The following is a 57,123-nucleotide window of genomic DNA, read 5'->3' on the forward strand; positions in this document are numbered from 1 at the left end:
CTCTAGTGAAGTTGTTAGAGCACAGAGTTTTGATTCAGGAAGCCCTATGTTCAAATACCACTTCAATCATTTACTAGTTGCGTGATCCCAGGCAAATCATTTCACCTTCTTAGGTCTCAGGTTCCTCCTCTGTAAAATGGGTCAAGGGGTAAGGAATGGCCCTTCCAGCTCTAGGATCTTGTGTGTGACATTGGGCCCAGTGCCTGTCAGAGCTGGCTCGGGTCTTGTTCTTCAGGGGGAGAAATAGGAACCACATGGCTTGGAGACCGAGGTGCTTGCTTCTCCTCCCTCCTCCCCACCCTGCTACTAATAACTTGTGGGGCTGACTGTGGGTTCCGAGGTTGGAAAGAAAACTAGTGACCTACAGGGCTGCACCCGGGTTCTGGGAAGCTTGGGACTGGATGGTCTCGGGGCCAGATGTGCCAAGATGCCCAGAGGAAGCAGAGGCTCCATCCAGGAGCCGGTGGCCCGGTTCAGGAGCCAGGGTCTCGGGCCCAGGGTCGGCACCCAGGAAGGCACCTTTCTCCTGCCCAAGTGGCTTCAACCTGACTTGAGACTGCGCTTCCCAATTAATCAGGTGTTAGCTTGCCGCTCCATGATGAATTGGAACGCTCCTTGTAGCGGTTTTGCTATAAAATGAGTTTCCCAAGAGGGCTGAGATGTGGGTGAAAAGGCCGGCGCTAGGGGTGGCTCTTCAGCCAGCCTCGCCTTCACCTCCTGGCCAACTTTTGCTCCCCCTCAAAGCAGATTAGTATTGAAGGTGGGATTAAAAGGCCTCTGCTTGGGCTTCTTTCTTTATTGTGCTCCTGCCCTCCCCCTCCCCTTCTTCCCCTTTTCTCCCACTCACTCAACCTCTTTCATTCAGCATGTGTAACTTGAAGCTAATTTGTACCCCTGGAAAGCTGCCCAGAGCCACAGATACAGAATCTGTGTCATTCTTAGTGAAACACAGCATGGAATTAGCATTAACCTCAAGTCAAAACAAACCGAAATAAGAAGAAAGACAGAAAGACAGACAGAAAGACAGAAAGAGAGAAAGAAAAAGAAAGAGAAAGAGGGAAAAAGAAAAGAAGGAAGGAAGAAAGAAAGAAAAAGAAAGAGAGAGAGAAAGAAAGAAAAGAAGGAAGGAAGGAAGACATCTCTATTCTGAAGTCTGTGTATTTTTTTATGATTCACTCAGTTTGATCTTGAAAATGCTTGGCAGGTTTGGGTTTTCTGCATATTTGAGTGGAGGGAAAGTTAGAAAGTGAGGGGGGCCCATTTCCCATGTTATGTTTCTGGGGTTCCTCTTAGGGCTCTTACCTGAATTTGATGTTGATACGATGGGGAGCCAGACCTAATTGCTAAATCTCAGTGGCTAGGAGTTTGTGGCTAGGAGCCACTGTTATCCCCTATTAGTTCTGTTGTGTGGTGTTGGTCAATCTGTCTGTCTCCACTGGACCCCCAGATGTGTACTTGGCCTCCTTCCCTCTATGACTTGCCCAATTCTGAACGGGAAATGGAAGGTCTTTGGACCATTGGGAGCTTGGGTCCCAATCCCCAACTTGCCATAGCTTTTTGATCTCTCCATGACACAGTGAACCAAAGAGAGCGTTATCACTCATATCAAAGATGCTGTCTTTCGGCCTTTGTTCTCGAAGAGGACTGATGACATCAGGAGGCTGATGTGTTGACTTGCAAGTGAGTTGGATTTAAGTGAGGCAGGATTTAGATGTGCAGAGTCATCAGACTCATTCTCTCCTGCAGAGGCATTGGAGTCCAGTGGCAAGTCATAGACCAGAATGCCTGGAGATGTTGCAGTGGGAGACCTTGGCCTTTTTAAAACTATCCAGGTCTCACTTTGTCTGAGGCAACAACCATTATAAAGCCTTGGTAAGAAATGGCAGCTGGGTAGCCCAGTTGATAAGAGTATTTGCCCCGGATCAAGGGGGGATCTGAGTTCAAATCCAGCATCAAACACTTACTAGTTGTGTGACCTAAGCAAGTCACTTAACCCCGATTGCCACTAATTTAAAAAAATGATGTAAAAAAGGAGAAGCAGTTCCAAAGGATGTAATCGTGGTTGGAATAAAGATGACAGAGACTGACCGTCTTAGAGGTAAAACCTGCAGCCTACAGGCCACAAATGTCTGCCAAACTCCTTATTTGTAGGAGCAAGATTAAAATGTAATTGAGAAACAAAAATGCAACCTAGGTAATATTGATTTGCGGTTTCCTAAGTCAATATGTGGCCTGCAGGAAGCTGTTTTTATTTGAGATTGACACCATTATCTAGAGAGTTCCAGTTTTTTGCTACTTTCCACTCCTTGGAGAAGAAGGCGAGCCCCGTGGTTCCTGGACATGTTTTATTGGAAGAGCAAAGTGAATGAGTTCCTCAGCTCCAATCTGATCAAATATTGGGACAGATTTAGAGGAGAGTTTTCTGCCTTTTTCATTGGTCTGATCTATTTCATCATTGTGCTCTTTTTTTTTGAAAAAGAAAGAGAACTGGAGCTCCATAAGAACAACATGTCATACATGGTGCTATGAGTCTTGGGGAGACTGCATAGGACTGTGGGAAAGAGAACTCAGGAGAATGGTAAAATGTTGCCCTGATAGCAAAACCAAAGTTGGTTATCTTCAAGGGCCGGGGGCGAGATGTGCTGGGGAGCTGATGATGGACCAGTTTATGTTGGGCATGGACCCCTGCGATTCCTTAATGTTTACGTACTTTCTGGCCAATGAAATAAAGGCCATCTGGTATCCAAGAACAATAATGTATGTTGACAGCCATGGCTAGATTTGGAGATCCTCTAAACATGAACTAAGTGAGTGTCTGAGGCTGATTCAAACTCGGGCCTTCCTGATTCTGACCCTAGCACTCTACCTACAGCATTGTCACCTAGAAGCCCAAATTACAGGGGGGAGATTAAAAATTAAGTCTTTCCTGATCCTAAAGCACTGTTCTACCCTTGACTAGACATTATCAATGCTCTAAGATCCAGTAAAGGATTTTACTGCAAAGAAAACAAGACTTCAAGAGACCCTGCTAAAACAAATTCATTGAAGCTGATTCTTTGAGAACAGGAGACATTTGTGGGACCATGAGCAAGTCACTTTACCCTATTTGCCTCAGTTTCCTCATCTATAAAATGAACCGGAGAAGAAAACGACATACCACTCCACTATATTTGCCAAGAAAACCCCAAAAGGGGTCAGGAAAACCTGGATGTGGCTGAAACAACAGCAAAAATATAACCTATGACTTGTTTGTCATGGACTATGGGCAATTTGCTTCTTGGTCTCAGTTTCTTCATCTGTTAAAGGAGAATAACAAAACCTGTAATATCTACCTAGCTCAGGGAATGATTTGGAGCTTATTATATTATATTATTATAATTTGCTTCATAAAAAGGTGATAGGAAAGTATTTCTCTTCTCCTCCTCATCATTCACCAGCATACCTCCCTCCTTAAGGCCTCTGGAATTTTCCGCTCTCAGACTCAAAGGGTGGATGGATGCATCCAGGTCCCCCCCCCCCACCCCGCTATGTGATTCTCCTCCCTGCTCTGACCCACAATTTCTCATTTCTTCTTTGCCCACTCCCGCCAACTCAGAACATTCTAACTCATGCTAATCTTTGTCTCCCTCATCTCCATGCTAGGTCACAGAGACCTCAGAGGCTCAAATTGTGACTTTGCATTCTCCAAATTGAGTACAGGCCTTTTCCGCCCAATGGATCTTTTTTATTTTTTTGATAGATTTTTAATATACATTTGTTGAGCTGGACTGAATGAAACTCATTGTGGGGGGAGGGGACGAGTCAGAGGAGGGAGGAAATTTTGCAAACTCACTTCATTTGTGATGTGGGCATCTATTTCAGGATCTTAATAACTAACAGGCTTGGTTCTTATCACCCTCAAGTACAGTTTCACAAGAAAAACCTTGACCTTGAAGAACATTCTGGAAGGTGGATGGGGGAGGAAGGAGAAGAGCGGCGTTGGCAGCCGTTGATTTCCAACAACAGCAAATGTCCCATGGGGTTTCTACGGCCTTTTCTCGACTTACGGGGGGGATTAAAGGAGTCAGAGCCAAAAGGGAAGCTCAAAAATCAGCTAGTCCGACTCCCTCATTGTACAGAAGGAGAAACTGAGGTGCAGGGAATGAGAATGACTTGAATAAAGAGACATGTAGTTTGGGATTAAAGGGATTAGAGCCAAAAGGGAATCTCAAAAGCCAGCTACTCTGACTCCCTCATTTTACAAAAGGAGAAACTGAGAACTGAGGTACAGGGAGTGGAAGTTACTTGTATAAGAAACACATAGTGTGGGATTAAAGGAGTCAGAGACAAAAGGGAGCCTCAAGAGCCAGCTAGCTAGTTCATCTTCATTTTACAAAAGGAGAAACTGAGGCGCAGGGAATGGATGTGACTTGTATAAAGAAACACATTATTATTTACATAATAGATACATAATACATAAATACATAAAAGAAACATATTAAAGGAGTCAGGGCCAAAAGAGAGCTTCAGAAGCCAGCTAGCTAATTCACCTTCATTTTACAAAAGGAGAAACTGAGGCGCAGGGAATGGAAGTGACTTGTATAAAGAAACACATAGGATCCTAGATCTAGAGATGGAAGGGACCTTAGAGGCCATTTGGTCCAACCCCTTCACTTTTCAGAGGGAAAAACAGAGATGCAGGGAGGAGAAATGAATTAGAATGAGGATTCTAATCTGCATTTCCTGCCTCTATTGTCCTTCCCATAATGATTCAATAGCAAGTTCACATAAAGAAACTGAGGTGCAGGGAATGGAGTGACTAGCCCAAAGTCACTTAAGTAGCAAGGTCAGGTTTGAACTTAGATCCTCTGCTTGGTGGATAGTGCAAAAATTGTTATCATGGTTTTATGAAGAAGGATACTGAGGCTCAAGAAGGTTTAGTGATTCCTCAAGGTCACACACCTAGTAAGTGTTAGAAGTAGGATTACAATCCAGATCTCCTGGGTCCTCCTTTGTCCATAATGGTGGACTACCCCCCTACCCAGAATCCCCAGCAAATCTGCTTTCTGCCCCAAGTGCTCAAAGGCACTGCTCTGTTTATCCATAGTTAGTGAGGTGGGGGAATGTAGGGCCAAGGTGGAAGGAAAACCAAGAACTAGAAAGGGTTAAGTAAGAAGCCCTGGCCTCTGTTCCTTGCATCTCTGGGTCCTGGAGTCGATGATTTGACCCATCACTGAATCTCCTTAGGCCCCAGTTTTCTCATTTTTACAAGGAGGGGATTATATCAACTAGCTCCACATCACTTATGTTCTATGTTCTGGGACTCCTCCAATCAATCAATAACCAACAGACATTTCAGGTCCTCCTTTGTGCCATGGACTGTGTTGGGTGATGGAGACATAAAGATAGAAAATGAAATAATCTCTACTTTCCATTCTCATGGGGAATGGATGCAAAATAAATTTAACAAGAATAAATACAAAGGAGTCAAGCTCAAGGTAGTCAGGGAGGGAGGACTCTGGTAGTTGGAGAAGTCAGAAAAGTTTTCATACAGAAGAGACCTGAGCTGCATCTTAAAGAGGGACTCAACAAGGTAGAGAGGTGAGGAGGGGGAGCTTTCCAGGCGTAGGGCAATAGTCACCGCAAAGGCATGGAGAAGGGAAATGGAATTCCACATGTGACAAACAGAAAGGCCAGTCTGGATGGGCCATAGAGTGAGGGAGTCATTACTTTTCCGCCATGAAGTTGGAAAGATCCACTGGATCTTTAATGATCTCTGCTCCTCTCACTTGACATCAACTGGTTCTCTGCTAGAAAGGCAGACATCTTCTGGGTAAAAAAAAAAAAAAAAAAGAGATCACTATTTCCTATCTTGACTCAAAGCCAGGCCTGGGGGCCCTATGTTGAGCAGGATTTATCCTTTGAAACAAGATGCTTCCGTTTTTTTTCTGCTTCCTTAAATTATCGAAAGCTAAGAAAAGCTTTGTTGACATCAAAAAGAAGAGCTGGGTTAGTTATCGGAGAGGACACCAGATGTCTTACATCCTCCTCTCCTCCCCCATGGCTTCCCCTTCGTTGGGGCTGCCTTACCCAAAGTAGAAAGGGCTTCCTTGAGAGTTAGCAACTTCATCTTTACCAAAGGTCTTCAAGAAGAGGCTGGGAGTATTAGAGATGAGAGGCTTGTTCAGTCATGGCTTGGGCTACTGTGGACATCTGCCAGCTCTCCATCTTGACCTCTCCCAATCCAGTTCTGGAGAGAGAATTTCTCCCTCTTGCCCCATACTTCTCCCTTTAGTCCGTTAGGGTTTTGATAGCTAGTCCTGCCAAGATGGAGGAGAAAGAAGGAGGAATCATCATATTCAGAGGTGATCACAGAGTCCCTTGTCTCCCTTTATCTATGAGATAATAAACAGGAGCATCATGATTCAAACCCAGGTCCTCAAGTCATGAGATCCTAGATCTAGAGCTGGAAGAAAGGGAAGAATTCAGCTAATCCTACCACATCATTGTAGAGGAAGAGAGTGGGAGACCAGGGAAATGAAGGAATCTTGGGCTAGAAGAGTCCTTAGAGACCAACCCCTTCATTTTACACATGGGGAACTTAAGGCTCAGGAAAAAGAAGTGACTTGACCAGGCTCACACAGCTGGTGTCTAAAGCAGGATGCGGACCCAGATCTAGCCATTACACCAGGCTGTGACTGATGGACGTCATCATTTCAACTTTTTAACATAGACTCTTCCTTGTCTCTTTGTAGCCAATCAGTTATCAAATCCTGACCATTCTGCTGCCATAATACCCTTCTCTGCCCTCTCCCACTGACATCAACAAAAATCAGGCCCCCTGTGGCCAACTTCCTAAACTAATGACAACCGACTCAGAACTTTTCTCTCCTCTTTTTTTAATCATTTGTTTTTCTTTTACAAGGCAAATGGAGTTAAATGACTTGTGTGGAGTCACACAGCTAGGAAATACCAAGTGTCTGAGGCTGGATTTGAACTCAGACCGTCCTGAACCCAGGGCCAGTGCTCTATTCTCTGTGCCATCTAACTGCTCCTTTTCTCTCTTTACTCTCTGCCTGCTCCAATAGTCCTGTACCCTCGTTCACTCACTAAATCCCCTGTTTGGTGTGGAAAGCTTTGGACCCAACCTAATCACTGGCCAAAATAGCCTCTTCTCGTGATTTATCACCTGTGGCTCTCCATTTCCCACCTCCAGGGCTTTCCACAGGCTGCATTTCTTCACCTCTGCCTCTTTAGGATCCCTGGCTCCCCTCAACCCTTAGCTCAAATGCCATCTCCTATAGGAGATTTCTACTGAGCACCCTTCCCAGCTGCTAGTGTCTCCCTCCTTGAAAAAAAAAACAAACTCACCTTATAACTATCTTATATCTTCCTATATAATGCTGGCCCTCCCATTAGAAGGTAAACTACTTGAGGGTAGGAGCCATTTTGATTTCTATTTGGATTTTCCCAACATCAACAGTAGATGGGACTGACTCCTTTAACCAAACAACAATCATTTCATCAACTTGCTCTTGTGCACAGAGTTCTGTGCTGGGCTTCCAAGGGAAGGTTTGGATAAGACATTCTCCGTCCTCCTGGGGTTCCTGCCCGGCAATTTTTAACCAGGGCTCCTCTAGGGTCTGTGGATAGATTCCAAGGTTCTCTGATCTTGGACAGGAAAAACAAAACCTTGCACCTTTATTTTCACTAACATCTAGGGGAAATTTAGTTTTTCCTTTAATCACTGGAAAATCCAATTCTAAGAAAGGGATTGTACTAAGCCAGACAAAAGTGAAGAATCCCTAGTTGGGCAAAAGCATAAAATGAAAGCAGTGAACTTAGCACAAAGATGATCCCTGCTGTGGTTCTCTGATGTCTAGCTCTCAAACAGCAAGCATGTATTAAATACTGCCATTAGCTAAGAACCATGCTAGACACTGAGGAAAGTGGAGCAGTGGCTAGAGCTTTGGGTCTGAAGGCAGAAAGCCCTGAGTTCAAATCTGGCCTCAGATATTAACCTAGGTGTGGAACCCCAGAAATATCATCGTATCTCTTTCTGTCTTGATTTCCCCATATGTAAAATAGGGATAATGATAGTGCCGGCCTCCCAAGGTGACCGTGAGGATCTGAGGAGATACAAATTGTAAAGAGTTCAGCACAGTGCTTTGCACATAATAATAAGCCTTTTATTTTCAAACATATGCATGGATAATTTTCAACATTCATCCTTGCAAAACCTTATGCTCCCAAATTTTTCCCTCCCTCCTCCCCTAGATGGCAAATAATCCAATCTATGTTAAACATGGGCAATTCTGCTACACGTATTTCCACAATTATCATGCTGCACAAGAAAAATCTGATCAAAAAGGAAAAAAATGAGAAAGAACAAAATGCAAACAAAAACAAAAAAGGAAAAATACTATGTGACATCAAGATCAATGGCCCTTTTCCTTTCCTCTATCAGTCTCTGCCTTTGGAAAATCTGCCTCTCCTTGATGCTCCTTTAACTTCCAGTTCCAAGGTCACCTCTTCCAGGAAGTCTTTCCTGATTTAGTCCCTGCCCCACTCTAGACCTCACTTAGAATATAGTTGCTGATTTTCTTAAGAACTTGCCATGTTCTGGTTTATTTTAGTAATTCTGTAGGCCTTGCGTCCCAGTAAAAGATACAAGGGCAAGAACCAGATCTTGCTTCCTTCTAGACCCCTCTGGTGGCAACTGGACAGCCCTGGCCATCTCGGCCCAGAGAAAGCACCAAATGATGGTTGTGAACATGAGCTGCAGAAGCTCGGATCACTTCACAGTCAGAGATCGGGGTGGGAGCTCACCCACTTAAAATGAGGAGGTCCCTCATTTTAGGGAGGCCTGGAGATTCTGGGATTTCATGGCCATGAGATCACGGCTGCCACTTCTGGGGCCCAGAGCCTTAGCCTTGCCTGATTTGGCTTTGGTGGGGTGGGGGACCCTGGGATGTATGGCTTATCTTACACCACCTCCCTCCTGTGATGGTGTTTCCAAATAGCCTTCTCACAAACCCCAAGGCCTCAGCCTGGCTTGCAGAGTCATGATCAGAGGGAAGTCCTGTTCACCACAGCCTAGACTCCAGGCCACCTCAGTTGCTTAAGAGTGACAGTTGAGCTTTTCATCAGCACCCCCTCCCTTAACCCCACTTGCCCCTTCTCCAATCTTCCTTCCCCTCTTCTGGGGCCTTCAATAACAGAAGCCTGGGTTCTTTCTCCAGAAGCCCACTTCCCTCAGGGAGGGCGCCAGGGCCTCATGGGGCATTCCTTCAGCTTCCCAACATGGCAGCTAGCTGGGGGGAGGCTCTCAACTTCACCTTCCCCACATGGTTGGGCTTCTCTGAGTACCTCCAGACAGAGTCCCAGAGTCATGTTGTGAGTTGGACTAACTCGCAGGGCCGAGTTAGCCAAAGCCTCTTCTGCCCTGTTGGGCCTGAAAGCACTAGATAGCCAGAATTATGATTGAGGCCTACAGGAAAGACTGAGGATTCCATCAGCTGGCTAAGCCCACAGGGGGGAATTCCCCAGCACTGCTGCATGGGTGGCCCAGCCTGTCTGTGACCTGGAGATAAATCCCAGGGCATTGTTTGAGACCCCCAGGGATTAAGCAACTTGCCTGGAGCCACAGAAACAATGTGTCCGAGGGGAAATTTGAACCCGAGTCTTCTTGACTTAAAACTCAGCAATTTTCTACCTCTCTACAGGGCCTCTACTAATAATGATAATTGTGATAATGCCGATGTTATCGCCAACAAAGGATCATCCAGTCTCTTCCTTGAACCCCTCCAAATTACCCCATTCTACTCTGAATGAAGTCATCAGACTGGAGAGTTGGATGAGAGCTTGGAGACTTTCAAGTTCAGCTCTGAGACAATAAAGAGGCCCCTCTCCAACCTTCCTGTCGGAGGCTATCCAGGTGGTCACTGAAGGGGAGCCCGCCATCTTCCTCAGAAATGACCAGTTCCATTTGGGAGGGCAATGCTAATCATTGGGAAGTTTTTCTGGACCTAGAATTGAATTTGCTTTTTGGCAAATCCCTCCCTCCTTCCTGAAGGCTCTGTTTCCAAGATATGACAACAGACAGACGCCATTCCAGCCTCTTTCATCGCATCCTCATGTGGCAAAAAATGTGATGTCCTTTTCCATCCTGGCTGCCCTCCTCTGGACATTCTCCAGCTTACCAGGATCCTTCCTAGGCCATGGAACCTGGAAATATACATGATAGACCCATAGTAGACCAAGACCCAAGTCAGGCAAGGCTATCTCTCTGGGCCCCAGGTACTGGATCAAGCCTGAGGAGGGCTAAGTGGAGCAGGAAGTCCCCTGAAGGAACTACCTAATTGCTTGTTCCTCAGCACCAGGCCTCAAGAGCACATTCATTTTCTTGGTTACCATTTCACACCATTGACTCAAATGGAGCTTGAGGTTCATGTCAACTCCCAGATCTTTTTCAGATGAATTGTTCCATTGCCATGCTCCCCTACCTGATACTTGTGAACCAACACATAATTTTTTATTTAGTTTTTGTAGCTTTTTATTTTCAAAATATATACAGATAGCTTTCAATACTCACCCCTGCAAAAAAAAATCTTGGGTTCCAAATTTTTCTCCCTCTCTTTCCTTCTTCTCCCCCAGATAGCAAGTAATCCAATATATGTTAAACTTGTGCAGTTCTTCTATACATATTTCCACAATTATCATGCTGTACAAGGAAACCAGATCAAAAAGGGAAAAAAAAAAAAAACAAAATGCAAAAAAAAAAAAAAGAAAAAGAAAAAATGCAAGCAAACAACAAAAAGACAAAATATTATCTTGTGATCCACACTCAGTCCCCACAGCCCTCTCTCTGGGTGCAGATGGCTCTCTCTATCACAAGTCTATTGGAATTAGCCTAAATCACATCAATGTTGAAAACAGCCACGTCCCTCAAAATTGATCATCTTATGATCTTGTTTTTGCTATGTACAATGATCTCCTGGTTCTGCTCACTTCACTTAGCATGAGTTCTCTCCAGGCCTTTCTAAAAGTCATCCTGCTGATCCTTTCTTATAGAACAATAATATTCCATTACATTGATAACTTATTTAGCCATTCCCCAACTGATGGGCATCCACTCAGTTTCCAGTTCTTAGCCATTACAAAAAGCTGCTACATTTTTGCATATCACACATAATTTTTTAAAACTATATAACACTATGTTCTATTGTATTTTTATTTATTTTGTTAAGTATTTCCCAGTTACATTTTTTAGAGGCACTAAGTGTCTAAAGCCAGATTTGAACTCAGATCCTCCTGACTCTGGTGCCTCTGCCCACTGCACTACCTAGCTGCCCATTTTTTTTAGGTTTGATTAATTTAAATTTTATTTATTCTATTTTATTATTTCTTACCTTACTTTTATTTATTGAATATTTTTATTTTTATTCTATTTTTATTGAAGCTTTTTATTTCCAAAACATGTGCAATGATAATTTTTCACCACTGATCCTTGCAAAACCTTGTGTTCCAATTTCCCTTCCTTCCCTCCACCCCTTCTCCTAAATGACAGTAATTCAATATATATTAAACATGGTAAAAATATATGTAAATATATAAATAAAACATATATATCCAAAATAGACATACCTATTTATACAATTATCTAGCTGCACAAGAACAGTCAGATCAAAAAGGAAAAAAATGAGAAAGAAAATAAAATCCAAGCAAACAACAAAAGAAGTGAAAATGCCGCCCATTTTTCAAAATCCTGCTCTGCCCTTCATTTATTTAGACATGAAAGAATATTGAATTCCCTTTACAGCCAATCTACAAGAAAATAAATGGGGCAGATGTAGGAAAATTGATAGGAAAATTGATTCCTATTGAAATCCATGTGATTTGACTCGGCCCATTCAATGCTTGGATGCTGACTTTGTCATTCAGTGCAGTGTTAGTTATCCCTCCCCACTCTGTGGTGTCATTTGCAAATTCAATGAGCGTGTCATCTCTATCTTTATCCAATTTATTAAAATCCTAGGGCCAAGCACAGATCCCTGGGGTACTCTATTGGAGACCTCTTCTACAAACACCACCTACTTCTAAGAGTAGCAACAGCTACTCTGTGTGCAACAGAGATAATATTTGTAAAAGCCGTCAGTACAGTGTCTGGCACATAATGGAACTCTACACATGCTTATTCCCTTCCTTTTCCTTTGTTGAGTATCTCTTGAATAAAGTTGAGACCCCATTTTCCCCATCCCAGGACTGCTGAACATGGTCACAAAATTGGAGAGCTGCCATTTGGAAGGGTCTTCAGCAGACATCTAGTCTAACCGTCCTCTCAAAGTTATCCCCGTCTACAGATATAACTCATCTGGGCCCAATGGCTTGACCGGCTCAAGATCACAACCTTCCCTCAGGCCGGGCCCAGCTAGAGCTTTAGGAATACCAGCACAAGGCCTCAGACCTTCTTCCAACCAGAGCCGGTGGCCTTTACTGAAGAAAGGAACCATTACTCTAAAGTGGCCTACCTACCTTATCCCTACCAATGACAAATGCGGACCGCCACCAGCTCCCAGCAGGTGGGTGCCGGGAGCTTGCAATGGCAGCATCTCACAGACTGCCATTTCTGTTTCCAGTTCAGTCTCCACAACCTTTTGGGGAGAAAGGTCCAGCCATCCCCACCAATTAGCAACCAACCCACGGGGCAGGGAAGGCACCCTGAGGAGGGGCAGGGGCAGAGAAGGCACCCTGTGGAGGGACAGGGGCAGAGAAGGCACCCTGAGGAGGGGCAGGGGCAAGGAAGGCACCTTGTGGAAAGGCAGGGGCAGAGAAGGCACCTGTGGAAAGGCAGGGGCAGAGAAGGCACCCTGTGGAGGGGCAGGGGCAGAGAAGGCACCCTGCGGAGGGGCAGGGGCAAGGAAGGGCACCCTGTGGAGGGGCAGGGGCAGGGAAGGCACCCTGTGGAAAGGCAGGGGCAGGGAAGGCACCCTGCGGAGGGGCAGGGGCAGAGAAGGCACCCTGCGGAGGGGCAGGGGCAGGGAAGGCACCCTGTGGAAAGGCAGGGCAGAGAAGGCACCCTGTGGAGGGGCAGGGGCAGAGAAGGCACCCTGTGGAGGGGCAGGGGCAGGGAAGGTACCCTGCAGAGGGATGGGAGACACCGTGTATGTGTCAGGTCTGTCAGGCCAGAATCACCGCCTTGACCACTATCTCCCCTCAGCTCCAGTTGATGTCCTTGGACTCCCAAAGTAAGTGCCGGGGAATGATAACGCCTCCCACCTAGGGCTGCCCGCCATTATCCTGGGAAGCAGCCCAGGTCAGTGGGGATGTAGCTTGGCAACCGCTCCTTAAGGTGCTATTACCAGAGTTACTGAAGACCTAGAAAAGAAAGTCCTTGGCCCAGTCCAGTCCTGACACAATTTTGTCTATGGGAATGACATCCAAGAGGCGGCCTGGCCATCTGCTTGGCTGATACCCTACGGATGGTGAGAGCTTGCCATCTGATGTGCTGCTGGGGGAACCTTCCCTTGGCATTGTCTCCCCTGTTAGAATGGCAGCTCCTGAATAGTGGGGCAGTCTGACTTTTCTATTTGTACTGCAAGTGCCTAGAATAATGCTTTGCACACAGCAAGTGCTTAATAAATGCTTTAAGCATTCAGTCAGTCATTCAAGGACAACGAGACACACAAAGTTAGAGCAGTACCTGCCATAGAGCCTTACAAGCTCGTATTGGTCTGATCAACCACAGTCGGACACATTTGACTCTGACATCATGATGTCATTCTGGTCCTCTTCGAGAGGGACCGGGACTGATCAGGGGCTCGAATGGGGTGGCAAGATGCTATAGTGGATAGAGTGCTAGACCTGGACTCAGGAAGACAATCTTCAAATTCAAAATACTGTGACTGTGTGACCCTGGCAGGTCACATGATCCTCTTTGCCTCAGTTTCCTCATCTGAAAATTGAGCTGGAGAAAGAAATCAGAAACCACTTCAGTATGTAAGCCAAGAAACGCCCAGTGGGGGGGCAGCTAGTTGGTATAGTGGACAGAGCACCAGCCCTGAAGTCAGGAGGACCTGAGTTCTAATATGGCCTCAGACACTTGGCCCTTCCTAGCTGTGTGATCCTGGACAAGTCACTTAACCCCAATTGCCTCAGCAAACAAAACAAAAAACCCCAACCCTGTGAAGTCAGCAAGAGCCTGAACAGCAATAACAAGCTCTCTTATAATTCCCTTACTTCGATTTCAGCTCCCTCTTGGCCATTTTTGTTTGGACCTTTGCAGTCCAAAGGAAAAGCCATCTCTGACTCACTGAATGATGCTCAAACATGGATATTGCTTTTGACCAGGAGGTGGGAGAGTACCGGTACCGAGGGCAGCAGCCATCGCCAGAGCTGTTGACTCGGTTGGTTGGTTTTAGTGGATTTTCTTCGTTACAAGGGAAGGTTTTCTTAGTTCTCGGGGGTACAATAAGGAAACAGATGTGGTGTTAAAAAAAACAAACCCAAAAGACAGCAAGAAAATTTCATAAACAAATCAAATGGGAAAAACCTTTCATGAGCACTCAGAAACCCAATGTCTCAAGCATCCCGTGATCTGCTTCTTGCTGCCCTTGACCAAACAAAACTTTTCTGAGGAGAACCTGGGAGCCTGCTCGCTGCTCAGCCACTCAGCTGCTTCATTTATGAGGGAATGCCCTGCCAGGAGTGGCCCTTGTATAACAGCAGGTGCTTAGCGCGCCAACAACAAAATTATAACATATAGGAGCAGGTTTGGGACTCGGAATTTCCCAGAATTCCTAGCTGGGGAAACTGAGACACTGGATAGGGAAACGACTTGTCTGAGGTCACATACCACGGGTAGCACAGGGTCATACTGTCAGTAGCTTTTATAGGCAGGGTGTGATTTTCCCCCTCTGTCCACTGTGCCACACTACCTTTCATTAGTAGATGATCTAGAAAGCATATTCTGAGTTCCCTTGACCCTTCCCGCTGCCCTGCTATCGCCACCGCGGAAGGGAGCTACGCGGCTTAGCATCATTCTGGACTTTGTTCTTTGTTTTATAAGTGGCAATGGCCCAATACCAGGTGACTAGCTGACAGGTGATGAAACTTTCTGGGCTTAACAAGGTTGGCCTTCGACAAACAGTGTGCTGCCAGGGTCCCACGGAGAGCCTTGCCAATTTGGTGGACACTCCCCGGGCTTGTGATCCATCGGGGCAGCCTTGGAGAACCCTGGCTCACCTCCAGGGTATGCTCAAACATTTGAATGTGGCCTTGTACAGAATCAGAATTATTACACCCAATTTACAGGTGAGAAAATGGAGGGGCAATGAGTTGGAGAAGTGACTTGTCTGGGTCAAGTGGCTGATAAATATTGGAGTTGAGAGTTTACTTCCTTTCATAGGATTCAGAGCTGAAAAGGGCCTTAGAAGCTGCATGGTTCAGTCTCCTCGTTTTTAAAGAGGAGGAAGTTGAGGCACAGGGAGGGACCAGCAGGGATTTGCTCGAGGTCACATATCAGAGAGCTAGAACTGGAAGGGACCTCAGAGGCCGGTCAACAAGCACTCGCCATGTGCCAGGAACTCTGCTAAATACTGGGAAGTCAAAGACAGACAGAAACCTGGTCTCTGCCCTCATGCGGCTCACAGTCTAATTGAGATGATGTGTTCACAACCAGGAAAGTACAAAATGTATATGGAACAGGGGGAAAGTAAGCTCAAAGGAGAGGCAAAAGCAGGCAGGGGCCCAGAGAGGCTCTTCCTGCAGAAAGGGGAGGAAGAGAAGGGAAAGGAAGGGACGGAGAAAGGGAAGGAGAAAGGAAAAAGGAGAGGAGAGGAGGAGAGGAGAAAGGAAAGGAAAGAAAGAAGAAAGGGAAGGAAGGGAAGAGAAGGAAGGGAAGGGAAGGAAGGGAAAGAGGGGAAGGGAAGGAAGGAAGGGGAGGAAGGAAGGGAAGGAAAGGAAGGAAGGAAGGAGTAAGTAGGGGAGATGAGAGGATGGGAGTACAGGAGAGAGGGAGGAGAAAGAGAGCAGGGAAGGAAAAGAGAGAGGAAACATTTATGAAGTGTCGACTAAGTGCCTGGCCCCGTGCTAAGCACTTTCCAAATATCTCATTTGATCATTACAACCACCCCAGGAGGTAGGTGCTATTATAATCCCCATTTGATAGTTGGGGAAACAGAGGCAGACAGTGACTGTGCAGCTCACTCAGCTTGGCTTGGCCAGTTAGACTTGCCCAGGGTCCCATGACTGGCGTCCCATGACTGAGGCCGGATGTGACCTCAAGTCTTCCAGGCCTCAGGTCCCACTCTCCACTGGACCATTTAGGCTGTCTCTGAGCTAACAGCTCGGAACCACCTGTCCAACCTCCCGTAGGCAGAGAGGGCGTGTGTTTGGCCAGGGTCACACAGAGAATGAATGGCCAAGCTGAGGCTAGTGGTGGAATGTTCGAGTTTGAAATTAGAATTCTGGGTAACAACACCCCTGCTGCTCTTTACCTTGACCCCTGAGGGTGCTGACAGAGAAAAGGAGATGCCCTTCCCAGCTGCCCCTGCTTTCCTAAGTGGGATGAGAACCACCCCCTTTGTCTGAGACAGTCCCGAGAGAGAATGTTGGGCCCCTGAGGGCACTGGCCCAAAAGGGCTCTAAAGTCTCCTTCCCTGGAGGATGGGCTTGGGCAGCCTGCCGCCGGCCTCCTTACCAGTGGGAAATGAGGCATTTGCTGAACCCCACACTGTGTTTTCTGGGCTCTTCCCTTGCCTATTGACATGGGCCCCTAGCTTTAGGCTAGATATTTAGGCGGAAACAAAGACCTGGAGGACAAATGATATCCGATCCTACAGAAAGGAAGTGGCAGAGGCAAGATTTGAACCCCAAACCTCTGACTCTTTCCCTTCTAGCCCCAGTATGTGTTTTATTTTCCCATGGTGCCTTCACCAGCCTGAAAACCCCTGCTGCCTCAGGAGTTTCATAGCCCTCTGGAGCTGGGTAAAGCCCAGCTAATGATCAGTGTGCTCCTGGGAGAGGCCCTGCCCAACTGCCCAAGGAACCCATGCCTCAGAACAGTGGTTCCTTGCTTGGAGGTTGTATGGGAGGGGGTCCCATCCCAGGGCCCCCTGAGGCCTTAGCTTTCCCTCTCCCAAGCACTTTCTGCCCTATTCAAGTTCCCTGAGTACTGTGTGTCATGGGAAAATCCTGCTGCTGATCCCATCAGCCAGAGTGGGAAGCTTTGGACAAGCCCTGTCCTTCTCTCTGAGTTCCCTCCAACTCTGCTATCCTAGGGCCCCCTAATCTTAGCCCATCTCCAGGCTCCAGAGGGTCTTTCTGCTTGGTAGCACCCACATAACCTTCCTTTGTGAGAGGCATGAGAGTCCGTACTCGGATCCTAAAAGCGGCTTCCACCCGGCAGCGCAGGAGTGAGAGCACTGCAAGGGTACAGGCCTTTGGAGGGCTCTCTAGCAACAGGGGGTCCAGGAGGTTCCATGGAGAACCTCCTTCTCCCAACCCAGAGTCCCATGGGAAGATGGGGCAAAGGGACTGAAGGTTTGGGGGGTCCTTGTTTGAAATGGCCCAATGAAAAGTCTTGAAAAAGCTTTGGTGGCTATCTTAATAATGGGGGAATGGAGCCCCCTTGTGGCGGAAATGCTTCCCATGACTTGCTTGACAGTTGGATTCTCTGCTTTAAAAGGCCTAGGCTTGGCAAGCCATGGCCCTCAGACTCAGTGCCCTTAGGCCCCAGGGGGTCCTGGGCTTGGACCCCCTCCCGCACAAGCTCCAAGCAAGGAAGCACCATTATCAGGCATGGGTTCCTTGGGCACTTGGGCAGGGCCTCTCCCAGGAGCTACTCTGATCATTAGTGGGGCTTTTGCCAGCTCCAAAGGGCTACCCCATTTTTTGGGGGGGGGGGAGAAAAAAGTCTCTTCTTGGACCTTATAGAGGAAAGCTACTGACCAGGGAATGTTTCCAGGTTTCCCAAGAGTTTTCTGTGACAAATCGATAGGATTCGAGAGCTTTTGGAGGCTGAGGGAGAAACGGAAACACTGAGGCAGGATATCGGCTTAGGGTCAGGGACTAACGTTGGCGGTATTTGAAGCTAGGCCTTCCTCTAGCCAAGCTGCCATGTTTCATTTCTCTAGATAACTGGGAAGAGGTTTGGGCCAGAGGTCTTCTGCCTCTAGGATACCCCTCAGATGGTTCACAGAGGGCTCTCAGAGCATCTCCCAGAAGGCCAACAGGACATCTGCTGAGTTCACAGGGGAGGAACAGAGAGGAAAGGGGACCAGGTAACATGGTATGACTCTGGCGGGGGAGCAGCTTGGTTACTTATTACCTGTGTGTGACCTTGGAGAAATCACCAAAACTCTCTAAACCATAACTTCCTCATCTATAAAATGGGAGGAAAGTTATTTCTGAGGTTCCTTCTAGCTCCAAACTTATGATCTCTTTGTGCGCCTCAGTCTCCCCACTTGTAAAATGACGAGGTTATACACTTCTGTACTTCCACCAACCCATTACCCTGGAGAGGGCAGAATCAAAGATCTGAAGCTAGAAGAAACCTCAGAAACAACTTCCCCTCTCTTGAGAAAATTGAGACCCAAAAAGAACAAGCGCTTTCTCCAAGATCTCAAGAGGGGATGCAGTTTCAATTCAAACCCTCTGGGTTCAGACCCTATGCTCTCTCCTCTGCTTCAACAGCTTCATTTTATGGAGGGAACCGGAAATCCCCCAAAGTTTGATGATTTGCTTCAGGCAGTAAGTGACAGAGGCAAAATACACACTTGCCAAGTGCACCCTCCCTTAGGAATAGTCCCTCTGATTCCCCCACCACCAGGAAAAGTCTCCAAACCTTCTCCCACAATCCCTCCAGCAGCAGGGACAGCCCCACTGTCAACCCAGTCCTTGCAGGACCTCGGAAGGCAATGAGTTTAGGGGACTCCGATGTGCTCCACACTCAGTACACCAGGCCCTTTACGGCTACTAAGGGCCTCCCAGCAAGTCTGAAAGCCTTCTACACCTCCATTTCCTGCCCCCCAACAAGGGACAGCCTCACTCTCAAACTAAGCATTCCATAACCTAGGAAGACAAAGAGTTTGGGGTCTCAGATGTGCTTCACCCTCAGCTGACCAGTCCCCTTCCTGCTGCCCAGACTCTCTCAGGAAGTCTTCAAGCTTTCTCTGCCTTCCAATTCTCACCCCACAAGAGGGAGAGCCCCACGCAAACCCAATTCTTCCAGAAGCTTGGAAGACAAAGGGTTTAGGGGTCTCCGATGTGCTCCACCCTCAGTTGACCATCTGCTTTCCTGCCACCAAGGCCCTCCCCAGGAAGTCTTCACACATTCTCTCCCCCAACAAATCTTCGCCCCCATAGGAACAGCCCAGCTCCCAATATATTTCTTCCAAAACCTTGGAAGTCAATGAGTTTGGGGTCTGAGATGTGCTTCACCCTCAGTTGACCAACCTCCTAACAGGTACCAAGGCCTACCAGGAAGTTTTCAAGACTTCTCCCCCGCCCAATATCTCCCCCAACAGGGATAGCCCCATTCTAACCCCAGTCCTTCATTACTTAGTAAGACAGTGAGTTTAGGGTCTCAGATTTGCACCACCCTCAGTTAACCAGCCCCTCCCTTTACCACTACTCAGTCCCTCCCAGGAAGTCTTCAAGCCTTTTCTCCCCAAAATCTCTCTCCAACTGGGGCAGCCCAACTCCCAACCCTACATTTCCTGAAGCTTGGAAGACAGTGAGTTTTGGGGTCTCAGATGTCCTCCACTGTCAGTTGACCAGGTTCCTTCCCACTACCCAGGCCCTCCTCCCAGGAAGTCTTCAACTCTTCTTTCCCCACCCCCACAACACGGCAGCCCCACTATCAATCACTCCAGTTCTTCAGAAGCTTGGAAGACAGTGAGTTTGGGAACATTGACCCCACCCCCTTTCTCCTATCCAGTCCCTCCCAGGAAGTCTTCAAGCCTTCCTTCTCCCCCAAAATCTCTCCCCCCAACAGAGACAACCCCACTCCTAACACATTTCTTCCAGAACCTTGGAAGACAATGGGTTTAGGGGTCTCCGATGTGTTCCACCCTCAGTTGACTGGGCCCCTTACCGCTATCCAGGCCCTCCCAGGAAATCTGAAAGCCTTCTCCCCCCCAAAAAAAAATCTCTCCCCCAACAGGAATAGCCCCATTCTTAACCCTATATTTCCCTGAAGCTTGGAAAACAAAGCGTTTTGGGGTCTCCAATGTGCTCCACCCTTAGTTGATCAGGTCCCTTCCAGCTACCCAGACCTTCCCAGGAAGTCCTCAAGCCTTTCCCCCCCCCCAAAGTATCTTCCCCCAACAGGAACAGCCCCACACAAACCCAATTCTTCCAGAAGCTTGGAAGACAATGAGTTTAAGGGACTCTGATGTGCTCCACCCTCAGTTGACCAGCCCCCTTCCTGCTACCCAGGAAATCCTGGGAAGTCTTCAAACCTTCTTCTCCCCCTCCAAATCTCTCCCCCCAACAGGAACAGCCCCACTATCAACCCTAAGTTTCATGAAGTTTGGAAGGCAATGAGTTTAGGGGACTCTGATGTATGTCACCCTCAGTTGACCAGCCCCCTTACAACTACCAAGGGCCTCCCAGGAAGTCTTCAAGCCTTCTACATGCCCAGTTCCTGTCTCCCAACAGGGACAGTCCCATTCTAACCCCAGTCCTTCATTACTGAGGAAGACTGAGTTTAGGGGTCTCAGATGTGCTACACCCTCAGTTGACCAGGTCTCTTCAAGCTATCCAGACCTTCCCAGGAAGTCTTCAAGCCTTTTCTCCCCCCCAAAATCTCTCCCCCAACAGGGGCAGCCCCACTGTCATCCCTAAGTTTCTTGAAGTTTGAAAGACAAAAGTGTTTTGGGGTCTCTGATGTGCTCCATTCTCAGCTGACCAGCCTCCTTCCTGCCATCCAGGCCTTCCCAGGAAGTCTTCAAGCCTTCTCCCCTAAAAATCTCTCCCCCCAACAGAAACAGCCCCACTCTAAACCCAACCCTTCCAGAACCTTTGAAGACAGAGTTTTAGGGATTCTGATATGCTCCACCCTCAGTTGACCAGCCCCCTTCCCTGTACCCAGGCCCTTCTAGGAAGGCTTTAACCCTTCTTACCCCCCAATTCTCTCCTCCCAACAGGAACAGCAACACTCTTAACCCTGTATTTCTTGAATCTTGGAAGACAATGATTTTAGGGGTCTTCGATGTCCTCCGCCGTCAGTTGACCAGCCCCTTTCCTGCTACCAGGTCCTCCCAGGAAGTCTTCAAGCCTTTTCTCCCCCAAAATCTCTCCCCCCCAACAGGAACAGCCCCACTCTAAATCTAAGTCCTTCAAGAACCTGAAAAGACAAAGAGTTTTGGGGTCTCAGATGTGCTCCATGGTTAGTTGACCAGCCCCCTTCCCACTAGCCAGGCCCTCTTAGGAAGTCTTCAAGCCTTATCTTCCCCCCAACAGGGACAGCCCCACTATCAACCCTATGTTTCCAGAAGTTTGGAAGGCAATGAGTTTAGGGAACTCTTATGTACTCCACCCTCAGTTGACTGGGCCCCCCTCCAGCTTCCCAGGCCCTCCCAGGAACTCTTTAAGCCTTCTCCCCATCCACAATTCTCTCCCCCCAACAGAGACAGGCCCACTATCAATCCTAGGTTTCCTGAAGTTTCCTGAGTTTTGGGGTCTCCAATGTGTTCCACCCTCAGTTGACCAGCCCCATTCCCAGTACCCAGGCTCTCCCAAGATGTCTTCAAGCTTTCTCTCCCACAAAAATCACTGCCCCCAACAGGGACAGCCCCACTCTCAATCCTACCTTTCCTGAAGCTTGGAAGACAATGAGTTTAGGGGTCTCCGATGTGCTCCACCTTGTTGCCCTTCCCTGTACCCAGGCCCTTCCAGGAAGGCTTTAACTCTTCTTCCCCCCAACAGGAACAGCAACTCTCTTAGCCCTACATTTCTTGAAGCTTGGAAGACAGTGAGTTCAGGGGTCTTCAATGTCCTCCACTGTCAGTTGACCAGCCCCTTTCCTGCCACCAGGCCCTCCCAGGAAGTCTTCAAGCCCTCTCTCCCCCCAAAATCTTTCCCCTGTAACAGGAACTGCCCAACTCTAAATCTAAGTCCTTCAAGAACCTGAAAAGACAAAGACTTTTGGGGTCTCAGATATGGTCCATGGTCAGTTGAACAGTCCCATTCCTACTAGCCAGGCCCTCTCAGGAAGTGTTCCAGCCTTCTCACCCCCAAGAAATATCTTCCTCCAACAGGGACAGTCCCACTATCAACCCTACATTTCCTGAATTTTAAAAAGCAATGAGTTTTGGGGTCTCTGATGTGCTCTACCTTCAGTTGAACAGCCACCTTATGGTGACCAAGGGCCTCCCAGGAAGTCTTCAAGCCTTCTCCCCCCCCCCCAATCTCTTCCCCCCCGAACAGGGGCAGTCCCACTCTAAACCCAACCCTTCCAGAACCTTTGAAGACAATGGTTTTAGGGGTCTCCGATGTGCTCCACCCTCAGTTGACCAGCCCCCTTCCCACTACCCAGGCCCTCCCAGAAAGTCTTCAAGCCTTCCTTCTCCCCCAAAATATCTTCCCCCCAACAGGGACAGCCCCACTCCCAACACATTTCTTCCAGAACCTTGGAAGACAATGGGTTTAGGAGTCTCCATGTGCTTCACCCTCAGTTGACTGGGCCCCTTACCGCTATCCAGGCCCTCCCAGGAAATCTGAAAGCCTTCTCCCCCCCAAAAAAAAATCTCTCCCCCAACAGGAATAGCCCCATTCTTAACCCTATATTTCCCTGAAGCTTGGAAGACAAAGAGTTTTGGGGTCTCCAATGTGTTCCACCCTTAGTTGACCAGGCCCCTTCCAGCTACCCAGACCTTCCCAGGAAGTCCTCAAGCCTTTTTTCCCCCCAAAGTATCTTCCCCCAACAGGGACAGCCCCACGCAAACCCAGTTCTTCCAGAAGCTTGGAAGACAATGAGTTTAAGGGACTCTGATGTGCTCCACCCTCAGTTGACCAGGCCCCCTTCCTGCTACCCAGGAAATCCTGGGAAGTCTTCAAACCTTCTTCTCCCCCTCCAAATCTCTCCCCCCAACAGGCACAGCCCCACTATCATCCCTAATTTTCTTGAAGTTTGAAAGACAAAAGTGTTTTGGGGTCTCTGATGTGCTCCATTCTTAGCTGACCAGCCCCCTCTAAATCCAGTCTCTTCCAGAACCTGAAAAGACAAAGAGTTTTGGGGTCTCCAATGTGTTCCATCTTCAGTTAACCATCTGCTTTCCTACCACCAAGGCCCTCCCCAGGAAGTCTTCACACATTCTCTCCCCCAACAAATCTCTCCCCCCCATAGGAACAGCCCAGCTCCCAATACATTTCTTCCAGAACCTTGGAAGTCAATGAGTTTGGGGTCTGAGATGTGCTCCACCCTCAGTTGACCAACCCCCTAACAGGTACCAAGGCCTCCCAGGAAGTATCAAGCCTTCTACCCCCCCCCCCAATCTCTCCCCCAACAGGGACAGTCCCATTCTAACCCCAGTCCTTCATTACTTAGTAAGACAGTGAGTTTAGGGTCTCAGATTTGCACCACCCTCAGTTAACCAGCAACCCTCTTACCTAGACTACCCAGTCCCTCCCAGGAAGTCTTCAAGCCTTCTTTCTCCTCCAGAATCTCTCCCCACAACTGGGATAGCCCCACACATACCCAATTCTTCCAGAACCTGGAAAGAGTTTTGGGGGTCTCCAATGTGCTTCATTTTCAGTTGACTAGGCCTCGCCCCGCTACCTAATTCCTCTCAGGAAGTCTTCAAGCCTTTCACCCCAAAATCTCTCCCCCCAAACTGAGACAGCCCAACTCCCAAACCCATTTCTTCCAGAACCTTGGAAGACAATAGGTTTAGGGGACTTCCATGTACTCCACCAGCAGCTGATCAGCCCCATTCCCCCTACCCAGGCCCTTCCAGGAAGAATGAAAACCTTCCCCCCTCTCTGAATCACTACCTCTCCCAACAGTGACAGCCCCACCCTAAACCAAACCCTTCTAGAACCTTGGAAGACAATGGCTTTAGGGGACTCTGATGTGCTCCACCACCTTCAGTTGACCAGCCCCCTTCCTGCTATCCAGAAAATCTTCAAGAATTCTTCCCCACCAATCTCTGCCCCCCAACAGGGATAGCCCCACTCTGAACCCAATACTTCCAGAACCTGGAAAGAGAGAGTTTTGGGGTCTCCAATGTGTTCCACCCTCAGTTGACCAGCCCCATTCCCAGTACCCAGGCTCTCCCAAGATGTCTTCAAGCTTTCTCTCCCACAAAAATCATTGCCCCCAACAGGGACAGCCCCACTCTCCCCAGGACTCCCAGAGGCTTGGGAGACAATGAGTTTAGGGGTCTCTGATGTCCTCCACTGTCAGTTGACCAGGTTCCTTCCCACTACCCAGGCCCTCCTCCCAGGAAGTCTTCAACTCTTCTTTCCCCACCCCCACAACACGGCAGCCCCACTATCAATCACTCCAGTTCTTCAGAAGCTTGGAAGACAGTGAGTTTGGGAACATTGACCCCACCCCCTTTCTGCTATCCAGTCCCTCCCAGGAAGTCTTCAAGCCTTCCTTCTCCCCCAAAATCTCAACCCCCAACAGGGACAACCCCACTCCCAACACATTTCTTCCAGAACCTTGGAAGACAATGGGTTTAGGGGTCTCTGATGTGCTCCACCCTCAGTTGACTGGGCCCCTTACCTCTATCCAGGCCCTCCCAGGAAATCTGAAAGCCTTCTCCCCCCCAAAAAAAAATCTCTCCCCCAACAGGAATAGCCCCATTCTTAACCCTATATTTCCCTGAAGCTTGGAAGACATAGAGTTTTGGGGTCTCCAATGTGTTCCACCCCTAGTTGACCAGGCCCCTTCCAGCTACCCAGACCTTCCCAGGAAGTCCTCAAGCCTTTTTTCCCCCCAAAGTATCTTCCCCCAACAGGGACAGCCCCACACAAACTCAATTCTTCCACAAGCTTGGAAGACAATGAGTTTAGGGGACTCTGATGTGCTCCACCCTCAGTTGACCAGCCCCCTTCCTGCTACCCAGGAAATCCTGGGAAGTCTTCAAACCTTCTCCCCCTCCAAATCTCTCCCCCCAACAGGGACAGCCCCACTCTCAATCCTACCTTTCCTGAATCTTGGAAGACAATGAGTTTAGGGGTCTCTGATGTCCTCCTCTGTCAGTTGACCAGGTTCCTTCCCACCACCCAGGCCCTCCTCCCAGGAAGTCTTCTTTCCCCACCCCCACAACACAGACAGTCCCACTATCAATCACTCCAGTTCTTCAGAAGCTTGGAAGACAGTGAGTTTGGGAACATTGACCCCATCCCCCTTCCTGCGACCCTCCCAGGAAGTTCTTCACTCTTCTCCCCCCAGATCTCTACCCCCAACAGGGAGAGACCCACTCTTAAACCCAGTCCTTCCAGAAACTTTGGAAGACAATGAGTTTAGGGGTCTCAGATGTGTTCCACCTTCAGTTAACCACCAGCACCCTTCCCAGTACCTCAAGCCCTTCCAGGAACTCTTTAAACCCTTCTCCCCCCAAAAATCTCTCCCCACAACAGGGACTGCCCACTCTCAACCTTACCTTTCCAGAACCTTGGAAGACAATGTGTTTAGGGTCTCCGATGTGCTCCACCCTCATTTGACTGAGCCACTTCCAGCTACCCAGGCCCTCCCAGGAAGTCTATAAACCTTCTTCCCCTTTCTAATCGCTTCCCCCAATGGGGACAGCCCCATTCTAAACCCAGTCCTTCCAGAACCTTGGGAGACCATAAGCTTAGGGGACTCCAATGTGCTGTACCCTCAGTTAACCAGTCCCTTTCCCACTGCCCAAGGCCCCTCCCAGGTTACAAAATATAAGAAAACACAATTCATAGGCCATCCCAGTTTATTTTTCCTGGATACATCCATCAACAGCAATCAGCATGGTGAGAAACAAGTTCCCACTGAGGCCCTAACTCACTTCCTCCTTCTCCCCTTTGTCATGGCCTCCCTGTTGTTAGAAATGCATCCTGTTGCCCAGAAAGGGCATGCCATCCATGCAGGGTAACAGGAAAGACATCGGAGGCCATCGACCCCAGTTGGGAGGACGGGGCCTGGCTTCCCTCCTTTGAAAAGTTTGTGTCAGGAGGTTGCTACCCTCTGGCCGGATGCTGATGGGGCCGGTACCCCACTGGGGAGACAACTGGGGCCACATATCTTCGTTCTGAAACTGCCTCCCAGGGACGGATGCCATGCTGTCTGCTTCCTCAGGTAGATCAGGTAGCTGGGATGCGGTGTCTTCGGCCTTGGTGTTCGTAAATCCCATGAAGAAAGGTCCGTTGCGATTATTGGGGCCGCCTGGTGGGGCCCAGTGTAGAGGCTGCTGGGGCGGTTTGGGGATAACCAGAGAACTCGCCTTTGTGCCGCCTTCCTTGACTTCTTTGGGATGGATGTGATCTATCCAACGAAGTGTCTTGGTCGGCTTCAGGGAGATAACTTGACGGGGTGGGGTGGATACTTTCTTGCTGCGTCCCATCTTTAGAAAGAAATAAAAATTGCAGCTACTTGATCTACTTGATGGTCCCTGAGCGGGGGAGTGTGACAAGCCCAAATAACACAAGAAGTCTCCGCTCTACAGCCCCTTGTTGTATGAGGGCCTTGTGGCCCCTGCAGCTGATTTTATAGTCTCAACAGCCAATCAGAGCAAGGCCATGACTGTTGCACGGGGTCTAGATCACAATGGGACTTGTGACCTAAGACCTGGGGGGGCAGGAGGCAGATCACTGCCCTAAAAGGCCTAGACCTAGCTCTGGAAAAATAGTTCCTTGGGAAAGTTCTTTTATATTCATTCCTTTCTATAAAATGGGGATTATTTTACCCTTCCCCTCACAGAGTTCCTTAAAGCACTATATAAATGTCAATTATAAAGTTTCCCCGCATAAGAAAGGCTTTCAAAAGACCTCCCCCAATTTGGATATCTGTAAAGGTTTCTTAGTATTTCTGCGGTTCCACTATAAAGACTTCCTTTAAAGATGTATGTTGTATCTCCTTGCTTGCCTCGTTTCCATATACTCCCATAAGTCCCGAAGAAATGGGGTGGGCCAGGGGCATCCTCTAGCTCTCCTTTCTCTGTAGGGAGTCCGGGAGAACTTGATTATCTCCCATCTTGTTTCTGTCACTTTTAGCCGTCACTCGACTTCATTAGAGAAAAAGGGCCAGATGTTAAATGAACTGGAAATACTTGAGGAGGACGATCCTGGTGGACCCCTCTAATGAATAGGGCTTAGTCCCCTGAGTGAATCTAAAAGATACCCCGCCCCTGTGTTCCCTCTACCTGGGAAATTCATTTAGCATCTGGTCTCTTTTCTCTGATTAAGTCCCAGACTTCTAACCCTAGAGCCTTTTACGGTCCTGATTCTACCTTGTGCGGTCCTAATTCTATGTTATGCACAGCTCGGGGTATGGGTAATGGCCAGTCATTTCATCGTTTGGGCCTTGCTATCTCCATCTGTAAAATCAGAGCAATCAGACCAGCTCTCTAAACAACAACCCCTCAGTCATGACAGTCCAAAGTTTCCCTATCTCTAAGCCTCAGTTTCCCATTATGCAAAGGGGCCAGACTTGGAGTTTTTAATCACAGGGTTTTTATTGGAGTCCACATGTGGATAGATTTTGGGGCAGGGGGAGGTGTATCATTTTTATAAACATGGTGACTATCACAGGACAGATTGTGTGGCCAAAAGAATTGGGGGGCGTGGAGGGGGTAGTAACAATTCACTTGCAAATTAGTTGCCCAGCAACCAGAATAAGTGGCAAGACCTAGGACCTCTGTGTTCATTGAGAGGCTCTGGAAAAGGATTCCAGTGGCTCACCAGATGGGGAAGAGGGAGTTTGCTGAGAAAACAGAATCTGATAGATCAAGTGCATGGATTCTCAGAGAAATGAATGGCAACTCTAGACCTGGACAGAAAGCCAGCTTCCAACGTAGGCAAGTGACTTCTTTGGGGACCCCAGTTTCCTTCTCTATAAAGTGAGAGAGTTAGGGGAGCTGAGTTCCAAGAACCCTCAAATTTGGAAACAATTTTTAGGAACAAGCGGCCATCTTTCCCAGAGATAGCTGGAGAGGGGAGAGCTTGGAGCGTTCTGTCCCCCTTTCGTTTTGGGAGAGGGTGCCTTTAAAGGCTAGGGGAGGGGGAGGCAGCAGAGTACCTGACCTGGAGCCAGAGAACCTGGGCTCATTCTGCTCTACAGTCTAACCTGTAAACCAAAAACTATTTCTACTTTACCATTTCTAGTATAATTTGTAACTGTATGGAGCTTTTTTAAATGTTCTAATAGCATGATTATGAGGTTGGGGGCCCTGGGCTTCTCCAGATTATGACAAAAGGGGCCAGAACAGAAAAAAGGTTAAAGATCTCTCATCTAGTCTAATCTGTAAACCAAAAACAATCTCTACTATACAATTTATTAAACAAGTTGTAACTTTATGGAGCTTTGTTCAGTGTTTTAAAAACATTATTGTGAGGGAGGGGGCCCTGGGCTTTTCCAGATCATGACAAAAGGGGCCAGAATAGAAAAAAATTAAGGATCTCTCATCTAGTCTAATCTGTAACAGGGCAGTTAACTGATTGTTAAAAGAATTCTGGAATTTTGTCAATGGAGGTCATGAGACCATCCAAGCCAAGGGCTCTTGAACTGGGGTGTGTAAACTTGCATTTGTTTAGATTTCCATCACTGGATTCAATACAATTTGTAAGCTTGTGTGGTTCCTTAAAATATGTTTTAAAAACAAGACTGTAATGAAGGGTGCCCTGGGCTTCTACAGATTATGACAAAAGGGCCCAGGGCATGAAAAAGGTTAAGGATCTCTCATGTAGTCTAACATATAAACCAAAAACAATTTCTGCTATACCATTTCTAGTACAATTTGGAACATTACGGAGCTTTTTAAAATGTTTTAAAACCATGATTGTGAGGAAGGGGGCCCTGGGCTTCTTCAGATTATGACAAAAGGGGCCAGAACAGAAAAAAGGTTAAGGATCTCTCATCTAGTTTAATCTGTAAACCAAAGCAATCTCTACTATGCCATTTCTTGTATAATTTGTAACTGCATGGAGCTTTTTTCAATATTCTAATAACATGAATATGAAAAAGGGGGCCCTGGGCTTCTCCAGATTATGACAAAAGGGGCCATAACAGAAAAAAGGTTAAGGATCTCTAATCTAGTTTAATCTGTAAACCAAAACAATCTCTACTATACCAGTTCTTGTAAAATTTACAACATTATGGAGCTTTTTAAAATGTTCTAATAACGTGAGGAAGTGGGCCCTGCGCTTCTCCAGATTATGACAAAAAGGTCCAGAACAGAAAAAAAGGTTAAGGGTCTCTCATCTAGTCTAACTTGTATACCAACAACAATCTCGACTATACAATTTCTAGTAGAATTTGTAACTTTATGGAGCTTTTTTAAATGTTCTAATAACATGATTATGAGGAAGGGGGCCCTGGGCTTCTCCAGATTATGACAAAAGGGGCCAGAACAGAAAAAAAGGTTAAAGATCTCTTATCTAGTCTAATCTGTAAACCAAAATCAATCTCTACTATACCATTTATTAAACAATTTGTAACTTTATGGAGCTTTGTTCAGTGTTTTAAAAACATGATTGTGAGGAAGGGGGCCCTGGGCTTTTCCAGATCATGACAAAAGGGGCCAGAATAGAAATGAGCTAAGGATCTCTCGTGTAGTCTAACATATGAACCAAAAACAATCTCTATTATACCATTCCTAATACAATTGTAACTTTAGGAACTTTTTTCAAAGTTCTAAAACGTGATTGTGAGGAAGGGGGCCCTGGGCTTCTCCAGATTATGACAAAAGAGTTCAGAACAGAAAAATGTTTAAGGATCTCTCATCTAGTCTAACCTGTAAACCAAAAACTATTTCTACTTTACCATTTCTAGTATAATTTGTAATTGTATGGAGCTTTTTTAAATGTTCTAATAGCATGATTATGAGGTTGGGGGTCCTGGGCTTCTCCGATTATGACAAAAGGGACCAGAACAGAAAAAAGGTTAAGGATCTCTCATCTAGTCTAATCTGTAAACCAAAAACAATCTCTACTATACCATTTATAATACAATTTGTAACTTTATGGAGCTTTTTTCAATGTTCTAAAAACATGATTGTGAGGAAGGGGGCCCTGGGCTTCTCCAGATTATGACAAAAGGGGCCAGAACAGAAAACATTAAGGATCTCTCATGTAGTCTAACATATAAACCGAAAACAATCTCTGTTATACCATTTTCAATACAATTGTAACTTTATGGAGCTTTTTTCAATGTTCTAAAACCATGATTGTGAGGAAGGGGCCCTGGGCTTCTCCAGATTATGACAATAGAGGCCAGAACAGAAAAAAAAAGTTAAGGATCTCTCATCTAGTCTTATGTGTAAACCAAAACAATCTCTACTATAAAATTTCTAGTGCAATTTGTAACTTTATGGAGCTTTTTTAAATGTTCTAATAACATGATTATGAGGAAGGGGGCCCTGGGCTTCTCCAGATTATGACAAAAGGGGCCAGAACAGAAAAAAGGTTAAAGATCTCTCATCTAGTCTAATCTGTAAACCAAAAACAATCTCTACTATACCATTTATTAAACAAGTTGTAACTTTATGGAGCTTTGTTCAGTGTTTTAAAAACATGATTGTGAGGGAGGGGGCCCTGGGCTTTTCCAGATCATGACAAAAGGGGCCAGAAAAGAAAAAAGCTAAGGATCTCTCATCTAGTCTAATCTGTAACCCATAAACAATCTCTACTATACCATTTCTTCTACAATTTGTAACATTATGAAGCTTTTTTCAATGTTTAAAAAACATGCCTGTGTGGAAGGCTGCCCTGGGCTTTTCCAGATTATTACAAAAGGGGCCAGGGCAGAAAAAAGTTAAGGATCTCTCATGTAGTCTAACACATAAACCAAAAACAATCTTCATTATACCATTCCTAGTACAATTTGTAACTTTATGTGTCTTTTTAAAATATTTTAAAAATAGGATTGTGAGGAAGGGGGCCCTGGGCTTCTCCAGGTTATGAAAAAATGGGGCAGAATAGAGAAAATGTTAAGGATCTCTCATGTAGTTTAATCTGTAAGCCAAACCAATCTCTACTGTACCATTTCTAACACAATTTGTTAGTTTATGGAGCTTTTTTCAATGTGTAAAAACATGACTGTGAGGAAGGGAATCCTGGGCTTCTCCAGATTATGACAAAAGAGGCCAGAACAGAAAAAAAAAGTTAATTATCTCTCATCTAGTCTTACGTGTAAACCAAAACAATCTCTACTATAAAATTTCTAGTGCAATTTGTAACTGTATGGAGCTTTTTAAATGTTCTAATAACATGATTATGAGGAAGGGGGCCCTGGGCTTCTCCAGATTATGACAAAAGAGGCCAGAACAGAAAAAAGGTTAAAGATCTCTCATCTAGTGTAATTTGTAAACCAAAAACAATCTCTACTGTACCATTTATTAAACAATTTGTAACTTTATGGAGCTTTGTTCAGTGTTTTAAAAACATGATTGTGAGGAAGGGGGCCCTGGGCTTTTCCAGATTATGACAAAAGGGGCCAGAATAGAAAAAAGGTTAAGGATCTCTCATGTAGTCTAACATATTAACCAAAAACAATCTGTATTATTACATTTCTAATACAATCTGTAACTTTATTGAACATTTTTCAATGATTTAAAAATATAATTCTGAGGAAGGGGGCCCTGGGCTTTTTCAGATCATGAGAAAAGGGTCCAGGGCAAAAAAAAAAAGGTTAAGGATCTCTGATGTAGTCCAACTTGTAGACCAAAAACAATCTTTTCTTTAACATTTCTAATACAATTTGGAACTTCATGGAGCTTCTTTAAATGTTCTAATATGATTATGAGGAAGGGGGTCCTGGCCTTGTCCAGATTATGACAAAAGGGGCCAGAACAGAAAAAAGGTTAAGGATCTCTCATCTAGTCTAATCTGTAAACCAAAAACAATCTCTACTATACCATTTCTTGTACAATTTGTAACTTTATGGAGCTTTGTTCAGTGTTTTAAAAACATGATTGTGAGGAAGGGGGCCCTGGGCTTCTCCAGATTATGACAAAAGGGGCCAGAACAGGAAAAAGGTTAAGGATCTCTCATCTAGTCTAATCTGTAAACCAAAAACAATCTCTACTATACCATTTATTAAACAATTTGTAACATTATTGAGCTTTTTTCAGTGTTTTAAAAACATGATTGTGAGGAAGGGGGTCCTGGCCTTGTCCAGATTATGACAAAAGGGGCCAGAACAGAAAAAAGGTTAAAGATCTCTCATCTAGTCTAATCTATAAACCAAAAACAATCTCTACTATACCATTTATTAAACAAGTTGTAACTTTATGGAGCTTTTTTCAATGTTCTAAAACCATGATTGTGAGGAAGGGGACCCTGGGCTTCTCCAGATTATGACAAAAGGGGCCAGAACAGAAAAAAAAGGTTAAAGATCTCTTATCTAGTCTAATCTGTAAACCAAAAACAATCTCTAGTATACCATTTATTAAACAATTTGTAACTTTATGGAGCTTTGTTCAGTGTTTTAAAAACATGATTGTGAGGAAGGGGGCCCTGGGCTTTTCCAGATCATGACAAAAGGGGCCAGAATAGAAATGAGCTAAGGATCTCTCGTGTAGTCTAACATATGAACCAAAAACAACCTCTATTATACCATTCCTAATACAATTGTAACTTTATGGAACTTTTTTCAAAGTTCTAAAACGTGATTGTGAGGAATGGGGCCCTGGGCTTCTCCAGATTATGACAAAAGGGGCCAGGGCACGAAAAAGGTTAAGGGTCTCTCATGTAGTCTAACATATTAACCAAAAACAATCTGTATTATTACATTTCTAATACAATCTGTAACTTTATTGAACATTTTTCAATGATTTAAAAATATAATTCTGAGGAAGGGGGCCCTGGGCTTTTTCAGATCATGAGAAAAGGGTCCAGGGCAAAAAAAAAAAGGTTAAGGATCTCTGATGTAGTCCAACTTGTAGACCAAAAACAATCTTTTCTTTAACATTTCTAATACAATTTGGAACTTCATGGAGCTTCTTTAAATGTTCTAATATGATTATGAGGAAGGGGGTCCTGGCCTTGTCCAGATTATGTCAAAAGGGGCCAGAACAGAAAAAAAAAAGTTAAGGATCTCTCATCTAGTCTAATGTGTAAACCAAAACAATCTCTACTATAAAATTTCTAGTGCAATTTGTAACTGTATGGAGCTTTTTAAATGTTCTAATACCATGATTATGAGGAAGGGGGCCCTGGGCTTCTCCAGATTATGACAAAAGAGGCCAGAACAGGAAAAAGGTTAAGGATCTCTCATCTAGTGAGATCTGTAAACAAAAAACAATCTCTACTATTCCATTTATTAAACAATTTGTAACATTATTGAGCTTTTTTCAGTGTTTTAAAAACATGATTGTGAGGAAGGGGGTCCTGGCCTTGTCCAGATTATGACAAAAGGGGCCAGAACAGAAAAAAGGTTAAAGATCTCTCATCTAGTCTAATCTGTAAACCAAAAACAATCTCTACTATACCATTTATTAAACAATTTGTAACTTTATGGAGCTTTGTTCAGTGTTTTAAAAACATAATTGTGAGGGAGGGGGCCCTGGGCTTTTCCAGATTATGACCAAAGGGGCCAGAATAGAAAAAAGTTAAGGATCTCTCATGTAGTCTAACATATAAACCAAAAACAATCTCTGTTATACCATTTGTAATACAACTGTAACTTTTATGGGAGCTTTTTCAATGTTCTAAAACCATGATTGTGAGGAAGGGGACCCTGGCTTCTCCAGATTATGACAAAAGGGGCCAGAACAGAAAAAAGGTTAAAGATCTCTTTATCTAGTCTAATCTGTAAACCAAAAACAATCTCTAGTATACCATTTATTAAACAATTTGTAACTTTAGGAGCTTTGTCAGTGTTTTAAAAACATGATTGTGAGGAAGGGGGCCCTGGGCTTTTCCAGATCATGACAAAAGGGGCCAGAATAGAAATGAGCTAAGGATCTCTCGTGTAGTCTAACATATGAACCAAAAACAACCTCTATTATACCATTCCTAATACAATTGTAACTTTATGGAACTTTTTTCAAAGTTCTAAAACGTGATTGTGAGGAAGGGGGCCCTGGGCTTCTCCAGATTATGACAAAAGGGGCCAGGGCACAAAAAAGGTTAAGGATCTCTCATGTAGTCTAACATTAAACAAAAACAATCTCTACTATACCATTTCTTGTACAATTTGTAAATTTTTTGAGCTTTTTTCAATGTTTTAAAAACATGATTATGAGGAAGGTGGTCCTGGGCTTCTCCAGATTATGACAAAAGAGTTCAGAACAGAAAAATATTTAAGGATCTCTCATCTAGTCTAACCTGTAAACCAAAAACTATTTCTACTTTACCATTTCTAGTATAATTTGTAATTGTATGGAGCTTTTTTAAATGTTCTAATAGCATGATTATGAGGTTGGGGGTCCTGGGCTTCTCCGATTATGACAAAAGGGACCAGAACAGAAAAAAGGTTAAGGATCTCTCATCTAGTCTAATCTGTAAACCAAAAACAATCTCTACTATACCATTTATTAAACAATTTGTAACTTTATTGAGCTGTTTTCAATGTTTTCAAAACATGATTGTGAGGAAGGGGGCCCTGGACTTTTCCAGATTATGACAAAAGGGGCTGGAATAGTAAAACATTAAGGATCTCTCATGTAGTCTAACATATAAACCGAAAACAATCTCTGTTATACCATTTTCAATACAATTGTAAGTTTATGGAGCTTTTTTCAATGGTCTTAAACCATGATTGTGAGGAAGGGTAACCTGGGCTTCTCCAGATTATGACAAAAGAAGCCAGAACAGAAAAAAGTTTAAGGATCTCTCATCTAGTCTAACCTGTAAACCATAAACAATCTCTACTATACCATTTTTTCTACAATTTGTAATGTTATGAAGCTTTTTTCAATGTTTAGAAAACATGCCTGTGTGGAAGGCTGCCTTGGGCCTTTCCAGATCATGACAAAAGGGGCCAGAATAGAAAAAAGGTTAAGGATCTCTCATGTAGTCTAACATATTAACCAAAAACAATCAGTATTATTACATTTCTAATACAATCTGTAACTTTATTGAGCATTTTTCTATGATTTAAAAATATAATTCTGAGGAAGGGGGCCCTGGGCTTTTTCAGATTATGACAAAAGGTTCCAGGGCAAAAAACAAAAGTTAAGGATCTCTCATCTAGTCTAATCTGTAAATCAAAAACAATCTCTACTATACCATTTCTTCTACAATTTGTAATGTTATGAAGCTTTTTTCAATGTTTAAAAAACATGCCTGTGTGGAAGGCTGCCCTGGGCTTTTCCAGATTATTACAAAAGGGGCCAGGGCAGAAAAAAGTTAAGAATTTCATTGAGTCTAAAATAAAACCAAAAACAATCTTCATTAACCATTCCTAGTACAATTTGTAACTTTATGTGTCTTTTTAAAATATTTTAAAAATAGGATTGTGAGGAAGGGGGCCCTGGGCTTCTCCAGGTTATGAAAAAATGGGGCAGAATAGAGAAAATGTTAAGGATCTCCTCATGGTTTTAATCTGTAAGCCAAACCAATCTCTACTGTACCATTTCTAACACAATTTGTTAGTTTATGGAGCTTTTTTCAATGTATTAAAAACATGACTGTGAGGAAGGGAATCCTGGGCTTCTCCAAATTATGACAAAAGAGGCCAGAACAGAAAGAAAAAGTTAAGTATCTCTCATCTAGTCTTACGTGTAAACCAAAAACAATCTCTACTATAAAATTTCTAGTGCAATTTGTAACTGTATGGAGCTTTTAAATGTTTCTAATAACATGATTATGAGGAAGGGGCCCTGGCTTCTCAGATTATGACAAAAGAGGCCAGAACAGAAAAAGATTAAAGATCTCTATCTAGTGTAATTTGTAAACCAAAAACAATCCTACTATACCATTTATTAAAAATTTGTAACTTTATGGGGCTTTGTTCAGTGTTTTAAAACATGATTGTGAGGAAGGGGCCCTGGGCTTTTCCAGATTATGACAAAGGCAGAATAGAAAAAGGTTAAGGATCTCTATGTAGTCTAACATATTAACTAAAAACAATCTGTATTATTACATTTCTAATACAATCTGTAACTTTATTGAACATTTTTCAATGATTTAAAAATATAATTCTGAGGAAGGGGGCCCTGGGCTTTTTCAGATCATGAGAAAAGGGTCCAGGGCAAAAAAAAAAAGGTTAAGGATCTCTGATGTAGTCCAACTTGTAGACCAAAAACAATCTTTTCTTTAACATTTCTAATACAATTTGGAACTTCATGGAGCTTCTTTAAATGTTCTAATATGATTATGAGGAAGGGGGTCCTGGCCTTGTCCAGATTATGACAAAAGGGGCCAGAACAGAAAAAAAAAGTTAAGGATCTCTCATCTAGTCTAATGTGTAAACCAAAACAATCTCTACTATAAAATTTCTAGTGCAATTTGTAACTGTATGGAGCTTTTTAAATGTTCTAATACCATGATTATGAGGAAGGGGGCCCTGGGCTTCTCCAGATTATGACAAAAGAGGCCAGAACAGGAAAAAGGTTAAGGATCTCTCATCTAGTGAGATCTGTAAACAAAAAACAATCTCTACTATTCCATTTATTAAACAATTTGTAACATTATTGAGCTTTTTTCAGTGTTTTAAAAACATGATTGTGAGGAAGGGGGTCCTGGCCTTGTCCAGATTTTGACAAAAGGGGCCAGAACAGAAAAAAGGTTAAAGATCTCTCACCTAGTCTAATCTGTAAACCAAAAACAATCTCTACTATACCATTTATTAAACAATTTGTAACTTTATGGAGCTTTGTTCAGTGTTTTAAAAACATGATTGTGAGGGAGGGGGCCCTGGGCTTTTTCAGATTATGACAAAAGGTTCCAGGGCAAAAAAGAAAGGTTAAGGATCTCTCATCTAGTTTAATCTGTAAATCAAAAACAATCTCTACTATACCATTTATTAAACGATTTGTAACATTATTGAGCTTTTTTCAATGTTTAAAAAATATGATTGTGAGGAAGGGGGCCCTGGGTTTTTCCAGATTATGACCAAAGGGGCCAGAATAGAAAAAAGTTAAGGATCTCTCATGTAGTCTAACATATAAACCAAAAACAATCTCTGTTATACCATTTCTAATACAACTGTAACTTTATGGAGCTTTTTTCAATGTTCTAAAACCATGATTGTGAGGGAGGGGGCCCTGGGCTTCTCCAGATTATGACAAAAGGGGCCAGAACAGAAAAAAAGGTTAAAGATCTCTTATCTAGTCTAATCTGTAAACCAAAAACAATCTCTAGTATACCATTTATTAAACAATTTGTAACTTTATGGAGCTTTGTTCAGTGTTTTAAAAACATGATTGTGAGGAAGGGGGCCCTGGGCTTTTCCAGATTATGACAAAAGGGGCCAGAACAGAAAAAAGGTTAAGGATCTCTCATCTAGTCTAATCTGTAAACCAAAAACAATCTCTATTATACCATTTCTAATACAATTGTAACTTTATGGAGCTCTTTTCAATGTTCTAAAACATGATTGTGAGGAAGGGGGCCCTGGGCTTCTCCAGATTATGACAAAAGGGGCCAGGGCACAAAAAAGGTTAAGGATCTCTCATGTAGTCTAACATTAAACAAAAACAATCTCTACTATACCATTTCTTGTACAATTTGTAAATTTTTTGAGCTTTTTTCAATGTTTTAAAAACATGATTATGAGGAAGGTGGTCCTGGGCTTCTCCAGATTATGACAAAAGAGTTCAGAACAGAAAAATGTTTAAGGATCTCTCATCTAGTCTAACCTGTAAACCAAAAACTATTTCTACTTTACCATTTCTAGTATAATTTGTTACTGTATGGAGCTTTTTTAAATGTTCTAATAGCATGATTATGAGGTTGGTGGTCCTGGGCTTCTCCGATTATGACAAAAGGGACCAGAACAGAAAAAAGGTTAAGGATCTCTCATCTAGTCTAATCTGTAAACCAAAAACAATCTCTACTATACCATTTATTAAACAATTTGTAACTTTATTGAGCTGTTTTCAATGTTTTCAAAACATGATTGTGAGGAAGGGGGCCCTGGACTTTCCAGATTATGACAAAAGGGGCTGGAATAGTAAAACATTAAGGTTCTCTCATGTAGTCTAACATATAAACTAAAAACAATCTCTGTTATACCATTTTCAATATAATTGTAAGTTTATGAAACTTTTTTCAATGGTCTTAAACCATGATTGTGAGGAAGGGTAACCTGGGCTTCTCCAGATTATGACAAAAGGGACCAGGTCACGAAAAAGGTTAAGGATCTCTCATGTAGTCTAACATATAAACCAAAAACAATCTCTATTATACCATTTCTAGTACAATTGTGACTTTATGGAGCTTTTTTCAATACTCTAAAACCATGATTGTAATGAAGGGGGCCCTCGGCTTCTCCAGATTATGACAAAAGGGGCCAGAATAGAAAACGGCTAAGGATTTCTCATTTAGTTCAACCTGTAAACCAAAAACAATCTCTACTATAACATTTCAAAAACAATTGGTAACTTTATAGAGCTTTTTGAATGTTCTAAAAACATGATTTTCAGGAAGGGGGCCTGGTCTTTTCTAGATTATGAAAAAAGGGCTTATTTCAGAAAAACGTTAAAGGTCTCTCATCAAGTGCATGGATTCTCAGAGAATTGAATGGCAACTCTAGACCTGGAGAGCAGGACAGCTTCCATCTTAGGAAGTCATTTCTTTGGGGACCCCAGTTTCCTTATCTGTAAAGTGAGAGTTAGCGGAGTTAGGTTCCAAGAATTCTTGAATTTGGAAACAATTTTTAGGAACAAGTGGCCATCTTTCCCAGAGATGGCTGGAGAGGGGAGAGCCTGGCTATAATAGAGCTTTCCTTCCCCCTTACATTTGGGAGAGGGTGAATTTAAAGGCTAGGGGTGGTGGGAGGCAGCAGAGTACCCGGCCTGGAGCCAGAGAACCTAGGCTCATTCTGCTCTGTACAGGGCAGTTAACTGATTGTTAAAAGAATTCTGGAATTTTGTCAGTGGAGGTCATGAGACCATCCAGGCCAAGGGTTCTCGAACTAAGCTTGCATTTGTTTAGATTTCCATCACTGGGTTTCAATACAATTTGTAAGCTTGTGTGGTTCTTTAAAATATGTTTTAAAAACAAGACTGTAAGGAAGGGGACCCTGGGCTTCTACAGATTATGACAAAAGGGGCCAGAAGCGAAAAACGGTTAACGATCTCTCATCTAGTCTAAACTGTAAACCAAAAACCATCTCTTCTATACAATTTCTAACACAATTTGTAACTTTATGGAATTTTTTAAATGTTCTAATAACGTGATTGTGAGGAAGGGGGGCCTGGGCTTCTCCAGAATATGAAAAAAGGAGCTAGTTCAGAAAAAGGTTAAAGATCTGTCATCTAGTCTAACCTGTAAACCAAAAACGATCTCTACTATACCATTTCTAACAGAATTTGTAAGTTTATAGAGCTTTTTTCAATGTTTCACAAACATGATTAGGAGGAAGGGGGTCCTGGGTTTCTCCAGATTATGACAAAAGGGGCTAGCACATGAAAAAGGTTAAGGATCTCTCATGTACTCTCACATATAAACCAAAAACAATCTCTACTATACCATTTCTTGAACAATTTGTAAGTTTTTTGAACTTTTTTCAATGTTTTAAAAACATGATTATGACGAAGGGGATCCTGGGCTTCTCCAGATTATGACAAAAGAGTTCAGAACAGAAAAAAGTTTAAGGATCTCGCATCTAGTCTAACCTGTAAACCAAAAACAATTTCTACTTTACTATTTCTAGTACAATTTGTAACTTGATGGAGCTTTTTTAAATGTTCTAATAACATGATTATTAGGTTGAGAGTCCTGGGCTGCTCCGATTATGACAAAAGGGGCCAGAACAGAAAAAAGGTTAAGGATCTCTCATCTAGTCTAATCTGTAAACCAAAAATAATCTCTACTATACCATTTATTAAACAAGTTGTAACTTTATTGAGCTGTTTTCAATGTTTTCAAAACATGATTGTGAGGAAGGGGGCCCTGGGCTTTTCCAGATTATGACCAAAGAGGCCAGAATAGAAAAAAGTTAAGGATCTCTCATGTAGTCTAACATATAAACCAAAAACAATCTCTGTTATACTATTTCTAATACAACTGTAACTTTATGGAGCTTTTTTCAATGTTCTAAAACCATGATTGTGAGGAAGGGGATCCTGGGCTTCTCCAGTTTCTGACAAAAGGGGCCAGGGCATGAAAAAGGTTAAGGATCACTCATCTAGTCTTATATGTAAACCAAAAACAATTTCTACTATAACATTTATTAAACAATTTGTAACTTTATTGAGCTTTTTTCAGTGTTTTAAAAACATGATTGTGAGGAAGGGGGCCCTGGGCTTTTCCAGATTATGACCAAAGGGCCAGAATAGAAAAAAGTTAAGGATCTCTCATGTAGTCTAACTTATATATAAAGCAAAAACAATATCTAGTAGACCATTTCTAATACAATTGTAACTTTATGTAGCTTTTTTCTGTGTTCTAAACCATGATTGTGAGGAAGGGCCCCTGGCCTTCTCCACATTATGACAAACGGGGCCAGAACAGAAAAAAGGTTAAGGATCTCTAATCTAGTTTAGTTTGTAAACCAAAACAATCTTCTACTATGCCATTTCTTGTAAAATTTACAACTTTATGGAGCTTTTTAAAATGTTCTAATAATGTGAGGAAGTGGGCCGTGTGCTTCTCCACATTATGACAAAAAGGGCCAGAACAGGAAAAAAAGTTTAAGGATCTCTCATCTAGTCTAACCTGTATACCAACAATAATCTCTACTATACAATTTCTAGTACAATTTGTAATTTTATGGAGCTTTTTTCAATGTTCTAAAACCATGATTGTGAGGAAGGGCCCCTGGCCTTCTCCACATTATGACAAACGGGGCCAGAACAGAAAAAAGGTTAAGGATCTCTAATCTAGTTTAGTTTGTAAACCAAAACAATCTTCTACTATGCCATTTCTTGTAAAATTTACAACTTTATGGAGCTTTTTAAAATGTTCTAATAATGTGAGGAAGTGGGCCGTGTGCTTCTCCACATTATGACAAAAAGGGCCAGAACAGGAAAAAAAGTTTAAGGATCTCTCATCTAGTCTAACCTGTATACCAACAATAATCTCTACTATACAATTTCTAGTACAATTTGTAATTTTATGGAGCTTTTTTCAATGTTCTAAAACCATGATTGTGAGGAAGGGGGCGCTGGGCTTATCCACATTATGACAAAAGTGGCCAGAACAGAAAAAAAGTTAACGATCTGTCATGTAGTCTAGCATATAAACCAAAAACAGTCTCTATTATACCATTTCGAATACAACTGCAACTTTATGGAGCTTTTTTCAATGTTCTAAAACCATGATTGTGAGAAAGGGGGCCCTGGGTTTCTCCAGATTATGACAAAAGAGCCAGAACAGAAAAAAGGTTAAGGATCTCTCATCTAGTCTAACCTGTAAACCAAAAACAGTTTCTACTTTACCATTTCCAGTACAATGTGTAACTTGATGGAGCTTTTTTCAGTGTTCTTAAACCATGATTGTGAGGAAAGGGTCCCTGGGCTTCTCTAGATTATTACAAAACAGAACAAAAAAGGTTAAGGATCTCTCATCTTAGTCTAACCTGTAAACCCAAAACAATTTCTATTATACCATTTCTAATGCAATCTGTAACTTTATTGAGCTGTGTTCAATGTTTTAAAAACATGATTGTGAGGAAGGGGGCTCTGGGCTTTTCCAGATTATGACAAAAGGGGCCAGAACAGAAAAAGGTTAAGGATCTCTCATCTAGTCTAGCCTGTACACTAAAAACAATTTCTACTTTACCATTTCTAGTACAATGTGTAACTTTATGGAGCTTTTTTCAGTGTTCTTAAACCATGATTGTGACGAAAGGGTCTCTGTGCTTCTCTAGATTATTACAAATCAGAATTAAAAAGGTTAAGGATCTCTCATGTAGTCTAACCTGTAAACCATGAACTATCTCTACTATGCCATTTCTTCTACAATTTGTAATGTTATGAAGCTTTTTTAATATTTAAAAAACATGACTATGTGGAAGGGTGCACTGGGCTTCTCCAGAATATGACTAAAGGGGCCATAACAGTAAAAAGGTTAAGCATCTCTTATCTAGTTTAATCTGTAAATCAAAAACAATCTCTATTATACCATTTATTAAAGAATTTGTAACTTTATGGAGCTTTTTTTTCAGTTTTTTAAAAACATGATTGTCAGGAAGGGGGCCCTGGGCTTTTCCAGATTATAACCAAAGGGGCCAGAATAGAAAAAATTTAAGGATCTCTCATATAGTCTAACATATAAATAAACAATAATCTCTACTATATCATTTCGTGTACAATTTGTAACTTTTTTGAGCTTTTTTCAATGTTTTAAAAACATGATTCTGACGAAGGGGGTCCTGGGCTTCTTCAGATTATGACCAAAGGGACCAGGTCATGAAAAAGGTTAAGGATCTCTCATGTAGTCTGATATATAAACCAAAAACAATCTGTATTATACCATTTCTAATACAAATATAACTTTATGGAGCTTTTTTCAATACTCTAAAACCATGATTGTTAGGAAGGGGGCCCTGGGCTTCTCCAGATTATGACAAAAGGGGCCAGAATAGAAAAAAGGTTAAGGATCTCTCATCTAGTCTAATTTGTAAACCAAAAACCATTTCTTCTATACTAATTCTTAAGCAATTTGTCACTTTATAGAGCTTTTTTGAATTTCTAAAAGCATGATTTTGAGGAAGGGGGCCCTGGGCTTTTCTAGATTATGAAAAAAGAGCCTAGTTCATAAAAACGTTAAAGCTCTCTCATCAAGTGCATGGATTCTCAGATAATTGAATGGCAACTCTAGACCTGGAGAGCAGGCCAGCTTCCATCTTTGGCAAGTCATTTCTTTGGGGGCCCCAGTTTCCTTATCTGTAAAGTGAGAGTTAGCGGAGTTGGGTTCCAAGAACCCTTGAATTTGGAAACAATTTTTAGGAACAAGCGGCCATCTCCTGTAGCCAGGAGAGCCTGGCTACAATGGAGCCTTCCCTCCCCCTTTCGTTTGGGAAAGGGTGCCTTTAAAGGCTGGGGGGGCAGGGAGGCAGCAGAGTACCCGGCCTGGAGCCAGAGAACCTGGGCTCATTCTGCTCTGTACAGGGCAGTTAACTGATTGTTAAAAGAATTCTGGAATTTTGTCAGTGGAGGTCATGAGACCATTCAGGCCAATGGCTCTTGAAATTGGATGTGTAAACTTGCAGTTGTTTAGATTTCCATCACTAGGTTTCAATACCATTTGTAAGCTTGTGTGGTTCTTTAAAATATGTTTTAAAAACATGACTGTGAGGAAGGGGTCCCTGGGCTTCTCCAGATTATGACGAAAGGGGCAAGAGCAGAAAAAAGGTTAAGAATTTCTCATGTAGTCTAACATAAACACCAAAAACAATCTCTATTATACCATTTCTTATAAAATTTGCAAGTTTATGGAGCTTCTTTTAAATAGTTTAAAAACATGATGGCGAGGGAGGGGCCCTGCTCTTCTCTAGATTATGACAGAAGGGGCCAGGACAGAAAAAACTTAAGGATCTTTCATGTAGTCTAACATATAAACCAAAAACAATCTCTGTTATACCATTTCTAATACAATTGTAACTTTATGGAGCTATTTTCAATGTTCTAAAAACCTTATTGTGAGGAAAGGGGCCCTGGGCTTGTCCAGATTATGACAAAAGGGGCCAAAATAGAAAAAAAAAGGTTAAGGATCTCTCATCTAGTCTAACCTGTAAACCAAAAACAATTTCTACTCTACCATTTCTAATACAATTTGTAACTTTATGGAGCTTTTTAAAATGTTTTAAAAACATGATTGTGAGGAAGGGGGCCTTGGGCTTCTCCAGATTATGACAAATGGGGCCAGAACAAAAGGGGCCAGAACAGAAAACATGTTAAGGATCTCTCATGTAGTCTAACATGTAAACCAAAAACACTTTCTACTATACCAGTTCTAACACAATTTGTGACTTTATGGAGCTTTTTTGAATCTTTTAAAAACATGATTCTGAGGAAGGGGGGCCCTGACCTTGTCCAGATTATGACAAAAGGGGCCAGAACAGGAAAAAGGTTAATCTCTTTCATCTAGTGTAACCTGTAAACCAAAAACAATCTCTACTATGCTATTTCTAATACAATTTAAACTTTATGGAGCTTTTTTAAATGTTTCAAAAACATGAGGAAAGAAATCCTGGTCTTCTCTAGATTATGACAAAAGGGTCCAGGGCAGATAAATTGAAATTAAGGATCTCTCATCTAATCTAACTTGTAAACCAAAAAAAAAAAAAACAAAAAACAAAAAAAATACCCCTTGTTTACCATTTTGATAAGCCTATGTAGCTTTTTAAAACATGTTTTAAAATGTTTGAATACACACACATGTCCTTCCTCCAAGCTAGCCCAAAGTACTCATCCCAACTTTTTATGACAAGGGTTCCAAGGTGGTAGAAGAATTTGGGAAACATGCTGTCCACCCAGTTTTCCTCTGGCCTCTCTCTCTTCTCCTTCAACCCCCCTTCCTCCCCCTCCCTCCCTCTCCTTCCCCTCCCCTCCTCCTCCCTCCCTCTCCTCCCCCTCCCCTTCCTCCTTTTCTCTACCAATTTCTGCCCAGCAATTCACACATCACAAAATCAATTCACACATCACAAAATCAAAGAGAACAATTGGGTGAAGGTGATTTTTCAATTTTATTCAGTCAGGTGTCAATGACCATGCGGGTGTTTGGTAGGTCCTACATTGCAGCTCTAGCTTCTTTCCCCAATCCTGTTTCGTTGTTGTTAGCGAGTTCGTTTCTTCTTTCTGCCCCGGTTGTCCCTGCAAGGCGATTTTGACGTTATGGAATATAATCTCTTCGAGCCAGATGGTTCCCTTTTCCATACTTTGCTTGAATTTGTATCAGTGGTGGAAGTACTCTCATCATCGGAGAAATCAATGTCAATAGGTTCTCCTGTTATATCTGAATCTGTTGTCGATATTAAATTAGACCATAAATTGTCGCTAGACCATGGCCGGGTTTCACATTTGGTGGGTTCTAGGCAAAATTTTGATTCTTGGTCACTGCCATACTCAGACGTAGAATCAGTGTAGCTGGAGGTAGAGTTATCGGGGGTGAGGAGGTGTTTCAGTGGTAGTCTCCCTTCCTTCCTCGTTGTCAGATGTTTCGCTTTCTTCCCCATCAGATGTCTTCCTTTCCTCCCTGTTAGATGTCCTGGTTTCCGACCCGTTAGATGTCCTCCTTTCCTCCCTGTTAGATGTATTGATTTCCTTCCCGATAGATGTTTCGTATTCCTCCGTTTTAGATGTTTTGATGCTCCTGCTAGTTGGTGAGTAGTTGTTGTTATCTCGTTCCTACCACTGTCATTAGGATGTTTTATTTTATGAAAACTCTGTCTCGTTCTGGATGGCATCCTGTAGACGATGTTTCTTCTCTTCTGGGTTTTTTTCATGCCCACCAAGGTTTTGGGTTCATTTCTCCCAGGATTTTTTTGTTGACGCTCCATTTCTTTCTACAGGAGAGGTACTGCTGGTGGTAAGGCTAGTGTGCAGTGAGTGTGTCAAAGTGCTTGTATTCAAGCCGCTGTCTGCTTTATAAAGAAATTGAGCCCAGCCGGGTCACAATGGGAGCTTGTGACCTAAGGCCTGATTGTGTGGCCAGCTGTCAACCCAGGAAAGGAGGGGGTAGGATGGTATAGGACCCAGCCCTAGCCTTGGCTGCCCATGCTAGAATGTTTCAATTTAGAATTGTTAGGGCCCATAACATTCCCTCACCCTTGGTGCCATTCAGTTCCAAACAGTTGGGAAGGAATCTTCAGGGTTATCATTTTATATAGCAGAGAAGGCCCATGCCAAGGTCACTCCAGGGTCATGCCAAGATCACACAAAGGTCACACTTTGTTGTACAATGCAAAGCCTACACTCAAATTTAAGTCTAGATTAGAGTTGGAAGGGACCTCATTGGCCATCTGATTCACTCCCCTTCATTTTACAGCGGGGGAAACTGAGGCCCAGGGAGGGAAAAGTCACATGAAGGATCACTGATCATTTCAGAGAGGGGGAAACTGAGGCCCAGGAAGAGGAAGTACATCTAAAGTTAGAAAACAACTCAGAGTCATGCTAGCTTGTCCAGTTCTCTCATTCAAAAGAAAGGGGAACTGAGGCTCAGGAAGAGGAAGGGAACATAAAAAATCAATCATTGATCATTTTATAGAGAAAGAAACTGAGGCCTATGGAGAGGAAGTGATTGGCCCAAGACCATATACTTCCCAACTTGGGAAAAAACCTCAGTCATGCTAGCTTGTCCAGTCTTCTCATTTAATAGAGGGGGAAACATAAAGAATCACTGATTTTACAAAAAAAGATACTGAGGCTCAGGGAGGGGAAATGTCTCCCTCAAAATTACAGAAGGAATTGACAGCTGGACATGGAACCTTTCCTGTTAAGTCTGCTGAATCTTGGTGAGCCTAAAATCCCCCTGTTTAATTAGAGAAACGAGGGCTATTTAGCCCAGAAAATAGAATTCATGGTGGCGGGTGGGGGTTGTGACCTCTCAGGCCCCTTCAATCTCTGAGATTGTACCACAGATCCAGGTGGTCCCTGTGGAAGAGGGGACAGTGGCTCTGTTCCTTAGAAAGACAAAGCTCTAAGGAGCCAGACAGACAGTGATGCCCAGCAGGAGGTATGGGGTCTGGGTTAAATGTAATTTCCCCTTTATCCACAAACAAGACCAGGAAAGGGGAGGGATTTGGCTCTGACCTATTCAGAACCATCCTCTGAGCCCCAAATCATTGTTCAAGTGGCTTCCATTGCTTCTTCCCGGAAATGACCACTCAAAGCAGCACTGACTTAGGGCAGGGGTCAGGAGGCTAGCAAAGCAGGGCTGGTTGGGGTCAATGAGGGCAGGGTAGCAGGTGAGGGAGAAGACCAGGATTGTGGGAATCAGGAGAATGGCATCCAAACCCCCGGGTGGAGCCATTGGCTGAGAGCAGGTCATTCACCCCCCTGAGTTCTAGCTGTATCTTCCAAGGATAATTATTTTATTTAGCAGTTTTCTAGTAAAACACTTTACAAGTATCGATCTCATTTGATTCTTACAACAACTCTGGATGTAGATGTTACTGTTTATGCTCATTTCACAGAAGAAGAGATAGAGACAGAGAAAGGTGAAGTGATTTGCCCATGGTCACAGAGCTAGGGAGCATCTGAGGGCAGATTCTCCCTCAGATCATCCTGGACTGGAGCATTAGTGCTCTGTCCATCCTGTTCACTTCCTGTAAAATGCCAGCAGGGACATTCTAGAGTCACAAGAACAATAGGGGGATGGGATAAGAGGGAAGAAAGGAAAAGGGGGAAGATTCAACTAGGGAGAAAGGGGGAAGAGAAAGACAAATAAGGAGAGGGACAGAGAAAGAAATGATGGGGAGAAGGAAATGGAGAGGACAAGAAAAGAGAGGAAGGAAATGGGGAGAGAAGAAGAGAGGTGGAAGAGACAGGGTGTTATAGTAGAGAGTTAGGAAGAATTGAGATCAAAAGTCACCTCAGACCCTCTCTGGAGTCCACGGCAAGTCACTTAACTCGTGAGTACCTCACATAGTCATGTACACAGTATGTATCAGAGACTAGACCCTTCACCTGGGCCTTTGACAGCAGTTTGGTGGCACAAACTCTTGTTCTAAACCTAATTCTAAACCACAACACCACAGCACCCATCAAAGATAACTGAAAAGTAAAAAGATATTTATTGAAAGATGTTTTCAAATATGTCAGTTGGGGAGAACCTCCCCCCTCCCAGCCTTTCATGGCTGAAGTGCAATGTTGTTCTGACCCAGATCCCTGGGCTCCATCTGGTTGAATGTTAATGATGAAGTTCAGGAGAGCAATGACCAATTGGAAAGATGAGGCATGAAGGGAAATGCGCTTGTGATGAATCCCCGATGGTGTTTTCTTTGCCAAAAGGCACCTTTATTTACAAGAAAAGATCACAGACAAAATCCAAAGGTGACTCTGTGACATGCTTTGGGAAGGGGCAATTTTTATAGATGGAAGGAAGGGGGAAGAAACCAGGGAAGAGTGGGGGAGAGAAAGCATGTTTGATAGAATCAGGGAGGAGTTGGGGAGATGCTTGATGAAATCAGGGAGAAGTTGGGGACCTAGTCCCAGAGTGGATGATCTGATGAAGAAATTTCAGTAGGTTTCTTGATAAAAGGAGACAACAAGCTGGCTAGAGTTCCCATTATTGACTTTCAATTACTCATAGCCCCAATTATGAAAGTAACAGGGGAGTAACTGGACAAGCAGACCAGGGCATGGGCTGAAATTAATCCTTTGTGGTGAGTTAATCAAGAAATGGTTCCTTATTTCAGGATGGGAGAAGAACTGAAAGATGAGAAAGAGGAGGAGAGAACAGCAAGAGAGGAGAAAGAGACAGAAGGAGAAAGAGAAGACAGAAGGAGAAAAAAGGTATTTAAAAATATTTCTTTTTATTGTCAACTCGATATTCATCAATATGCACAAACATTGCAACATAAAAAGAATTGTATAAGAAAATGAATTTGTAGCTTAAACAGTTTGTTCTTAAAGAAATATACAAATATGGATATTGGAAAAATGATTTGTTGGCATGGAGAGTAATGAAACTCAGATTGTACCAATGTCATGAGCCACTAGATGGCAAAAGAGTCACATTAAAAGGGTCTCCCCAAATTTCTTTCAGTATGGTAACTTTAACAAGGGTCCAGGAAGCCCTGGGACAGGTTGGTCTGGGTCCCTAGCCCATCTCAGGCTACCTTCAGTCAGTAGAGCCTGTGTAATATTAGCAGGCAGAGCTGTAACAGACTCTCACACATGGGGGCAAAAGTTAGAATAGATGGCCTCTTTGAGACAGGGTTTGGATGTTTTATCTGAGATCATGTAAGCAGTTGAACCTCAATAGAAATTCAGATTCTGTGATTCTAAATTCAGTATTATTTTTATATCATACAATCTTTTTTCTCAATCATATTTTCTTTCCCCAAATACATGTAAAGATACTTTTCAACACTCATTTTTGTAAGACTTGGTGTTCCAAATGTTTTCTCCTGCCCTGCCTCCCTTACTTCACCCCTCCCCAAGACAGCAAGGGATTTGATACAGGCATCATATGATCTTAATGGAGATAGCATGATATAGAGGAACGAGTACTGGACTGGGGGTCAGAGGGGCTGTGCTCATCTCCTGCCTCTACTATGTACTATCAGTGTAAGCTTGAACAAGACACATAATCTCTGATAGACCTCAGTTGTCTCATCAATAAAATAAGAGAACTGAAGTAGATGGTGTCCAGGGGACCTGCCAGACTTAATTTTATGATCTTATATTAACTAATATTGAAAAAAATGACCCAAGAATGTGATATCATAAACTGTCAAAGCAAATTTATGTTAAGCCTACTAAAGCAGAAAATCATGAATAAATTTTTACAAAGGTTTTCATCAACGGGTTAAAACAAATGAGGTTTTTCAGGTTATATGTGAATTACCCAGAACACACTATTCTCTACAAAGGTAGGTTCAGGTAAGTTTTACTGTACTCAATTTTCACTCATATTCTACTTGGAGAAATGTAGGGGCTTTCTGTAACCCACTGAAGTACAGGTTCAATGCTATAAGAGCAAATGATTTAAATAGAAAATAACTTACATAAACTCTGAACTTAAAAAAAAGATGGTTTCCTCCCCTTTGGAAGGTAGGGGTTAAGGAGGTCAAGACCAGGGTACAGTGTTTAGAGGGGTCAAGAGAGAGGTGTTAGAAGAATTCACTGCTATGGAGCAGTTAGAGGAAACCAATTCAATCCAACAAGCAAATCTAAGGATTGAAGTCCTACAAGATACAAGGCAAAGGAAGTTAAAAACAAGATGAGAACACCCGACCTCAAGAAACTAATGTTTTGCTGGGGATAAAACAGTTAAACAGACAATGAAATCCAGTGTCACACCAGGAGGGAGACAGCCCCAACAACTGACAGGTAAGGAGAGGACAGAGAAAGGAAAAAGTTTATGGACGTGGTGAGAGACCAGTTGGAGGAATCCAATCCAACAAGTACATCAAAGTATTGAAGGGCTACTACATAGAAGGAACTAGGAAAATAAACCAAGATGAGAAGTCCCCGCATCAAGAAACTTAAGTTTTACTGGCGTAAGTAAAGGTGCAAATCTTAGTATTGAAAGTCTACTGTATAGAAGGCACAGGAAAGGAAAGACAAGAAGTGAAGACCATACATTCACAAACTTATGTTATGTTGAAAAAAAAAAAAAAACAGTTGAACAGACAAGGAAATCCAGTGTCAGAGCAAGAGGGAAGAAACCTCAACAACTGACAGGTTTGAAGTGCACAGGCTTCAGGAAAATGTATACAAGGAAATGGATTAGCCCGGCAGAAGGGAAACAGACCCAAAGAGTGAAATGGAAGCAGTGGTTAGACAAAAGAAAAAGCATTCTGAATATGGTCTGAGAACAGTTGGAGGAATCCAAAGCAATCTAACAAGTAAATCCAAGTGTTCAAAGTGTCTTCGGTACAAGGCCCAGGGGGGAAAAAAAAACAAGACTTGAGGGCCCTACCTCAAGAAACTTAAGTTACGCTGACAATAAAACAGTAAAATAGACAAGGAAATCCAGTGTCACAGGAAGAGGGAAGAAAACTCAATAACTGACAGATGCAGAATGCACAGTCTTCAGGAAAATGTATACAAGGAAATGGAGTATCATAGCAGAAGGGAAACATCCCCAAAGAGTGAAATGTAAGCAGTGGTTAGAGATCAGAAAAAGGATTCCGGAAATGGTCTCAGAACAGTTGGTAGAATACAAAGCAATCTAAGAAGTAAATCGAAATATTCAAAGCCTATTGTGTACAAGGCACAGGAAAAAAAATAAAAGACAAAAGGGTCGACCTAAATAAACGTAAGTTATGCTGACAATAAAACAGTTAAAAGACAAGAAAATCCAATGGCACAGCAGTAGAAAACAAACACAACCAGAGAAATGTAAGGAGGGGATAGATATCAGGAAAAGCATTCCTTTAATGATTTCAGAAGAGTTGGGAGAATCAAAAACCAATTTAGAAAGTAAATCAAAGTATTGAAAGCTTATTGTGTGCTGGGCACAAGAGAAAAAACCACGAAAAGAGGGGACTGTCTCAACAAACAAGTTATGCTGAGAATAATAGAGTTGAACAGAAAAGAAAATATAGCATCTAAGAAGGAGGGAAACAGCGCCAAACCCTGAAAAAAGAAAGAAGGAGATAGAGATCAGGAAAAGCAAGCCGAAAACGGTCTCAGAAGAGGTGGTGGAATCCAAACCAATAAAAGGAGGAAATCTCAGTATTCAAAGTCTACTGTGTAAAAGGAATAGGAAAGAAAAACTGAGATGCAAAGAGCCTACCTTCAAAAGTTAAGTTATGATGAAGAAAATACGGTTAAGCAGACAAGGAAATCCATTGTCACAGCAACAGGGAAGAAACCTCAATAACTGACAGGTGTAAAGTGCACAGGCTTCAGGAAAATGTATAAAAGGAAATGGACTATCATAGCAGAATGGAACCAGCCCCAACCACTGAAATGTAAGGAGGGGATAGAGATCAGGAAAACATTCCTTTATTGATCTCAGAAGAGTTGGGAGAATTCAAACCAATTTACATAGTAAATTGAAGTATTGAAAGCTTATTGTGTGCAGGGCACAAGGAGAAAAATCACAAAAAGAGGGTTCTACCTAAATAAACTTAATTTATACTGACAATAATACACTTGAACAGAAAAGAAAATCCAGCATCTCAGCAGGAGGGAAACAGAGCTAAACATTGAAAGGATACAAGGAGATAGAGATCTGGAAAAGCAAGCCGAAAATGGTTTCAGGAGAGTTGGTGGAATCCAAACCTATAAAATGAGAAAATCTTAGTATTCAAAGTCTACTGTATAGAAGAAACAGGAAAGAACAGCTGAGATGTGCAGAACCTACCTTCACAAATTTAAGTTATGCTGACAAAAAAAAAAAACCATTTAAATAGACAAGGAAATCCAGTGTCAGAGAAGGGGGAAGAAACCTCAATAATTGAGAGGTGTAGAGTGCACACACTTCAGGAAAATGTATACAAGGAACTGGCCTATCACAGCACAAGGAAAACAGCCCCAAAGATTTAAATGTATGCAGTGGTTAGAGAACTTAAAAAATACTCTGTGAATGGTCTCAAAACAATTGGTGGAATTCAAAGCAAGCTAACAAATAAATCCAAGTGTTCAAAGCGTCTTGTGTACAAGACCCAGGGGAAAAAGAAAAAACAAAAACAAAAACAAGACATGAGGACCCTACCTCAAGAAACTTAAATTATGCAGACAATAAAACAGTTAAACAGACAAGGTAATCCAATGTCACAGAAGAATGGCACCATCCCCAACCAGTGAAATGTAAGGAGGGGATAGAGATCAGGAAAAGCATTCCTTTAATGATCTCAGAAGAGTTGGGAGAATCCAAACAAATTTATAAAACAAAGCGAAGTATTGAAAGCTTATTGTATGCTGGGCACAAGGATAAAAAAGACGAAAAGAGGGCACTACCTCAACAAACTTAAGTTATGCCAACAATAATACAGTTGAACAGAAAAGAAAATCCAGCATCTCAGCCAAAGGGAAACACGCCAAACACTGAAAAGAAACAAGGAGATACAGAGATCAGGAAAAGCAAGCCAAAAATAGTCTCAGGAGTGTAGGTGAAATCCAAACTTATAAAGTGAGAAAATCTTAGTATTCAAAATCTACTGTATATAAGGAACAAGAAAGAAAAGGTGACATTTGCAGATGCTACCTTTACAAAGTTAAGTTATGCTGACAAAAAAACAGGTTAACGGACAAGGAAATCAAGTTTCACATCAGGAGCAAAGAAACCTCAATAACTGACAGTTATACAGTGAACAGGCTTCAACAAAATGTACACAAGGCAATGGCCTATCATAGCAGAAGGGAACCAGCCCAAAAGAGTGAAATGTAAGCGGTCATTAGAGAACCGAAAAAACCCTCCATAAATGGTCTCAGAACAGTTGGTGGAATGTGACCCAATCTAACAAGTATATCCACGTGTTCAAAGCGTTTTGTGTACAAGGCCCAGGGGGAAAAAAAAAACCAAGACTTGAAGGCCCTACTTCAAGAAATTTAAATTATGCTGACAATGAAACAGTGAAATGGACAAGGTAATCCAATGTCACAGAAGAATGGAACCAGCCCCACCCAGTGAAATGTAAGGGGGGTGATAGAGATCAGGAAAACATTCCTTTATTGATCTCAGAACAATTGGGAGAATCCAAACCTTTTTAGAAATTAAATAGAAATATTGAAAGGTTACTGTTTGCCGGGAACACGGAGAAAAAACACAAAAAGAGGGCCCTGCCTCAACAAACTTAATTAATACTGAGAATAATACAGTTGAAGAGAAAAGAAAATCCACCATCACAGCAAGTGCAAAACAGCGCCAACCCTGAAAAGAAACAAGGAGATAGAGATCTGGAAAAGCAAGCCAAGAATGGTCTCAGGAGAGTTGGTGAAATCCAAACCTTTAAAATGAGGAAATCTTAGTATTCAAAGTCTACTGTATATAATGATAAGAAAAGAAAAGCTGAGATGTGCAGAACCCACCTTCACAAACTTAGGTTATGCTGACAAAACAAATGCACATAGAGAAGGAAATCCAGTCTCAGAGTAACAAGGAAGAAACCTCAAAACAAGAAGTGTGAGTGCAGGACCAAGAAAATGAAAAGGTTGGAAATAAGCAGAAGGGAACCAGCCCCAAAGAGGAAATTGCGTTCCAGAGAACAGAAAAACCTCCGTGAATTCCCGAACATTTGGTGGAACAAGCAAAAATAACTAAATGGAACGGTCTTTGCAAGGCTTGGGAAAAAAACATGACTGGGGGCCCTGCCTCAAGAAACTTAACTTAGGGATGAAAAAAAGAAAGAAATGAAAGGAAATAGGCAGAGGAGAAGGGAAGAAACCTCAATAACTGCCGTGAGACAGGCTTTGGAAAATGATATAAGTAGATTACAAGCAGAAGGGGAACCACCACAAAGAGGAAAAAGGGCAGTGGTTAGAGATCAGAAAATAAACACACCGTAAATGATCTAAGAAGAGGGTAGAATCCAAAGCAATCTAACAGTTAAAACCAAGTGTACAAAGAGTCTTCGGTACAAGGCGCGGAAAAAAAAGAAAACCAAGACTTGAAGGCCCTACCTCAAAAAACTGAAATTATGCTGGCAATAATGCAGTTAAACACACCAGGAAACCCAATGTCATAGAAGAAGGGAACCAGTCCAATCAATTGAAATGTAAGGGGGGGATAGAGGTCAGGAAAACATTCCTTTATTGATCTCAGAATAGTTGGGAGGATCCAAACCATTTTAGAAAGGAAATCAAAGTATCGAATGGTTATTGTGTGCCGGGAACAAGGAGAAAAAATAGGAAAAGAGGGCCCTACCTCAGCAAAGTTAATTAATACTGAGAATAATACAGTTGAACAGAAAAGAAAATCCACCATCACAGCAAGTGCAAAACAATGCCAACCCTGAAAAGAAACAAGGAGATAGAGATCTGGAAAAGCAAGCCGAAAATGGTCTCAGGAGAGCTGGTGAAATCCAAACTTTTAAAATGAGGAAATCTTAGTATTCAAAGTCTACTGTGTATAATGAAGAGAAAAGAAAAGCTGAGATGAGCAGAACTCACCTTCACAAATTTAGTTTATGCTGAGAAAACAACATTTAAATAGCGAAGGAAATCCATTGTCAGAGCAACAGGGAAGAAACCTCAATAACAAAACCTCTATAAATGGTCTCAGAACAGTTGGTGGGATCCGAAGCAATTTAATAAATAAATCCAAGAATTCAAATCTTCTTATGTACAAGGCTCAGGAAAAACAACAACAACAACATTGAGGGCCCTACCTCAAGAAACACAACTTAGGCTGGCAATAAAGCAGTTAAACTGACAAGGAAATCCAGTGTCAGAGGAGAAGGGAAGAAACCTCAATAACTAACTGGTGTAGAGTGCACAGGCTTCAGGAAAATGTATACAAGGAAGTGGACTATCATAGCAGAAGGGAACCAGCCCCAAAGATTGAAATGTAAGCAGTGGCTAGAGATCAGGAAAAGAAAAACACTCTGCAAATTGTCTCAGCAGCGTTGCTAGAATCCAAAGCAATCTGACAATTAAAACCAAGTGTTCAAAGTGTCTTTGCTACAAGGCGTGGGAAAAAAAAAACAAGACGTGAGGGCCCAACCTCAAAAAACTTAAATTATGCTGTGAATAACACAGTTAAACGGACAAGGAAACCCAATGTCATAGAAGAAGGGAACCAGCCCCGAAGAGTGAAATGGAAGCAGTGGTTAGAGATCAGAATGAAAAAAAAAAACACTCTGTAAATGGTCTCAGAAGAGTTGGTAGAATCCAAAGCAGCAATCTAACAATTAAAATCAATTGTTCAAAGCGTCTTCAGTACAAAGCGTGAAAGAAAAAAAAAAAACAAGACATGAGGGCCCTACCTCAAGAAACTTAAATTATGGTGACAATAATACAGTTAAACAGACAAGGAAACTCAATGTCACAGAAGAAGGGAACCAGCCCAGAAGAGTGAAATTTAAGCAGTGTTTAGAGATCAGAATTAAAAAACACTCGGGGAATTGTCTCCGAAGAGTTGGTAGATTCCAAAGCAATCTAACAGTTAAAACCAAGTGTTCAAAGCGTCTTCGGTATAAGGGTGGAAAAAAAAAACCCAACACTTGAAGGCCCTACTTCAAGAAATTTAAATTATGCTGACAATGAAACAGTGAATAATAAATAATAGTAAATAATAAATAAATCTAAGAATTCAAAGCATCTTATTTACAAGGCTCAGGAAAAAAATCAACACCATTGAGGGCCCTACCTCATGAAACTTAACTTAGGTTGACAATAAAACAGTTAAACTGACAATGAAATTCAGTGTCAGAGCAGAAGGGAAGAAACTTCAATAATTGATTGGGATAGAGTGCACAGGCTTTGGGAAAAGGAAGTGGACTTTCGTACCAGAAGGGAACCAGCCCCAAAGAGTGAAATGTAAGTAGTACTTAGAGATCAGAAAAAAAAACACTCTGTAAATGGCATCAGAAGAGTTGGTAGAATCCAAAGCAATCTAACAATTCAAACCAAGTGTTCAAAGTGTCTTCGGTACAAGGTGTGGAAAAAAAAAAACCAAAAAAAAAAAACCCAAGACTTCAGGGCCCTACCTCAAAAAACTTAAATTATGCGGTGAATAACACAGTTAAACGGACAAGGAAACCCAGTTTCACAGACAAAGGGAACCAGCCCCGAAGAGTGAAATGTAAGCAGTGGTTAGAGATCAGAATGAAAAAAAAAACACTCTGTAAATGGTCTCAGAAGAGTTGGTAGAATCCAAAGCAATCTAAGAGTTAAAACCAAGTATACAAAGTGTCTTCGGTACAAGGCGCAGAAAAAAAAGAAAACCAAGACTTGAAGGGCCCTTCCTCAAATAACGTACAGTATATTGACAATAATACAGTTAAACAGACAAGGAAACCCAATGTCACAGAAGAAGGGAACCAGCCCCATCCAGTGAAATGTAAGGGGGGATAGAGATGAGGAAAACACTCGTTTATTGATCTCAGAAGAGTTGGGAGAATCCAAACCATTTTGAAGTACTGAAAGGTTATTGTGTGCTGGGCACAAGGAGAAAAAACACGAAAAGAGGTCCCTACCTCAACAAATGTAATTTATATTGACAATAATACAGTTGAACAGAAAAGAAAATCCACCATCAGAGCAAGTGCAAAACAATGCCAACCCTGAAAAGAAACAAGGAGATAGAGATCTGGAAAAAAAGCCAAAAATG

General features: G+C 42.9%; 1 long non-coding RNA gene across 1 annotated transcript; it reads right to left on the reverse strand.

Annotated features, from left to right (window-relative positions):
• Positions 1-20,462: 20,462 nt before the first annotated feature.
• On the reverse strand, positions 20,463-24,478 carry LOC111721639. Its single transcript, XR_004230553.1, has 3 exons — positions 23,593-24,478; positions 21,794-23,197; positions 20,463-21,328 (listed from the first exon to the last, which is right to left on the reverse strand). It is a non-coding gene; the product is annotated as an uncharacterized LOC111721639 (long non-coding RNA).
• Between the last annotated feature and the right edge of the window lie 32,645 nt (positions 24,479-57,123).

This window comes from Sarcophilus harrisii, chromosome X (assembly GCF_902635505.1).
Source record: "Sarcophilus harrisii chromosome X, mSarHar1.11, whole genome shotgun sequence".
Classification (NCBI taxonomy): domain Eukaryota; kingdom Metazoa; phylum Chordata; class Mammalia; order Dasyuromorphia; family Dasyuridae; genus Sarcophilus; species Sarcophilus harrisii.